General features: G+C 38.6%; 3 protein-coding genes across 3 annotated transcripts in view; 1 reads left to right on the top strand and 2 right to left on the bottom strand.

Moving 5' to 3' along the window:
- Window positions 1-24,854: 24,854 nt before the first annotated feature.
- LOC137948488 (chorismate synthase, chloroplastic-like) lies at window positions 24,855-32,308 on the top strand. The gene is made up of 12 exons (XM_068794576.1): window positions 24,855-24,964; window positions 25,004-25,047; window positions 25,128-25,281; window positions 25,369-25,437; window positions 25,518-25,584; window positions 25,709-25,767; window positions 31,290-31,325; window positions 31,445-31,545; window positions 31,635-31,729; window positions 31,820-31,885; window positions 31,962-32,046; window positions 32,160-32,308. The coding sequence occupies exons 1-12, from the start codon at window positions 24,855-24,857 to the stop codon at window positions 32,306-32,308; spliced, it is 1,035 nt and encodes a 344-aa protein (XP_068650677.1).
- A 20,523-nt stretch (window positions 32,309-52,831) lies between these two features.
- Window positions 52,832-56,006, bottom strand: LOC137950133 (patatin-like protein 7). The gene is made up of 2 exons (XM_068796516.1): window positions 54,176-56,006; window positions 52,832-53,279 (listed from the first exon to the last, which is right to left on the bottom strand). The coding sequence occupies exons 1-2, from the start codon at window positions 55,298-55,300 to the stop codon at window positions 53,010-53,012; spliced, it is 1,395 nt and encodes a 464-aa protein (XP_068652617.1). The 5' UTR covers window positions 55,301-56,006; the 3' UTR covers window positions 52,832-53,009.
- A 16,058-nt stretch (window positions 56,007-72,064) lies between these two features.
- The window catches only part of LOC137950139 (trihelix transcription factor ASIL2-like), a 1,398-nt gene continuing 1,373 nt past the window's right edge, over window positions 72,065-72,089 (bottom strand). The window contains exon 1 of the mRNA XM_068796527.1: window positions 72,065-72,089. This exon is cut by the window's right edge and continues 1,373 nt beyond it. The gene's annotated coding sequence lies outside the window, so the exon portion shown is untranslated.

Raw genomic sequence — 72,089 nt, forward strand, 5'->3', positions numbered from 1 at the left:
ATTTTCACCTGGATCTTAAAAGAAAATGGAGGAGTGCCTTTTAACATTTGAAATCGAGCTTTTAAAGCACCAAAAGTTCGCTCAATAATATTCCGTAAAGATGAATGTCTTCGGTTGAATAATTCTTTTTCATTTCTATGAATATTATCTCCAAATTCTTGCAGATGATATCGGGTTCCTCGATATGGAGCCAAAAATCCCGGAAGATTTGCATAACCAGCATCGACTAGATAATATTTTCCTATAATAGAAATTATATACCACATAAAATAATTGAAGATAAAATAGATAAAAACTGACTACATAAAAATATATTACTTACCTTCAGGTACAAAGATTTTATCTCGACGAGTAAGTGAATTGCATATCAAATGAACATGCTACCATCACATTTTGTGAGAGATAACCTTTTCTATTCCAAAACCTTGGTTGATCTTCAAGTGGAATGTTGGCTTTGATATGAGTTCCATCAATAACTCCAATACAATCCTAATTATACATTTTCAATTAATATTTACTAACTTTGTATATTAATCTAAAATTATTTAGTTATAGGAAGTGATGTTACCTTGAAGTAGGGATAAAACATTGAATTGGTTAAAATCTTCAAGTGTGTGCGTTCCGAAGGCTGTTTGACGTAATCAAAGTGAAGTTCGAAGATTGCATCCAACACCTTGTTGAAATACTTACTTATGGTCCAGTTTGATCTATCAAACATTTCTTTTGTGACACTATATACTTGTCCTTGACTAACAGTTAAGGAAACAAGTTGTTCTTCAACTGAGTTGGTCTTTGTGGTTGATAAAAACCCTTTACTAGTAAGTATATCTGCCAATTTGTGAAATACCAGTTGGTTCATCCTGTAAACTTTTCGAAATTTAACTAGTGATTTGTCTAGTTCCTTTTGCAAATACAATGAACCATTCATCCCACAAGAACGTGGTACACATCTGTTGCAATGGTACAGATAGTATCTTTCCATGGCGATCAACAAAGTTGTGAATGCAACCATACTTACAACCTTTTCATCGTCTGTCATAGTATCCATGGAAATCCACAAATTCAATCGCCTAATATTCATAAACACAAGTAAACATCAATCTTTAAACATAACCTATTTGCAACACCTATAAACAACCATATTCATCCATATTCCCACATCCTACATTCATCCACATTCCACATCCATACTCAAAGCACCATATTCATCCATGCAATATATAAACACAACAACATATCAAATTTAAATACAAACCATACTAATAAGTCTTGCAACGTCATAATTCAAATATCATACCTAATACATAACAATATTCCAAAAGAATAATGTATTTATAACGCATTACAATTAGTTTTCAAAACAAAATTTAAGCCACTCAACTCGCTCTTCCACTGTCATTTCTGTAAACATGACCTTCTTACTTGGCGTATCCAACCATGAAGGAGCGCGAAACTTCAATTCTGTAGGCAAGTCCGGGATTTCCCTAAGGGCTTTGACCCAATCTCTTACAATATCGTCTTTCATCATGAAATTCTCAAATGTCTTAGCAATTCGATCTATTGCATCAAAGATTCTTCTACTAGTGTCATCATCAGGCATTTCGGTTCTCTTTCTTAGACGACTTGAAGATGACCGTTGACTTCTTTCAGATTGATTACCTAGAGACTCATCCATGCTTAATAATGGTGATGGAGTATCCCTAACTATATCAACATCCTCTGGCTCATCCATCGGGACATGTTCCGATTCACGGATCACCTCATCGCCCTAATCTACAAAGGTTGTAGCTCCTGACCCTACCGCTATTGTGTTTCCCATCACCACAGCTAATTTATCGTACAGGGGGCAGCCTTCACGTCTGTACTTCTCAGCATCTTTATGCTCCTACAAGAATAAAACATCATTTAAACGTCTTGGAATAGAGTTATACTAATATGGAAAACATAAAAAATATTTTATAGTACATCATATAGTCAAGCCATACAGATTTACTGACCTTTATGTAATCAAGCCATACAGAATTACATGTAGTAACTCATTGTGTGGTTGCATTCAACCAAACCCACTAGTGTTGATACAGCTCGTTACTGTTTAGTACGTTTTCTTCCATGCTCTTGTTCGATTCTTCACCTGCTCAACAGTTTTTTTCATGATTGTGTCTTCATTGAACTTATTTACATAGTCCATGTATACCTCATGCTTCCACACCCCGTTAGAAAACTTGTTCCCTAGATTGACCTGCTTGACCAAGAGATCGAGCATTTTGCTATCATCATCGAATGTCCAAATATCATATGTTCGACACTTGGTTGTCTTCTTGTAGCCATGTATAATCTAAATCAGAGACGGTCCTCACGAAAAAAAACTTTATCAGACAACCTTTACTCGTCACGGAAACACAAATCATAAAAAAAAATACCAACACAAACCATAAAAAAAATACACTGTGGTGGATATGTATAATACCCGAATCTCCTCACCACATGGCAAAAACATTCCATAGCACTTCAAAAATTCTCAACAACATTCTCACACATTTCAAAATTAATTAAATTATTTTCACTAATGCATATGCACTAAACAATGAAAACACACACACATCAAGTCCAAATTCACCGAAGACCCCTGGTAGAGCCCCATATAACTTCGTAGTCACTATGAACTGTACCTCGACAGTGATGGAGGTCCGGTTTCGTTGGCTAATGGACGCCCGTGTAGGCGACTCAACCTTGTTTGAATTGGACTAAAAACCCCTAAACACTAATTCCAGAACTTAATACCTTAAAAGCCTTAAACCCTAAACCTTACACCCTAATTCCAAACCCTAAACCCTACACCCTAATTCCAAACCCTAAACCTAAAAAACCCTAGAGCTTAAAAACACAAAACCCCCAAAACCTTAAAAACCATAAACCCCCTAAACCTTAAAAACCCTAATCCCTAAAATACCCTAAATCCTTAACCTAAACCCTAAACCCTAAACCCGAAACACAAACCATAAAAAAACCCTAAACCATCAAACCCTAAACCCTATCACCTACTAAACTCTAAACTCTAAACACTAATTCCAGAACTTAATACATTAAAAGCCCTAAACCCTTAACCCTACACCCTAATTCCAAAAACTAAACCCAAAAAACCTTATAGCTTAAAAACACAAAACTCCCAAAACCTTAAAAACCCTAATCCCTAAAATACCCTAAATCCTTAACTATAAACCATAAACCTTAATTACTGGACCCTTAAATACCGAGCAGTAAATCCTAAAAATAATCCATACACGAATCAAGAATTTAGACTATAAATCGTAACCCTAAATCCCAAAATAATGCACAAATAACCCCCAATTACGCACTGAAAATAAATTTAAATAAAATAAAACACTAATTTATTGAAAAAAATAGGGTTTAGGCATACCTTCTGAAATTTGGGGAAATCCGAAGCCGAAGGGTGAAATGATGCCTAATTGAAGTAGATATTATGCAATCGATGCCCAAATGTCCAAAATCGAAGAAAATCGAAATGGAAATGGGGAAATCGAACAAAATCGGAAGGTATTTTCGGGGGAAAGGAGACTAGCTAGAGAGAGAAGGGAGAAGAGAGGGAGAAGACAGAGAAGAAAGGGAGGTCGGGAGGGAATAGAGAGAGAGAAGCAAGAGAAAGCGAGTCCGAGAGAAGAGAGGGAGTCACGGAGACGAGAGAGGGGGTGCGAGAGAGAGGGCGAGGCCGAGAGAAGACCGAGAGATGAGGCCGGAGACGAGGGAACTGAGACGGTGGCCAGAGACGAAGGACGAGATCGATTTTATGGCAGCAGCGACATCGGGGGCGCAAGGAGACGAGAGAGGGAGTGCGGGAGAGAGGAAGAAAAAATGAGAAATAACAACGCGCGAGGGGGGGGGGGGGGGGGGGGGTGCGAGGAGAGAGAGGGAAAAAGCGAGCGTCACCCGTCCTTCAATTCGAAGAAGATCAAACAAGGCCTTCTTCTAGATGATCAAAATTAAACCGTGGAGGTGAAGGACCCCTTCATCCCCTGCATCGAGATGAAGCTTCATCTGCGTTCCACTAATGACTTCTAGTGTTGAAGGGCGTTATGTGGTTGAAGATCATCTCGTCCATAAAGTTGACTAACCCCCCTAAAGCCTTCATTATGCTCCTAATTTTATATGGATGCTTACCAGCTTCTCTGTGTTTTTTTTTTCTTTTTATGTACACTTGCTTCAACTTACGGGCGGATTTGGAGTCTCAAATAGTTCAAACTCATGAAACCTAAAATTGGAATCCAACGACTCCCATACTTGAGTCTGATTCGAGTTCCAATTTATATTTAAAATTTTATATAAATTATATGTCGAATAAATTATACCCTCTTTGACGGTATATTATTTTGAGTACCAAGCTGCTAGAGTAATAGCTGAGATCACTATGAAACCTTGCACACTGATGGTGAAAATCCAAAAAGAAAGGTTGTAGTATTGATTTTCAAGACTTTATGGATTAGCTTATAGAGAAAATGAGAGACGACATATGGGCAGAAAATAGGGAGAAAAATGAGGTTATGGATTTGTGTCCAAACCCCTCCTTGAAGCTCAATTTATAGATGAATAAACTAAAATATTATAATTATACCCATAAAACTTTAACTAATTATATCAATGTCATTTTTATGAGATGATTCTTTATTTTCCATCATGCCACCACTCTTAGACATGTGGGCCTCCTTGGTCTGTGGGCTTGAACTCATCTTCCACCTCTTTTGGACATGTGGGCCTTCCTTGGTCGTGTGGGTTTGGGTCCATCTTCTAACACATCTCTCTTGGATGTTTAGGTCTTCCATGGTCGTAGGGGCTTGAGCCTATCTTCCAACATGTAGAAGAATGAACTTTAAAAAGCCCTAGATCCCAAACTTAAGCCCTACTGAAATGGAAAATCTAAAGACTTACACCTCCAGTCTTTAAAACCTGTTAACTACAACACTTGCCCGAACTAAGAATTAGAAGAGCAAGTCTCAAACCTAATCTAGAATACCTGTAATAAACTTACTTCAACGGCTTGCCAACTTTGGAGCCGCCATTGGGTGCTACAAAGAAGAATTCACAAATTACACACCAAACTCGTCTTATTTCCATGTTCACCACAAGTGAGCCATGCCCTTGAATCTCATGTCATGAAATGCAACAGATCAGATCTCCCCATAAAGATCAATAATCAAAAAGCATCTCGAAAAACATACAATCATAGTAGTATTACAACTAGAAAAGAAAGTCTAAAGTTTAAGGACATCTGGTATAAAAGAAATGCAAAATGGACAGTGTGAAATGCCAAAGGCTCAACAAGGGGAATGACAATTATGTGGGATAAGGATCAGGTGGAGTTCATTCAAGATAGCTTAGGGGAATTCTCAATTATAGTCCACCTCATCCAAAAGATGATAGATTTCATTTAGCAACAATTCCAGTTTATGGAGCTTCCCACTACATGCAATAGTAGGGTTGACATTTTTTAGAACTTGGATTTATGCTCACAAGGAAACTATAATGGAACAATGTTGCAAATAGATTTATGACTATAGTCTACAAGGAAAGTTTCTCATGGAGACGGGTGAGAATAAAAAACCCTATAAAAAATTACTTTCATCACATATTAGGATAGGAGAAAAGTACGGAATATCATAAGAAAATTGTTGCAATAGAAAGATTATGCAATAAATTAGAAGCAAAGTACACAGTATTGCCACATTGCTGATGGATTATTCGAATGATTCGGGCTTTGCCTTAAAAAAAGGGAAATAACACAAATAGGCAGAGAAAGAGAGAATAAGGTCTAATAAGAATCAAAATAGGAAAGATCAACTTACCTCTAGTCTATTCTGTGACTTTCGTTACCGTTGGTATCACCTCCGTCCCATCGAGTGGATTTTAATTTTGGTGAGTACATCTTCAGTTGTAGAACCATAACCCAACCAACCTACGAAAGGAAATTAAGGTCATTCCACAAGGTGTTGAACTCGTGGGCCCAACCAAGCTACGAGAGGGTACTGCATAAAGGTCTATTTATGTGGTTATGTGACTGGTCTCACCTCAACGCTCCAACAAGTTGTAGCTACAACTTGCGACCTACATCTAGTTGAAGACGTTGAAGAGCAAAGACGCCAAAGAGTGAAGACGAACATGGCAGAGAAATGGGGGACACGACAATATTGCTTCAATTTTTTGGTTATTGTTGAGGGAAAATTGGTGGAGAGGAGTCGTGTGGTTGCCCTAGTCTCTTGATGAATGACTTTGCTCTACTGAATGCTTGCCCGAGAGTCGAAGACCCGTGTAAAATTTAGGACTCCATATTGATCTCAAGCCACAGAGGGAGAGGAGAAGGAGAAGAAGGAGAGGAAGAAGAGAAGAAGAGAGAAAAGAGAGAGTTTAGAGATCGGATTCCAACAGAAGGGAGAGGAGAGTTTGGACGAGATTGAGAAGTGATGAGAGAACTTAATACTCCACCTCTTAGCCAAGGGCCTCTATTTATAGTTGTTATAATGCCCTTAGGGCTACAACATTACAAGAGAAGAGACATAAATAGACAAGTAATTACATCTTCATGCCATCTTTATAAGTAGTCTTCTTATTTACCAATATGCCACCTCTTGGATGTGTGGGCTTGAGCCCATCTTCTAACACTCCCCCTCAAGCTGGAAGAGAGAAAACATCATAAATACCCAAATTGCATATATAAAGGATATGATCTTAGACGTAACTGGTTTATTAAAAATATTTTCTACTTGCTCTTGTGATGAAACATGTTTGAGTGAGATTATACCTGGTTGAAATTTCTACCGTATAAAGTGACAGTCCACCTCCCACAATTTATCCATTGGCAAACCTTGGAAATGATATTACGATACTTAAAAGGAGCCCCAGGAAGAGTATTACTTTATAAAAAAAATGGTCACCTCAACATGAAAGGTTTCTCAGATACAGATTGGGCTGGATCACCAGATGACAGGAAGTCCACTTCGGGATATTGCACTCTTATTGGAGGGAACCTGGATAAACGAGAAGCAAAATGTGGTTGCAAGATCTAGTGTAGAAGCATAATACAAGGTTATGGCTCACACAGTCAGTGAACTCCTATGGACTAGGTCCCTTCTTACGGCATATAATATGTCTGGTATAGTTACTATGAGGTATATAAGTTTGCCCACAAGTCTTTGATATTTGCCAATATCAATATCTTCTCTAGAACTTGCACATAATTTAATATTCGCATCCATAGGTGTGTCAACTGGGCAGCACCCCATCATTCCTGTTTCTTCAAGGACGTCCAAGACATACTTCCTCTGAGACAATATTATCTCATACTTGGATTGAAGAACTTCTATGCCCAAAAAATAATTTAGAAGTCCAAAATCTTTAGTTTTAAATTCATGATATATCATGTTTTTGATTTCTTGTATGTTATTCTCATCATTGTCAGTTAAGACATTATCATCAACAGACACAACCAATAATATCTTTCCTTTGGAGGTATCTTTAATAAATACCAAATGATCTATTGAGCACCGACGAAATTCAACCCGTATTAGTGCTTCGCTGAATTTATCAAACTAGGCCTGAGGAAAGTGTTTAAGCCCATATAAGGACTTCTTTAAGTGGCACAGAGACTCTGCCTCAACCACATAACCAGGTGGTTGAATCATATAATTTTTTTTTATGTATATCACTATTTAAGAAAATATTTTTGACATCGAGTTGATAGACGGGCCTTGAAGAGTTAGCGGCTAGCAATAACAGGATACATACTGAATTTAACTTGGCAACAAGAGAGAAGGTCTCCTCATATTCCACTCCATAACATTGAGTGTACCTTTTAGCAATGAGGAGAGCCTTAAGGCGAGCAATGGACCCATCCAGATTATTTTTTACGATAAAAACCCATATACAGCACACTTGTTTCTTACTTGTTAGAAGTGGTGCTAAGTTCCATGTCTGATTTTCATAGAAGGCTTACATTTCCTCATCCATAACCACCTTCCATTTTGAATGTTTCAGGGCCTTCTAATAGGATTACAGAATAGAGAGGGAAGAAAGAGATCCAAGGAACTGATAACATGTGGAAGATAATCGATGGTGAGACATAAAGGTTGGAGATAAGACGAGGAGTAATGCAAGTACGAGGTTCTTTTCTTAGAACAATGACCTGAGTATCAAAATGTGGACCATATGGAATAGAGGAAGAAGAACTTACCCCTATAGAATCCAAAAACTCCACAGGTGTGGTGTCGGTCATTGCTTCAGGGGGTGGAGTGACATCGGTATTAAAGGGCACAAATGGACAAGGAGTGGTAGGAGAATGAAAGATCCAAAGGAGCATCATTCGAGGAATAGAATGAGGTATCCTAGAATGACGATTGTGACAGACATAACCTTTTTGGGTGCGAGAGTAACCCAAAAAAATGTACTTCATAGTACGAGGAACATGTTTACTTTTCTGAGGAGATGCGAGATGGACAAAACAAGCGTACCCAAAGGCCTTTATGGGAACAAAAAATGGGTCTTCATTAGGAAATAATACATAATATGGAGTACACATGAAGGTAACCTATTGATAAGGAATCGATCCGTAAGTATGGCATAAAGCCAATAAAAGTAAGGTACCTTCATGGAGTAGAGGAGGCCCGGGCAACTTTAAGAGTTGATGGTTCTTTCTTTCTGCAACAATATTCTGTTGAGGTGTGTAGGCACATGATGTTTGATGGATAAGGCACATGATCTTGAAAAAAAGACTGAAACTCACTAGACAAGTACTCTTTAGCATTATCAGACCTAAGTACTTGAATTTTCTTGCCAAACTGGGTTAATATGTTATGGACTGGTATGGGCTGGCCCATAACATGACCTAGTATGGGCTAGGCAGTTATGGTCCTGGGTTGAGTACCTATGTCTTCCGCTCCTAATAGGCCGGTCTTTTGGGTAGTATTGGTTAGGTGCTTAACATTTGGTATCAGAGCTAGCGCTCGGTCGCGAGTTCGAATCCCGGTGGGCTCATAGGCTGGATTAAGCGCACAAAGGCGTAAATACTGATAGGTCCTCGTGTAATCCTTGGGTCGGGTCAGTGTCGGTGTGCCGCCGTGGTCGTCGGCTCGCGATGGGGGGTGTGGTGTTATGGACTGGTATGGGCTGGCCCATAACACGACCTAGTATGGGCTAGGCAGTTATGGTCCTGGGTTGAGTACCTATGTCTTCCGCTCCTAACAGGTCGGTCTTTTGGGTAGTATTGGCTAGGTGTTTAACATAATACCATAGCATGAAAGGTCATAAAGATTGTAAATATTTCAAATCTTTCTCTAAATAGATATAACCAAGTAACCCCGGGTAAAATTATCAACAAAAATATTAAAATATTTAACTTGAGAAATATTGGAGACACTCAAAGGGAAAAGGGAGCAACACTTTTATTGGTATGGCGAGGAGAATATGTACTCCTCTGGTATTTGGTTAATTGACAAACCTCACGATTTAAAGTAGACAAAGATTTTAAAGAAGGAAATAAATGCCGAAGTGAAGATGTAGAAGTATGGCCAAACCGGTTGTACCAAAGTTGTGCTTCAGATGGAGAGGATGAAAGTGTAGCTAATGGAGGCAGGTCCAAGTAATACAAACCCCCCTTTTCATGGCCTCCACCAATCACCCGCTTTGTTGTTAAATCCTGAAATACACAAGAAGAGGGTGGGAATGTGACAAAGCAATTTAGATGTTTTGTGAGATGACTTACCGAGAGTAAGTTTAAAGGGAATTGAAGAAAAATAGGACATCTCGAAGTGGGATAGAGGGTTTGATAGAAGATGATCCCATGCATAGTTCTTTGATTTGGGTACCATTAGCTATAGTAACAAGCTTATCGCGAATACATGGAGATAAAAAAATTACCCTATGTTTGTTTCCTGAGAGATATTCGAAGACCCCGAAGTCTATTATCCAAGATGAAGAGGAGGAAGTGGAAGAAAGCATACCTGAAGCAATAGTGGTAGCAATCGTAGGTAAAAATCTAAGGGAAGACCCCAAGAATGACTTCATTTTCTGAAATATTTCAGTCTTCATGAGTGAGAGTCATCTTCCCGATTTGTGATTCAGCCTTTTTTTCCCGTTTATCACTGGTAATGGAGGCTGGGGTAGTCATTGCCAATTCCGGTTTGTCATGAAGCTTCCAACAAGTTTCCACAAGGTGGTTTTGACTGCCACAATAAGTGCATATTCAAGGCTTTGTGCGAGAGTAGCTAGGACCGATTCTACCACCTCTTGACCTCCTCTAGAATTTCTACCATGACCTCGGTTGGAGAATGATATACCTCTTTTACCTGAATACATAGCAGATGAAGCATCATTATTTGAGTTAGGAGACGGATCGGGAAATCACAGCAATGTGGCACTTATATCATAAAAGGACGAAAGTACAAAGGAGCTAAGAAGTTGGGTCTTAGCTATTTCAAGGTATGGTTTGATATTTGTCAAGCAAATTGCTACTACTAAAACTTCCTTTTGCCTTTCTTGAACTGAAATATCAGTGGAGTATGGTTGAGTGATCTTCCACTCTTGAAGTAAACCTCAAAATCGAGCCAAATGTTCATGAATATTGTCTCCTCGCTTAGTATTGAACATGTTTTGTAATTCACCAAATAACTTTTGTAAAGTTGTTGTACTTATAACTTAATACAAATGTCCCAAAATTTTTTGACTGACTCTAAGTGGACAACATTATTGGTTACATGCTCTTCCATACTTACGCCTACTAATCACCAAATTGTCATCCTTGACCCACTTCAGATAGGATTGACTTTCTTCATAAATCGGTGGTGAAGGCTTGGTCAAGTGACCCAGAAGGTCTCAAGTAATAAGAAACCTTCTAACCGATTGAGACCAACCAAAATAATTAGATAACCCTTTTAAGGGAAAGGTAGTAATTTTGAGTATGTCACTCTTACTAGTATTTCCTTCAACAATCTTAATTTAACAAATATTTAGCAAAGCACATACAAGAAGAGTTGTAATTCCAATTGAGATCTAATTAAACTAAAATCACAATTTAGATGGTGCCAATTACTATAATCCACTATTTAAGAGCTGGTTGGGACTGAAGTAAGGTCACTTTGTAAAGATTGAGAAGTATTTAAAGCAATGTTATGCTATCCAAAAAAATAGGTAACCCGAGTAAGGGAATTTTCCTCCCAATCCGATTTTTAACCCAAGAGGGACTTTTAAGGGTTCAAAACAATTTGAACTTGTATTCAAACTGATACCTCAATCATGGGAGGCTCATGTTTGTAAAAAAATCTATAGTTCAAATTTGAAAATAGTCATCTTAATAAAATTTGAACAATCTTCCTTCAAATACCAACCACTTTCAAATAAAGATAAGTTCTTAATCTTCTTTCAAATACCAACTACTTTCAAATAAAGATAAGTTCATATCCACTATATTAGCCACTAAATCAGGCTCCAAACACACCAAAAATTGTGTCTTAAGTGGAGTAAATCAATTACTCATTCAATATCAATTCAATTTTTTTTCCTTATAAACTGTAGAACTCGTGGTTGGTTATTCACCCAAGTTTGGCTTAACTTTTCCTTATGATAGGTGTCATATTTATCAATTAAAAAGACACCTTTCCCATACTCATTTCCAAAAAATCCTTTAGGCAGTAAAATTGCATATAAATCTTAAAGGGTTGGAGAAGGAATTAGCAATTTCCAAAATTTATAAATCACCAAAACCAACTGCTCTTTGTCTTGAAAAAGTCCCACAAATAATTTCTTTATGTTTGGAGAATCCGTGTACCATAAATTATAAAACAACTTGATTTAATCTAAAAAATCAAGTAAACTACTGGTCTTGAATAATGATAGATCAAGCAAAGTCACATGCAAGTCTCATATCATTCTTCCATCGTATAACCATCAACTTCATAATAAATAGGTCCTCATAACCTTGTAGGCAACTGATCTAGATCAAACTTGCAACATTTGAGTGCATGAAGATCGAGGTCACAATATCCTTTAAATTAGCTTTCATAACTTCTCATATGAAAACCATTTTCTTCTTGATGTAATATAGAGATTAAAGGCTCGGTACATAGTATGAATGTATGAAAAAAAAAACAAAGATCACTTATCTTTCCATAGTTGAATCTCTTCCTTCAAGAACACCTTGCATGAAACATCAAAGGTACTTAAGCATCACTTCAATGTAGGAGTCGTAAATTCTTACCTCTGATACCTTGCAGTATTTAGGACTCCTTCGTATTGATCTCGAGCCAAACAGGGAGAGGAAAAGAAGAAGAAGGAGAGGAAGAAGAGAAGCAGAGAGAAAGGAGAGAGAGAGTTTATAGATCGGATTCCAAGACAAGGCAGAGGAGAGTTTGGATGAGATTGAGAAGTAAGGAGAGAACTTAATGCTCTACCTCTTAGCCATGGGCCTCTATTTATAGTTTTTGCAATGCCCTTAGGGTTATGACATTGCAAGAGAAGAGACATAAATTGACAAGTAATTACATCTTCATGCCATCTTTATGAGAAGTCTTCTTATTTACCAATATGCCACCTCTTGGATGTGTGGGTTTTCTTCCTTGGACGTGTGGGCTTGAACCCATCTTCTAACAACCCAAAATGCTCGAATGCCCTTATCCCCTTGTTGCCTACTGGTTTAAGTAAATGAGTCGGCTTACAAGTTTGTGAATCGAACTACTGCTCGTTCATGCTCAACTTGTTTATTTAAATGAACCCCAAATTGAATTTCAAATTCTATTCGAGATCAAATATTTTTTAACCGAATCCCGTCAGAACCGAGCCAAACTTGAGCTATTCGTGAACCGGCTCGGTTTGATGCCACCCCTATAGAACCTGCTCAAAAGTAAGAACACATCATAGCCTTTAGTTCTTGATTCATTTGGTTCGAGTCCAATCACCTTATTGCAATATTTATGTGCTTTGATATTTAATGGTAATTGTTGGGATTTTTTCCTTATGGCAAGGATGTTGAAGGAATTGTTACCAACAATTAGATAGCCACATATCAAGAGAGTCCTTTTGTGCTTTGGTGAATTGAGGGCAGCCTAGCCATACACTGTTTGTTATGCTCAAGATCATCCAAATTAGGTTATAAAATGATGTTTCTAGCATGGCATGAAATGTCTCTAACCGATCTAGAAGTCCATTTGAGATCTCACTTTGACACCGTCAATTTTTGAGTGTTAAACAGAGATGTGCCCAGAAATATCCACAAGCTCAACAAACAAGTCCCTTTCTGTTAAAGGCAACTGATTATGTAATTCCAGTGAGGAGAGTGTAGAATGCATATGTGGTTTGAGGGCTGAATTTGCCAATGGGTTGTTAGAACAAGGTGCTCGAAGCCATGACCCATTTCCCTCTTCAGAGTGTTTACTAGTTGGAATCAAAGATGGCAAGGGACCCAAAAATATATATGCTCAACATTCAATAAGCAGAGGGACAAGACGAGGAAGCATCCTCTTCAGATACAATTCAGGGTTTGGATTCATCATCGCCTTTTTCTTGAATTCAAACTAGGAAGTCGAAACATCGGAGATGACAAATTTTTTTTTCGCTGCTTGTTTATTAGGATGGCTGCAGTGATTTTCACTATAAGAAAATGGATCTTACTTTTGTTGTGGAAGTTCAAAATTCATTAGGAGAGATTTTTTTTCTTGTAGTGTTTTTTCCTCTATTCAGATAGAGTAGGCCCCCTGATCGGCAACTTCTTCTTCACTCTCATATTCCTCTTCAAACCAGTGTTGGCCTTGATGAATGTAAGTGTAGGGGAACCACTGTCACCAATGTTGGGGCACTCAGGTACAAGGATCACTTTGTTGCCTAGGGGTTTCATCAACGCCTTGGGATTGATTATCATGACACCTTTAGTCTCATTGTCAAACCTACTGCTATTCTCATTGTTCTTAGCCTTGCTATAAGTTGTGGCTGGTCACTTCGACAACTTGATGTTAATAATGCGTTTCTCTCCAAGGTAACCTGTCTGAGGATGCTTTTATGGCACAACCACCGGACTTTATTGATTGTGATCATCCCCGCCATGTCTGTAAATTTCGCAAGGCTATTTACGATCTCAAGCAAGCTCCAAGTGCTTGGTATCATGAGTTGTGCTAGTTTCTTTTCACTTTTGGCTTCACCAACTCCCATGGAAACTCCTCTCTATGTATCTACACTCACTCTTCATTCTGGCATGACATTCTGTGATCCATCTGAATATCAGACTATTGATGGCAGTCTTCAATGTTTGTCTCTTATGCGACTTGACATTGCTTATGCAATAAATAAATTGTATCATTTTATGCATTACCCTACTATTGACCACTGGGATGCTGTCAAGCGATTGTTGCGCTATCTTTGTGGAACTCTGGATCATGGTATTGTCCTCCATTGACAATCTTCATTATCTCTCCATGCATTCTTTGATGTTTACTGGGTAGGAAATAAAGATGATTTCACTTCCACATGTGCCTATCTTGTTTACCTAGGTCACAATCCTATCTCTTGGAGTTCTAAGAAGCAACAGATTATGGCTTGCTCCTAGACCGAGGCGCAATATTGCTCTATTGCAACCACTATAGCTGAGATCCGTTGGATCCACTCTCTTCTCGCTTAGCTTAGTGTTTTTCTTCTACAACAACCAATGCTCTATTGTGACAATATCGGTGTTATAAATCTATGCTCTAATTCTGTATTTCACTCTGACATGAAACATGTTGCTTTGGAGTACCACTTCATTTGCGAACAAGTTCAAAGCGGTGCTCTTTGGGTTACCCAAGTCTCCTCTGCTGATTAGTTGGTTGATGCTCTCACTAAACCACTTCCATGAACACGCTTAATCTTCTTGAAGACCAAGATTGGACTCTCCTCTCGGAGCTCCATCTTGTGAGGGCATGATAGAGATAACGGATAATACTTACCCATAATCTCAAATCCTTATCTTTTAAGATAGATATATAATCTTAGTGATAATGTTTATCATGTAAAATTTTATCTCTTTGTAACCTATAAATACTTGAATTTATGAATATAAAGAATGGTAAAATATTTCTTTTAATTTCTTCAATAACAACAGGGAGACTCTCGTGTCTGCCAACTTCATGATTCTATGGGCCTGATATGTGTTCGGATTGATCATCGTCTATGCCCAATGATTTATTGAGGAAGCTTTAATAGGCAATGGCTGAGCCTACGACACGACAAAGACAGAATCTTGATGATAGAACGATAATGCGCTAGGAATCAAACACTAGCAGAATTATTTATGAAAAAGGACAAGCAATCAAAGACCAGCAGAATTATTTATGAGAAAAAGACTAGGAATCAAACACCCGCAGAATTATTTATGCAAAAAGGAGAAGGAATCAAAACACCAGAATTGATTTTAACACAAAGAAATTGGGTGATTGATTCAAGCTATCAGAATTCTGTGAGATTCCGAGGACAAATAAACTGACCATTACATGGATGAAGAGATAGAGAAAAGACACATTGTCTTTTTTCGGTTAACTAATTCAACTTATGCTTTCACACCACGTTCAAATTTTAAGAGGAAAAAAATAAATTTTAACTTATATGTAAAATAAGTATATTGAATTTCTATTTATAATAGAGATAATACATAGAATCAGAGTAAAATTATTATCAATATCTCCTAATTGGAAACAAAGTACAGAGCAACTACACAAAACTAATAGAATTGAAACACTCTTCTATGAAGCTTCTTCCATTGAGATTCCTAGTAAAAGAAAAGTGAAAGAAAAGTGGCATCAAAATGTTGAGTTTTCTGGGATTCGAATACTAGGGTGGCATATGAATGTCAGTTTTTTTTTTTTTAAGCATTTCTTGATTTTTCTTCCAATCTACCTACCATTAGAATAGGGGTGTTGTGGGGGCCTTCAAATGCTTTAGAAACTTGTTCGACACTTACCCAAATTATACTGTTAGATGCAAATGTTTGTTACTATCAAAATTAAGTAGAAGTAGAATATTGAGACCAAAACCCTGCCAACAATTGTGAGTTTGTTATGACAACAATTAGAGAAGCAACACACATGAACATGATTTCTAGAGACAAGTTTGGTGAACAAAGGTGGTGCCACTTTGAAGATCAAGAATTTTTTTAGCTAGGACAACAAGTGTGGGGACTCTAGAGCTCTCACTTGTTTGATTTGAGAGGGGATCATTAAGCATTGGCTTGGGAAAAAAACGTGTAGGTCAATTCTCACGAGTTGATCATGCAACTGCGGTAGCCAACTCTAATTTGTAAACATTATGCTTGATTGAGTGTCATTCATGATCAAGAAACTATAAGCATTCAGGTGGTCAACTAAATAGTTTGAGACATGAACTCATGTATCTTGACATCCAATTAATTGATCTATAGGCCAAGGGGTTAGTGGATTTTGAAGTTATACATAGTTACATTGTAAAAGAAGAAGATCAAAGAATGAGACTGAAGTGGCAATGAGATGGCAGCTAAATAGCTATGAACTTGATAGTGTGGGAAGTGCTTGGGCATATGAAGCAAACTACACCATTGTTGTGCTAAGGGTAAGTATGCTTGGTTTCATTATGGTTCCTATGGATTGCTTAAGTCGTTATCTTAGGGATGGATTTTCTCGATGTGGAGGAGGTCATGGTGGTGATACATTAGATTTCAAAGTATAATGGACAAGAGAGGCAAACCTAACATAGGTGGGAAGGGTTTGGTTTGATGGTTTATCAAATTTAAATGTTTGTTTCTTATTTTAACAATATCCAAAGTCTCCTGTTAAACAGTCAAAGAAAAAAATTCAAGAAATATAAACCAATCACAAGCACTCATAGATATAAAGTGGTTCATAACTCAAACTCAGATTGTTATTCCACTCGTAAGGTGTTTGCACCTTAAAGTTAATTCACAATATTTTTTAGTCCAACAACATCTATAGCAAAGGACTACAAAGGTTCAAGTTACAACACCTACCTCTCTTGGGACTTACGTTAAGTACTCCTACCTAGACACACAAAGGGACCTTTAGCTGTCAATCAACTAGTCGAATCTAATTGCTCAAACTTGTAATGCATGGGTTGCTTGATTTACAAGTATAATACAAGTTTGACTCTTTATAGGCTAATATTACTATAACAAGATCAAAATTAAATAAACCTAATCCTAGATGATTCTACCAGAATAAACAATAACTCAAACTCAATCTCATAAATAATTTTAAAGTCAATGCATAAAAAGATCAAAGATTTTGAAGAACAGTAATGATACTTTCTCAAGAAAGTCACGAATCAATGAACCAAGTGAAAAATGCAAGTTGAATAGATCCAATTGATTTGAAACTATGAGAGCAAGGTTTCAACAAAAATAAATAAGTATAATTAAATTATTTTAAATCTCAAGAATATGTGTAATTAGGTCAACTTTACATCTTAAACTAAATTTCTACTTTTTTACTTAAAAAGCACCAAGAACCGAAATGGGAGCTTTAAAGGATCTTTGGAAAACTATAGTAGCCTTTGTATAAATGGCTTAGTTCAAATTCGCTTACATAGATAAATTTTATCATAAAAACTATCCTTTTGTCCTCTTGTAAGGATTGATCAAACTATTGCCAAAATGTTGCAAAAAATATTTGATTTTTTTTTTAAAACAGATGATCAAAGTGGTTGCTCACTCACAAGATTTGAGAACCATGGAAGCGAATTCAACGTTTGAATTCTTCCTTTCAAGATTTTGGAACTGTCACTAGCTAAATATCGTGAATGTTTGAACATTTAAGTACTATAATGAAATTTTGTGAAAGAGAGATTATTCAAATACTGATCTTGCTCGAATATCCATTTTTTTCTAGAACTTTCTATCCATGAGTTATTGTTCGAATCATACACATATTTGAACACTTCATTATTCCAACAACTTTTTATTTGTCCATGTTGTTCAAATATTGCTTCTAGTGGAACACCATTTTTCAGCAACACCTTTTGTTACTTCCACGATATTCAAATTTTGTCATTGGTCATCTCAACGTATCCTTCTATTTTTTCACATCATTTGGATGTTGACACTATCGAATGATTGTCTTATTTTCAAAACGTTTTTTAGTTGTACTATTGTTTGGACTTTGCCTCCGAGTGAACATCATTTGTTTGCTTGTCTTTTATGCTTTGAGAACTTGTTCGAATAACTCACTTATTTGAACAACCCTTTTTTACTTGGCCATTTTTGTAATTCAAACATTGTTAAGTATCACTTAGACCTTCTTTTTTGTACGATGACCGCATTATACTTTTTTAATATACATCATTAGACAATAAGTTGTGTTATCATCAAAACCATGAGATTGACAATCTTGAGACCAACATTGTGGTGCTTGAGATACGCATAGGCTAGAAGAAGGACAAATCTACACCAATCTTAGGAAAGGGAATATCTTCCTTGATGTCCTAGTTGGAGACAAGGATGCGGAGTTAGGAAACCCCTTACCCTAGAGTAACAAGACAAAGTCTCTAGGAGTTCGGGGAAAGGATTTTGATGCCTGAGGAGTTGCTTTGCAAATTACCATGGGGGAGGAGGAAGGGGGGTGGGTTGATCACTAAATTGAGTTGGTTTCAAATGCCTATGATGGCACCCAATTGAGTGGCACCAACTAAATTCAAAGAGTTGATGAGGCAATTAGGTGAATTGCTTGACACGAGATTCATCCAGCCATCTAAGCCATTTTATGGAGCTCTTGGGTTGTATGTTCTAGAAGGATGGAATATAATTGAAGGGGTTGAGGGGAAAACTAGCTATACTATCAAGTATAGTTTTTATTAGTTTCTAGTGGTTTAACCTGTGACATTTGGTATACTAATGAATTAGTATTTTTAACATTCTTAGACTAGTTTGTTGTGGTATATTTGGATAACATTGTGATGTATAAGTGCTCACTGGAAGAACATAACATCTTAGACATATGTTTTTGTTACCAAGGCAAAACTCCCTCTACAACAAAAGAGATAAGAGTTGATTTATAATTGAAATTTTTTCTTTTCTCAGCCACTAGTGTAGGGGAGGAAAATTTGGATGGATAAGAAAAATTAAGGCAATCTAGGGTTGGTAGGTTCTAACTAAGGCTAGGGAGTTGTGAAGTTCCCAGGGATTGGTGGAATACTATTTGATAGTATAATAGAGGATTTTTATGAATCACAACACCAGTAACCCCCTTTCTCATAAAGTAACAAACATGAGACTAGATGGTGAAGTGTCTAATCACATCCGAAGCATTGAAGCAAATAGTGGTGGGCAAACCTGTGGAGGCTAATATTTATTTATTTTCTATTCAAAGTGTTCTAGAATTGGAAGGCCAAGGCAAAGCTTTAGCAAGAGCAAGTTGTAAAAACAACATGGAAGGGTGCCACACAATGCAAAAGAAAGATAAGACAATAGTTGAATTTGTTGACGAAATATTAGAAAATGAAATAGAAACTAGAGCAAACAAAAAATAACATTGAAATTTAACTTGGTTCGGCAATTGTGGTTAATCCATCGAAGAAGAAAAATAGAAGTAGCTTTGGACGATGCATAATGATTTGAACTATGTGGATTCGGCCATAAAGATGGCTTTACAAGCTCTTATTTGACCTTTATACGAGCAAACAATGGTACTCAACTGCCATTCAATGTTGGATTGATCGGTACAAATCTAAATCATTCTAAACATACATTTGGCATATTTTACATTAATATTTTAACATTCCCATTCAAGTTGAATTTCCATAATCATAACATATTCAACTTACATGTAACAATAATATGTATTTTTTTCCCTTTCACTTGTTGACTTTAGTGTGAGAGAATAGAAAGTAAAACAATACAAAATTTGTAACAAATAAAAGATAAAAGGGATCATAGTGGGATTGCCACAGATTCTTGCAGCAAGAGGAATCGAGTTGACAAGTCGAGCGAGGCATGGTGGGTCATAGGGGTGGCATCGAGCCGAGCCGAGCCCTAACCTGCCTATGTTCGAGCTGAGCTTGATTTAAATATTTCAAGCCAAGCTTCGAGCCGAGCCTCGTCTCGAGCCTAAAATTGTTATCGAGCTCGAGCCCAACGAGTTCGAGCCGAGCTTCGAGCCGAGATTGAGCCTCAACATACATTTAAAACTTTTCAAAAAATATAAATCGAATAAAATGTATATAAAATTATGCATACATTTTAGATAAAATTGGGTATGACCTCTACATAAAATTGGGCATAACCTATATATATAATACGTGTATAAGATTGGGCATAACCTCTACTTAAAATTAAGCATAATCTATATATATAATACTTGTATAAAATTCAGCATGACCTGTACTTAAAATTGGGCATAATCAATATATATAATACCTGCATAAACACTCCATAAACACTCCATAAAATTGTCTATACATTTCATAAACAGTTCATGAAATTGTTTATACACTCCATAAAATAGTCTAAACACTCCATACACTACATAACATTATAAATAAACTCCATACAATAATCAAACACAACAAAATTAAATGAAATATCATTATCAATTTACAATCACCCAAATAAAAACTATAAATCCTTTAAATAAAATCCTATTATTATTAGGGACTTACTAGAAAATTACAAGAAATATTTTAAATTTTTCTTAGGAAAGTTAAATGGACCTCTTATTGCCTTTTCTAAGGAAATAAATAAAAATTAATAATTAATCTTATATATTATTATACTTATCGATAAATTTTTAATCACATAAAATGTCAAACACAAAATTGCTATAAAAATTGCCTCATGCTCAAAGTATTATATCATCAACTATCAAATACTTATACAAAATTTTTTTATATGATTTTCTAACCCATCTTGGCAAGAAAATCTTACTTAGAAAATTATATGATTTTTTAAAAAGAATTTATAATTAGAAAAATATTTTGAAAAAACATGAGGCACTAATGGTCCCTATATTTCTACTAACAATGTCTTTTCAACATTTATTGAAAAAACCCCTAATAGTCTCTTGAAACGTATTTCTACTTAAATATCTTTTCAATTTCTTTAAGAGCCATGAGGAAGGGACAAAAAGTGTTTTTTTCCTTTGTTTATGATCTCACCCGTAGGGGTGGTTTTGAATAAATTATAAATAAAATTATGCATACATTTTTAAGAAATATAATGATAGGGGAGGTTCAGGATTGAATTTCAATAATGGATTAAAATGCACCAATATTAATCTTTTTTACTCCAATTATTGTCTAGCTTGTTTTGTAATTTTTTAATCCCCCTAGATGAAAATTTATATTCTAGGAAAAACTAAAAATATTTTTCCTATGATACATATTCCCAAAAAACATTTAAATAAAATCTTATTACTATTAGTGACTTATTAGAAAATTACAAGAAATATTTTAAAATTTTCTTAGGAAAGTTAAATAGACCTTTTATTGTCTCTTCTAGGGAAATAAATAAAAATTAATAATCAATCTAATATATTATTATACTTATCGATAAAAATTTAATTAAATAAAATATCAAATACAAAATTACAATGAAAATTGCTTCATGCTAAAAGTATTACAACATCAGCTGTTAATATACTTATTCAAAAAATTTCTATATAGTTTTCTACCCCATCTTGGTACGAAAATCTTACTTAGAAAATTATATGATTTTTAATAAAAAAATTTTCAATTAGAAAAATGTTTAAAAAAACATGAGACATTAATATTTTATAGAAACTTATTTCTACAAAATTTATTTTTAATTTTTTGAGAGGAAAAAGTTTTTTTTTTTTACTTTATGATCTCGCACGTGTGATTTCGGGGGAGGGGGAGATTATTTCTCCCCTGAAGTTAGGTTCTGGTTTTTCGCTGAGACGACGCAGAGGGAAGGGGGTTACGACGCCAGGGAGGACCTGTCATCGGGGACGACGGAGGCGGCGGCGATGGAAGCGGTGGTGATAGAAGCGGCGGCGATGGAAGCGGTGGTGATAGAAGCGGCAACGACGAAAACAGAGGCGACGGCGAGGAGAGGAAGAAATCGAACGGACGGCCACAGAGGCGGCCGACGAGCAGCTGTGACGGCAGTAGAGACGGCTGACGAACAGTTGCGACGGCAATAGAGGCGGCGACAACAGCCGACGGGAGGGGCTCGGTGGTGACGAGGGGGGGAAATTTCTCGCTCTCGATCCCGCTTCTCTCCCGCTCTCGATCCCGCTTCTCTCCCGCTCCCTTGCTCCTGATCCCGATACCAATTCCGACTCACCTCGAGCTGGCTCGTGAGCCGAGGGGAGGGGCTCGGTGGTGACGAGGGGAGGAAAAAAATTTCCCCCCTCACTCTCGATCCTGCCTCCGCTCCCGCTCCCCCGCTCCTGTTCCAGATACCAATTCAGACTCACCTCGAGCTGGCTCATGAGCTGACGAACCGAACTTGGCTTCGATCGAGCTCGACTTGTTAAGGTAAACAAGCCAATTTTAGTGTTCGAGCTCAGCTCAAACTCGATGGATAACGAATCGAACCGAATTAATACCGAGCCGAATTTGAGCCGCTCACTGGCTCGGCCACCCCCGGTGGGTCATCTTCAACCTCCAAAAGGCTGAGGGTGATAAAATTAATGGGTGAAGGTGAAGGTTTGATCACGATTTAAAGCCGAGATCTGTGTGCAAAGGATGGTGGGGGATGGCAGGGACTTCTCCCCGCCGTCCCATCAACTTTTAGCCGACAAGGACGGTCGTGCACAGTAAAGAAAAGCTGTAAAGGCTCGAACATGGCCATGGTCATTGCTGCCGCCTCACAGTTATTGAGTCCCACCGACTTCGCAGCACTCCTGATGCTGAGTGCGGACAAAACTGGTTTTGATTGAAAGTAAGCCCAAATTAATAATTTTTAAATTAATACTAGTTGGTTTTGAGTGAAAGTAAGTGGTCTGTTGATAAAAACAAAATACGACGTTGAAGGAGTGGATAAATTTTCTGTCATAAATTGATCAACGAACGGTCTATCTAAATAGACTTGTACATAACTAAAACTACTAATACATAACTTATTAATACATTACCGATGAAAAATAGGCACAATACAACGTGCAAAAAAAACTCCCGCTTAAGGCATGATAGACACAATATAACGTGCTAAACAAATTGAATCATAACTTACAACATTCCTAAAGATAAGGACAACTAGTCTTAATTTAAAAATTATTAATTTACGCAACATCCTTAGTAACGGAGTCCGGATTACATGCGAACAGAGGTGGCATCGAGCGAGTAGAGCCCAGTTCACACTCAGCCTAAAATTGTTATCAAACTCGAATCCAATAATTTTAAATGAATTCGAACCGAGCTTGAGCTCCAACATTTATTTAAAACTTTTCATAAATTACATGTCTCGAGTTCGAGTTCCAATATACAATTAATTTTTTTTCAAAAAATATATGTCATTTTAATTGTATATAAAATTATACATAAATTTAGGCATAACCTCTACATAAATTTGGGCATGACATCTACTTAAAATTAAGCATAAGGGTGACATCAAATCGAGACCTTCCTATGTTTGAGCCGAGTTTGATTTAAATATTTCGAACTCGAACTCAAGCAAAGTTCGAGCTTCAACTCACATTTGTTCTCTGCATAAAATATATGTCAAATAAATTATATATAAAATTATGTATACATTTTAAAAAAAAAATGATAGGGGAGGTTCGGGATTGAATATCGATAATGGATTAGAACGCACCAATATTAATTTTTTTTACCCTAAATATTGTCTAGCTTATTTTGTAATTTCTGAATCTGGCTATAAATTTACTATGACCTCCTTAGTGCCCCTGGTTAGAAATTTATATTCCAGGAAAAGCTAGAAATATTTTTCCTAGGATACATATTTCCAAAACAAACTTTAAATAAAATCTTATTACTATTAGTGATTTACTAGAAAATTACAAGAAATATTTTAAAATTTTCTTAGGAAAGTTAAATGAACCTCTTATTGCCACTTCGAGGGAAATAAATAAATATTAATAATCAATCTAATATATTACTATACTTATTGATAAAATTTTAATCAAATAAAATATCGAACACAAAATTACTATGAAAATTGCCTGATGCTAAAAATATTACAGCATCAATTGTCAAACACTTACTAAAAATTTTTCTATACGGTTTTCAGCCCATCTTGGCAAGAAAATCTTACTTAAAAAATTATATAATTTTTTAATAAAATTTTCTAATTATAAAAATATTTCTAAAAAAATATGAGGCACTAATAGTCCCTAGAAATGTATTTCTATTAAAAATATTTTTTTGATATTTCTTGAAAAAACTACTAATAGTTCCTAGAAACCTATTTTTACTAAAATGTCTTTTCAATTTTTTCAAAATTCTTGAGGAAGGGACTTAAGTTCAAGAAAGTGTTTTTTTTAATATAGGTATCTGATTTTCAGCTTAGACAACACGGAGGGAAGGGGAATAGCTGCGCTCGCGAGGACCTGTCATCGGGTGCGGCGAAGCGTAGGGTTCATCTTTTCTCAAATTCTGTCAAACGATCTCTTTTCTATATATTTAAAAACACAATATATGATTTATTGGAACTAATCCTTATTGTTTTTAAGCAATAACTAGCTAGAAGAAATGAAGTAATTTAACTAGAAAAATTACTGTTTTTTTCCTGATTGAGAATGAGTTTACGCTTTTGTTTCCGTACCGTGCAAACTGCTGAGTGCTGTCAGATGGATCAAGCGAACCCATATGAGTGCCCTCATCCTCCCCATTCTCCCACTGCAATTTCTTCTCTTCTCCGATAACATCAGAAAGCCATGGCTTCCTCTCTGCTTTATCCCAAATTGTCCACCAAGGGCGTAAGAACCAATGGAGGCAGCGGATTGGGCTTCCCGGCGTTGGGTCTCAGGAGATTCCGACTCCCAACGTGAATTTTTCGATCCAGCTACGAGATGCTCCTGGAAAGCTTGGTAACTGTCTTTTTTTTTTCCTTTGTTCCCTCATGGATACGTTTAAATGTTTGCCAAGAAAGTATGCTTGTAAAGTAAATGAAACCTGAGTTGAAACGGTAATGGTGGGTGGAAAAGCAGAGGTGAGGGCTGCGACGAGGAATTCATTTGGGACCTTGTTTCGTATTCCAACATACGGAGAATCTCACGGAGGTGGGGTGGGATGTGTTATTGATGGATGCCCTCCCAGGGTACCTCTCTCTGAAGCTGATATCCAGTTTGAACTTGATAGAAGGTAATTTCCTGAGGCTTCTGCATGCTCTTATTTCATGGTTCATCTCCGGCGAGACCCACAAGGATCCTACTTATTTTTTGTTACCAGGGTGCCAGGGCAGAGTAAATTAACGAGCACCAGGAATGAAACTGATACATGCAAAATTCTCTCCGGCATCTCTCAAGATTGGATGCTCGACCTCATGCCAGACCCTGTGTTTTACAAGTGTTCTGCTCATCTCATTGAAGAATATGTTGTTCTGAAGGAATCACTACCGGCAGTCCCATGCATGTCTTCGTTCCAAACACCAACCCAAGAGACCACGCAAACTTCTCTTAACAACTCCTACTTATCAAATCTAAATCTTCTAAAACCCGACATTCCGTTTGTGTTTTTAAATTCGTCGATGATCATCACCCATCTTTCTTCCTCTTTGCAATATCCGCAGAATTACACTGAAATGTCCACCGCTTACGGGCCTTCCCATGCAGATGCCACATATGATTTTAAATAGGAAATTTCCCTTAAATACCCATTTAAAATAAAATATTTTCAAAAATACTGACGTCATCAAAATATTTCTAAAACTACCCAACTTTGACCGGTCAAATGCCTATGTGTGCAGTCAAAAGCGACATGTAAGCTTTGACTGCTTATGTGTCACCACGTCATCAGAGTAGTAAATATAGATTGACAGATCGTCTGCCAAGTTATTATTTTACCACGTCATCTGCCACGTAAGCATACACATATTTACATTAACACCCCCTCAAACTTATGATGGGGAAAGTAACATAAGTTTGCTTATGAGATGATGAAAACGAGAAGCTGTATGCGATTTGGTGAAGACATCATCAAGTTGAGATGTGGAGGAAACATGGGGCAAGGTGAGAGAGCCTTGTAAGTAGTGATGTCGCACAAAGTGACAATCGATCTCAATATGCTTCGTACGTTCATGAAAAATAGGTTTCCTGGCAATCTGAATAGCACTTTGATTATCACAAAACATAGGGGTAGCAGACAGTTGAGGAAAGCCAAGTTCATCAAGTAATCAACGAAACCAAATTAACTCAGTAGCAGTGGATGCCATAGCCTGATATTCTGCCTCGGCAAAAGAGCGAGAGACAACTGATTGTTTCTTACTCTTCCAAGCCACCAAAGAATTACCAAGGAATATACAATACCCAGTAGTAGATTTTTTATCTGTCGGATCACCAGCCCAATCAGCATCAGAATAACCAGTGAGAACCAAATCAGAGGCGGAAGACAAAAGTAAACCATGATGTACAGTGCCACGTAAGTAACGTAAGACACGGAGAACAACTGTCCAATGGGCGATACGAGGGGTGGAAGCAAACTGACTAAACACATGAACAACATAGGTAATATCAGGACGGGTGATTGTCAGGTAAACAAGGGACCCAACTACCTCTCTATATCGGGTAACATCAGACAATAATTCACCATCTGTAGGGTTAAGGCGATGATTGAGTTCAATGGGAGAGTCCAGAATCCGATCATCTGTCAATCCTGATCGATTGATCACATCAGAGATGTATTTCGATTGAGACAAAATATAACCTTCAGGAGAATAGGCAACTTCAATGCCCAAAAAATACCGTAAGTTTCCAAGATCCTTCATTTCAAATAGAGAATGAAGTTGTTATTTAAGGCCTGCAATGCCATCTTCATCATCACCAGTCATAATCATATCATCAACATAAAGAAGAACCATAATATGCCCCACAACAGTTTTGCGAATGAACAAGGCAGAATCATAATTTGAAGCAACAAATCCAAGACGAATCAAAGAGGAATTGAACTTCTCAAACCAAACGCGAGGAGCTTGTTTGAGACCATATAAAGCTCGTCGAAGACGACAAACATGACCAACAGTATGAGGGAAGCCTGGTGGTGGTCGCATATATACCTCCTCGGTCAAATCACCATTTAAATAGGCTTCCTTAACATTCATTCGATGAAAATGCCATTTTTGAACAGCTGCAATAGAAACCAAGGTGCGAATTGTCTTCATTTGAGCAACAGGAGCAAAAGGCTCATCATAATCAAGGCTTTCAGTTTGTGAGAATCTTTTAGCAACGAACCGAGCTTTGTATCGCTCAAGTGTACCATCAAATTGAGTTTTGACTTTGAAAATCCATTTACAACCAATAGCATGCTTACTTGGAGGAAGTGGAACTAACTCCCAAGTACCCGTTTGGTGCAGGGCGGTGATCTCATCATTAATAGCTTGTGGCCAATTTGCATCGGATGCAGCTTTCTTGTATGACTTAGGCTCAACAAAAGAATGAATCTTAGACAAAAAGGTCAAATAGGGGGAAGAGAGCAAATAGGAAGATGGACTATACCTCTGAGGGGGACGGCGAACACGAGCGGAAATGCGAGGGGTGGCAGGATGCGGATCACTAGAGTCCAGAGAGCCGAGAGGGAGAAGCGCCATAGGAGAAGGTAAGGCAGTATCTGCAGGTGATTGTTGCAAAGGCATATGAGAGGAAACCTCAAGATGGAGTGGTGTAGAAATGAACGGATGGTGAATGATTAACTAGTCATCATGGGGCTCATCAGACACAAAGGGATCAATGTGTAACAATTATGTATCATGCAAAACAGGACTAGACAAGGGAATACGAAAGTAACATAACTGTTCCAAAAACTTAACATTTTGAGAAAAAAAAAGTCTATCAGATTCAGGATGATAACAACGATATCGTTTTTGACCAAAATCATAACCAAGAAACACACATAATGCAGATTTTGCGGACAATTTAGTGCGACAAGAAGGGGCTAATAAAACAAAGCATGCAAACCAAAGACACGCAAATGCTCATAGGTAGGACAAACACCATACAACCGTTCAAAAGGTGAAATACTGCCAGAAACAAAAGAAGGAATACTATTAATCAAATATGTGGCAGTATAAAGGGTTTCCTCACAAAATTCAGAAGGGATAGAGGCATGGAGCAGTAAAGAGCGAGCGGTTTCAATAAGATGACGATGTTTGCGTTCTGCAACACCATTCTGCAAAGGTGTATAAGGACAAGACAATTGATGAATAGTGCCCTTAGACTTAAGAAAATCATTCAATAAAGATGACATATATTCACCACCTGAATCAGAGTGAAAAAATTTAATGTGAGTGAAAAAATGGGTTCCCACCATAGCACAAAATTGAATATAAATAAAATAGATGTCTGATTTTTTATGCATAAGAAATATCCACGAGAAACGAGTAAAATCATTGACAAACAATGCATAATAGCGAGCCCCACCTTTAGTGGATATAGGTGCAGGTCCCCAAACATCAGAGTGAACAAGATCAAAAGAAGAAGAAGTAATAGAATGACATAATGTAAAAGGTAAATGACATTGTTTGCCAAGATTACAACCAATACAATCACGAAGAGTGGAAGATTTAATAGTAGAATCCAACATATTGTGTGTGATCATAAACTGTAAACGCGAAGTAGAAACATGTCCCAAACGAGAATGCCATAAGTAAAAAGGATTATTTATAGAAAGTAAATCATGCAACATGGATTAAATAAAAAAACTAGACGCCTGTAGAGGTACTGGCAAAGTCAAGTCATCAAGCAAGTAAAGACCACCTTCTCTATGGCCTATCCCAATTTGCCTCCCGGACTTGCGATCCTGTATAAGACAATGATTAGAAACAAATGTAATAGTAAGACCTAAATCAGTAAGTTTGCCAATTGAAAGAAGTTAACAACTAGATGGGGAACATGAAAAATATCAGACAAAGACCAAGTTGGGTGAGTGACAGTTCCAACTGAGGCTAATGGCATGGGAGAGCCATTATCAGCTTGGATGATAACTAGGTGAGAAAGCTGAACACAATCATGTAAAAGAGACAAATGGGGTGTCATATGGTGTGTGGCTCCAGAATCTAAGATCCATTTATGAGTGTCATTGGAGCCAACCAAACAAGGCATACTTGCAGGAGATGCAAATTGAGTACTAGGAGCAGACGACTTGCCAAGAATGTGAGCGATCTCGTCAGTTAATGATGAGAGATCAAGCATAGAATCACTGCGAGTAGGAGATGGGGCAGAAGGTACATATGAAGAATCCAAAGATCCAATGGCAGTAGATGGACGAAAACCTCGATGCGGAGGTTGACGACTAAAGGCATGATATTGTGCAAATTTGAAATGACCTTGATTGTGACGACTAGAGGCATGATATTGTGTAGGTTTGAAATGGCCTTCATTTTTATTGTTGTTGTTCAATATGGGGAATTGTTGTTTCCAATGACCTTTACCATGACAGTAGGAACATTCATCCTGTGGAACTGTCACTTTAGGCTTCCCTGATGACTGATGAATATGGGATTGTGTTCCAGAAACAAGTACCAGTGACATATCAAGTGATGATGTCTTACTGGAAGAAAGCCCACCCAAAGACCTCAATCGCGTTTCCTAAGCCAAAACTCAGATACAACTGCAGACAAGGTGGGTAGCAGATCTCTATGGATCATAGATCCTCTTATCATTTCAAAATCATTGCGAAGAGCCATAAGAAAATCAGTAAGCTTGCGATCATCACATACTCTAGTATATTCAGGGAGCTTCCGAAAGGAGGGTGGATCCATCATATATAGTTGATCCCAAAGAGGTGTCATAAATGAGTAGAATTCTTGAATGGTACGATCACCTTGCTTAGCGGATCGAAGTTTTGTCTCAACCTGATACCTTTTGGCAAAGTTTATTTGTTCATACAAAGTTTCCAAACAGTCTCATATTTCTTTTGCAGTCTCATACTTCAAAAGTTGCAAGCTGATAGACTGATCCACAGAGTTGTTGATCCAAGTAATGATTTTTGCATTATCAGTCAACCACTTCTTATTTTCTTTGATGAAGTCAGTGGATATAGGTTCTAGAGCAGTAATGTTGCCATCAATATAATCCCACAAGTCTTTGCCAATTAAAAAATTGTGCCTCACAAACTTCCAAAGAGAGTAATTACTCCCATGTAACCGGACAGAGATAACCTTCAAATCATGAGTGACTAATAAAATCCATAGAAATGATGGTCACATGACTTTGCAAAGGGAATTCAACTGTGCTAATTTACCCAATAATAACCAAATATCAAATATCCAACTGTGCAAACAAATGTCCCCAAGACAATGCAAGTCCAATAGCGAAACGCCACAAGCAACAATAGTTGATTTCACCATTTAGTTCCCACCAAAAGGATTCACACATAAGTACTCACAAAACCCAAACAGAGCCAAATCAGACTTCAGCCACTGTAGCAAACCTTCCTCAACACCGCCCAGACAAATTTATCAAAAATAAAACCAAAGTCGAATCCTCTCCAGATCCAGAAACAAATCCTCCAAAGATAAGTCAAGTCCCATCGACAAAACACAACACAGAGTGCTTCAAGAAAAGAATATAATGGACTGAAACCGAACAAATAATCCTCCACAGAGCCCTCTCGCCGGTGCAACAGAGCAATGCAAGCCACAAATAACCCAGACGAACCAAGAAGATATGCAGTAACCTCTGAAATCCACTACAGAAAACGAATCGAGAATAGACCAACAAAGATAGAGGGGAACCGACCTCTGATGGCGCCGAACCAACGATTCAGCCAAAGACAGAGCTTTTGCGGGGTAGCACGGCATCTTCAAGAACTAGAGATCACCGGACGATGAGCAGACGGTGGCGCGGAAACGGCAGACAAGCAGAACGAGCACAAATCGAGCAAAAAAAAAAATTGAGTGCGAGAACAAACAAATCACCTTAGACTGCAAAATCGAAGCAAAATTGCTCAATTTCCCGCTCTAATACCATGTAAATCTCTCTGATTTCACAGAGTATTTTCCATTATCTTTAAAACTCAGAATAAAAATACAATGTCGATGGTTTCACGAGAAACCCTGTTCGAAAACGAAGAAGAAAAAGGTAATTTACACGTATACCCTTAGACAAATGAATAAGACAAGAATACCCCTACTTACATACACATATTTACATTAACAGTATTGTCACTTGTCTGGTGAAGAACGTTCCTCTCGTGTAAGTATCTTGTATTTTCTTAGAATCAGAGAATAAGATGGAATTTGAAAATCCATTAGAGCAGCATTAGATGATGTAGTCTTATCTAATCGCATCGGAGATAGATCTTCTTTACCAAGTTGGAATTCACCAGTATTTGACAAGCTCGAAGCGGAGCTAGCTAAAGCTTGCATGTCAATACCAGCAATCATCGGATTTGAATTTGGTAGTGGATTTGCAGGTGGAGAAAATAGTATGGGTAGCTGTTTAGCTTCAGAAAAAAGTGAACATCAAATGGACACTTGTGCTGAATAATCGTAATTCGTGTAGGTACATCCTTGACTGGAAGTCAGCACAACGATGAGTTCTGTATACATGAGAAGGGAAGAATACGAACCAGAAGTAATAGATCAGGAGGGATACAAGTGAGACTTACTGCTTTCCCTCTTTTCAACTCTTTTTAACTTGAGAATGCGTTTTCTGGGGTTTAAAACCCTCTCATGTTGATTATGCATGGAGGAATATCGAACGGTGAAACCATAACCATGAGAATTGCTCTCAAACCAACTCCTACAATTGCAGTAAGTTAATCTTTTCTCCAGTTTCAAGTCGCATTTCTCGATATAAATTGACAGGCAGAAAACGTAATTTCTGCAGAAAAAACAACGCACTGTTACTAGAGACCGACGTGAAATAGAGTTTGCAGTGCGCGGGCAGCATGAGCTTTGCATAGGTCCTCGAGGTCTGTCTCTGAAACTACTTTTACTAAGATATTTTATTTAGAAATTTCTTGTCATCTGAGAGAGAGAGAGAGAGAGAACAGAGAATAACTTGGGAGTTAATTTGTGTGGGCATCTGTGCTGGTCGTAGAAGCCATGGTAGCTCTGGTGCTGATGGATCAGTTGTTGTTGCAATACGCTCAATGTGAACTGTTTCCCATTAATCAATCCCTCCAAGAACCGCTAGAGAAGCCAAGTGTTGAGGCCCCACCTTTGTTCTTTTGAAAGGTGAGATGGTATCTGTATGAATAATGCTGTTTATGCCTTAAGAAACATGTTGAGCTAAGTTGCTTTGTACTGCAATCGGTTAAACTACTCGATGCTAGTTTCCTGCTTGATGTGAGTTCTGTACGCAAGGAGTGGCATAAATCGAAGTGAAACCAGCATCAATGCCATGGCTACTATCTCAGTGCCTTACCTCTCCTCACTACTAATCCTGTGATGATGTTCTTGAAAGCCACTGGAGACAGATTGCAGGTTGTTGAATACTTCTTTTGCGCAGTATCGGAAGATGACTTCGACCTTGGCAGACACCTCTTTTTTTCCACTAGCTCTGAGATTCTCCAGCAAGTTTACCATAATCAGCCCAAATAAGATCCTTCCCACCTCTACTGAGCTTCTTCCTCGCTCTATTCCTAGCCTATTCGTCGACCACTGATCCTTTTGGTTGAGCCCTTCCTCGGCGTTTCTCCTTATTTATAAAAAGGAAAGCTCAAAATTCATAAAAAGCGACGTTATGAAGGGTTTTTTTTTTTTCTTTTTTCAACCCGGCAAAAGGAACAAGTCCATAACAGTCTCCTTCGCCCCCCTTAATATTTAGGAAAAAGGATGAAGTAAAGCTATGTAAAGCACCTCGAACTCCAGATTGAAATTTGTAGTAACTGTAACTATCAAGCCAACCAATCCTTGTTACGAGACTCACGTTTTCTATTCTAATTTTGGCAACATATTTATTATTCAATTATATTTACTATTTAATTGAATGGACCGAAATTAAGTGATTTAATTTTGTTAAGCTCATTAAGGAATATCGGCCATGAATATGGGCCAATTGAGAAACTAAGGAGATTTAGTTGAGGAAGATCACAAAACCAATTATTCATTTCTATTGATTGCCATAGAATTTCGCAATAGTAGGTGATTGTTTAGAATGAATCCAGGTATTTATCCCGAATCCTAATATTCAGGCATGATGTAAATTCAGGGTTAGGATTTAAGATTACGGTTTTCTAACAAGTGGTATCAGAACAAGTACATTACTTTAGATTATTAGGATTTCTAGATTTAATTCCGTACATTACTGTTAGATTATTAGAATTTCTAGATTTAATTCCGTACATTATTGTTAGATTATTAGGATTAATGTTGTACATTGTGAAAATTCCTATTGTTTTTATGCAATTGGTCTAGTATTTTAATCAAATTGATTGAAGCTACATGTTGCCAAAGTAACCTCTGTAGTGTAGATTAATTTGACTAAAAATACATAAATGTTTGTGCAGAGTTATTTATGCAAATTGTGCTCAGCCGAAAGAAGACACAATTTGGCCAAATCAACAACATGCCTGTGATGATAAATGTGTGACAATTATAAAGACTTTTCATGTGAACAATAGTTGGTCCAAAGAGGCTATTGTTTGACAGAACTGATTGTCAGTATTTGATCATTGCACTGAAAGTACCACTTACAGTTAATTTCTCTGTCCAAATACTATAAATTAATGTTGTACTAGGTATCTTGAGATGGGTCCCCAATTTGGATTGTTTATACATGCCTTGTTTTTCTTTATATAACATGCTAGTTAATGTAAGTATACTTGTTTATTTTGTTCAATATATAGTTTTTGTTGCTACTGCTACGAATATTACTGTTCAAATAAGCAACATTCCAATGCTGAGCGGGACGTACTTTAAGGCATGGAAAGATACCGTGGAAATTATCCTCGGTTGTATGGATTTGGATCTTGCACTTTGGGTGGAACAACACACTTCTACTTCCAAAAAACCTCAGTGAGGTTAAAATTGAGAAGTGGGAGCCTTCCAACCGAATGTGCTTGATGATCATGAAACACTCCATTCTAGAGGCGTTTCAGGGCTCTATGATTGAGAGCAAAAAGGCCAAGAAGTTCCTAGAGGAAATTGAGCAATATTTTGCCAAGAACAAAAAGTCTGAGGCGAGTAGCCTTTTGGCTAAATTCGTTTCGATGAAGTATAAAGTCAAAGAGAACATAAGGGAGTACACCATGGAGGTGTCTCATCTCGCATAAAAACTCAAATCACTTAAAGTTGGAGTTGTCTGAGGACTTGCTCGTGCACTTGGTTTTGATATCTCTTCCTGTACACTTTGGGACAAATGGTCAAATGGTCCCTAAATGAGCTTATAGCTCACTATGTGCAAGGGAAAAAGAGGCAACAACCGAATAAGATTGAAAGTCCTCACTTGGATTTGACTTCTCAAAAAAAGAAGAAGAGAGGTAAGGATGTTCTCAGAATAAGAATAAAGGCTATCAAATTTGATCGTGGTGGTAAATATTACATAAGGTATGATGGATCAGGAGAACAACGTCCAAGACCCTTCGTGATTTTCCTCAAAGAGTGTGGAATTGTTCCGCTATACACCATGTCGAGCAAACCCAGCTTGAACGGTGTTGTAGAGTGACAAAACCGAACTCTTAAGGATATGTTAAGGAGTATGATCAGTCATTCCTTCTTGTCAGAGTCACTTTGGGGTGAAGCTTTCAAAACCGCAGTGTACATCCTTAACAAGTTACTGAGCAAAACAGTTGCCTAAACCCCTTATGAGCTTTGGACAAGCAAGAAGCCTAGCATTAGGCACTTGCACATTTGAGGTTGTCCAACGGAGGCATGGCCTTATAGGCCACATGAAAGTAAATTGGACTCATGGACAGTTAGCTGTTATTTTTTTGGTTACATTGAACTCTCTCGGGGCTATAAATTTTACAATCCCACATAAAGAATGCAAGATTCCTTGAGGATATTGAGTTTGGAGGGGAATAAAACATAAAGAATGTTTTCTTTGAAGAAATTTTTTTTATTTACAGTGATCGGGTCTCCATACCTATTGTTGTTCAAGACATAGTTCAGGCACTAGAGGACAATGTTCAGGCTCCTATTCCTGATATTGTTCCATATCAAGACAACAATGAGATTCTTCCTCAAGCACCACCTTTAGAACAAACTCAAAAATTTCAAGAAGTGTTATTAAGGAGGTCCACTAGGGAGAGGAGAAATGCGATTCAAATGATTATATCATCTTTCTCCAAGAACATGAGGATGACATCAGATTGATAGAAGATGACCCGATTAACTTCTGTTAAGCCTTGCATAGTTCTAACTCTCAAAAGTGGATTGATACCATGAAATATAAGATGAAGTCTATGAATGACAATGACGTTTGGGATCTCATCGAGTTGCCTAAAGGTACGAAGCCCATTGGTTGTAAATGGATATTTAAAACAAGAGGGATTCAAAGGGCAATGTCAAGAGATATAAGGCCCGTCTAGTCGCTAAAGGCTTTACTTAATGGAAAGGCATAGACTATAAGGAAACTTTCTCTCACGTATCTTCAAAAGACTATTTTAGAACAATAATGACACTAGTGGCTCATTTAGATATAGAGCTATATCATATGGATGTCAAAACTGTATTTCTCAATGGAGACATTGACGGGACGATTTATATGGTACAACCAAAAAACTTTGTATCTGGTGATCCAAAGTCTATGGTCTATAAATTAAAGAACTCCATCTATGGCCTCAAATAGGCTTCCCGTCAATGGTATCACAAGTTCCATCAAGTCATCACCTTGTACAGTTTTGAGGCGAATATTGTTGATGACTGTGTATATCATAAGTTCAGTGGGAGTAAATACATCTTCCTGATATTATATATCGATGACATTCTGCTTGCTAGTAGCAATATAGGCTTACTGTACGAAACCAAAAAAATTTTGACGAAGAAATTCGAGATGAAAGATCTTGGTGATGCCTCTTTTGTATTAGGTATACATATACTTAGAGATCGTTCTCAAGGTATCCTTAGGTTGTCACAAAAGAGCTATATCGATAAGGTTTTGAGTAGATTTAGTATGCAAGATAGTAAACCAGGAGTCACACACGTCGCTAAAGGAGACAAGTTTAGTCTCAAACAGTGCCCTATTAATGATCTTGAAAGAAAAGAGATAAAGAAAATTCCCTATGCATTAGTAGTAGGGAGTCTAATGAACGCTCAAGTTTGTACTCATCCTGACATAGCATTTATAGTAGGAATTCTGGGCAGATATATGAGTAATCCAGGTATGCAACATTGGAAGACAGCCAAACGCGTGATGTGTTATTTGAGGAGAGCAAAAGACTACATGCTCACTTATCATAGATCAGATAGTTTAGAGATCATTGGGTTCATTGACTCCGACTTTGCTGGATGTCAAGATAGCAAATGTTCCACATTAGGCTACATCTTTATGTTGAGTGAATGAGCTATCTCATGGTAGTTTGCTAAGCAGACTCTCATAGCTTCTTCAACTATGGTTACGGAGTTCATTGCTTTTTTTGAGGCATTCAACCACAGAATATGGTTACGAAACTTTGTCACTGGGTTGCGAGTGGTAGATAGCATTGACAGACCATTAAAGATTTATTGTGACAACAACTCGTCGGTACTTTATTCCAATAACAACAGGAAGTCGACATCAAGTTTCTAGTCGTTAAGAAGAGAGTTTAGAATAAGCATATTTTTATAGAACATATAGGGACGGACTCTATGCTAGCAGACCCATTAACCAAGGGTCTAATGCCTAAGGTCTTTCATGAGCACACTGCTCATATGGATGTTATTTCGTAGGATAACTTGGTTTATTGAGAGTCATTTTTGTACTATATGTTTGCTATAGACATTGAGTTATTCAATTTTGTACATAATAAAATTGATTACTTATTATTCTATTTCTACACTTGCTTGTGTTTTTCTATGTGCAATGTCCGCATTGCATTAAGGACTTTGGAAAGATGTCACTAAAAATTAAAGAAGGACCAGTTGGAAATAAACATGTCTGAGATCACATTACATGTAATTTCCATGCTACTCATCCATATTTGATCTATGGTGATCATCATGGTTTAGTCACAACTGTAATGTGATGAAAGTGACAGTGGTCACCTAAAGAAATTGTGATATAATTGTTTAAGGAATAATATGTAACCCAAGTGGGAGATTGTTAGGAAACTCACGTTTCCTATTATAATTTGGGCAACATATCTATTATTCAATTATATTTACTATTTAATGGAATGAGCCAAAATTAAGTGATCTAATTTTGTTAGGCCCATTAAGGAATATGGGCCATAAATATGGACCAATTGAGTAGATACCAAAAGGAATTATGGGGACCCTGTATAAGGAGACACATAATGGTTATGGTCCCCAAGAGACTAAATCACACACAATTTTCCTTTTTCCCATCTGGAAGAGAGGCAAAGGTTCCATTGAGGAACTAAGGAGATTTAGTTGAGGAAGATCACAAAACCAATTATTCGTTTGTATTGATTGCCGCAGAATTTCACAATAGTTGGTGATCGTTTGGAATGGATCCAGGTATTTATCCCAAATCCTAATATTCTGGCATGATGTAAATTCTAGATTAGGATTGAAGATTATGGTTTTCTAACAGTCCTCTCCAATCACTTGAGGGGACAAATTATATCTATTTATCCATATAAATGGATGTCATTCATCCCCTTTGAGTAATTGGAGGAGATCAAGAATGTTAGTGCATAGACGACCATGAGATGGATAGAGGTTTTTCTTTCTCCTATTGTTTGGACGATTATGAGTTGGACATGCGACCTTCATCATTTCTTCTTTCAATTTTTTTACGTAGTGCTCGGTTGATCTCAAATGGATAAGCAAATTTTTATCTTCCTTTTTACACACTTTTTGGCTAGTTAATATTGGTCGTTCGATTGATTTTGACCCAATTAGATGACTTATTTTCTTCTTTTTCTTTTCATTTTCTTTCCTCCCTCTTGACTAGGGCTTGTTTGCTCACTATGTAGAGCTCTCTTGCTTGGACAAACGCTGATTCTAGGCTATTTGATAATGTACTTTTTGACACTAGCTATTTTCTTTCCTTTTTGGAAGAGCATCTAGTTGGTCATGTTTAAATTGAATGAGTATGTTATTGGAAATTTCATTTGAGATTTTCTAAATCACAAGTTATTTTTAATAAACACTATTAGTTACATTAGTGTTTGGTACTATCAAAATTATCTTAATAGAGATCTTAAACCTAACAATATCAACATAAAGTACTTAACCATCAAGGAGTGTATCAAATACAATAAAGTGTTAGTTGAAAATATTCAAATTGAGCAGAAGATTGCAAATTCTTTAACAAAAGATATGCCAACTTAGTTGTTTGAGGATCATTTAACTTGAATGGGGCAAATTTCGGACTTGTCACTTTTTGCATGATTTGAGGTATTGTATTTGGACGATTATGTGTTGGACGGTTGACCTTCATCATTTCCTCTTTCTATTTTTTTTATGTAATGCTCAGTTATCTCAAATGGATAGGCAACATTTTATCTTTCTTTTTACTCACTTTTTGGCAAGTACATATGGGTCGTCTGGTTGATTTTTTACCCAACTAGATGACTTCTTTTCTTCTTTTTCTTTTTCTTTTCATTTTATTTCTTCCCTCTTGACTAGGGCTTGTTTGCTTACTATGTTGAGTTCCCTTGATTGGACAAACGGTGATTCTTGGCTATTTGACAATGTACTTTTTGATATTGTGCAGATAGAACAAGTATGCTCCTAGAAATTTCCTTTGAGGTTCTCTGAGTTACAAGTTATTTTTATAAATATTATTAATAACATTAGTATTTGGTATCATCAAAATTATCTTTAAGGGAATCTTAAGCCCATCGATATCAACATAAAGTACTTAACCATCAAGGAGTATCAAATACAATGAAGTGTTAATTGAACACATTCAAATTGAGCAAATGATTGTGAATTCTTTAATAAAAGACATGCCAACTTAGTTATTTGAGGATCGTTTGACTTGAATGGGGCTTAGTTTGGACTAGTCACTTTTTGCTTGCTTTGAGGTATTGTGTTGGACAGTTGACCTTCATCATTTCTTCTTTCGTTTTTTTATGTAATGCTCGGTTATCTCAAATGGATAGACAACCTTTCATCTTCCTTTTTACTCACTTTTTGGCTAGTTCACACGTGTCATCCCGTTGATTTTGACCCAATTAGATGACTTTTTTTCTCCTTTTTCTTTTTGTTTTCATTTTATTTCTTCCCTCTCGACTAGGACTTGTTTGCTTACTATGTTGAGATCTCTTGATTGGTACGCTATTTGACAATGTACTTTTTGACAATAGCTATTTGCTTTCGTTTTTGGATGGAGCATCAAGTTGGTCATGTGCAGGTAGTACAAGTATGTTCCTGAAAATTTCCTTTGAGGTTCTCTGAGTTACAAGTTTTTTTTAATAAATATTATTAATAACATTAGTATTTGGTATTATCAAAAGTATCTTTAAGGGGATCTTAAGCCCATCAATATCAACATAAACTACTTAACCATCAAGGAGTATCAAATACAATGAAGTGTTAAGTGAACACATTCAAATTAAGCAGATAATTGCGAATTCTTTAATAAAATACATGCCAACTTAGTTGTTTGAGGATCATTTGACTTGAATGGGGCTTAGTTCGGACTTGTCACTTTTTGCTTGATTTGAGGTATTGTGTTTGGACAATTATGTGTTGGACAGTTAACCTTCATCATTTCTTCTTTCGATTTTTTTATGTAATGTTTGGTTATCTCAAATGGATAGGCAACATTTTATCTTCCTTTTTACTCACTTTTTGGCTAGTTCACACGGGTCGTTCGGTTGATTTTCACCCAATTACTTGACTTCTTTTCTTCTTTTTTTTGTTTTTTTTTTTCATTTTCTTTCTTCCCTCTCGACTAGGACTTGTTTGCTTACTATGTTGAGTTCTCTTGATTGGACAAACGGTGATTCTAGGCTATTTGTCAATGTATGTTTTGAAACTGGCTATTTGCTCTCCTTTTTGGATGGAGCATCCAGTTGGTCATGTGCACATGTGCAGGTAGAACAAGTATGTTCTTGGAAATTTCCTTTGAGGTTCTCTGAGTTACAAGTTATTTTTAATAAATATTATTAATAACATTAGTATTTGGTATCATCAAAATTATCTTTAAGGGATCTTAAGCCCATCAATATCAACATAAAATACTTAATCATCAAGGATGATCAAATACAATGAAGTGTCAATTGAACACATTCAAATTGAACAGATGATTGAAAATTCTTTAAAAAACATGTCAACTTAGTTGTTTAAGGATCATTTAACTTGAATCGGGCTTATTTCGGTCTTGTCAATTTTTGCTTGATTTGAGGTATTTTGTTTGGACGATTATGAATTGGATGGTTGACCTTTTATCATTTCTTTCGACTTTTTTTTATGTAATGCTCGGTTTATCTCCAATGGATAGGCAACTTTTTATCTTCCTTTTTATCCCTTTTTGGCTAGTTCATACGGGTTGTTCGGTTGATTTTGACCCAATTAGACAACTTCTTTTCGTATTTTTATTTTTCTTTTAATTTTCTTTCCTCTCTCTTAACTAAAGCTTTTTTGCGTACTATGTTGAGTTCTCTTGCTTGGACAAACAGTGATTCTAGGCTATTTGATAGTGTACTTTTCGACACTTGCTATTTGCTTTCCTTTTTGGATGGAGCATCTAGTTGGTCATGTGCATGTTCTAGGAAATTTCTTTTGAGGTTTTCTGAGTTACAAGTTATTTTTATTATATATAATTAGTAACATTAGTGTTTGGTATCATCAAAATTATCTTAATGGAGATCTTAAACCCATCAATATCAACAAAAAGTACTTAATCATCAAGGAGTATCAAATATAATGAAGTGTTAATTGAACACATTCAAATTGAGCAGATAATTGTGAATTCTTTAAAAAACGGCATGCCAACTTAGTTGTTTAAAGACCATTTAACTTGAATGGGGCTTTGTTCAGATTTGTCACTTTTTGCTTAATTTGAGGTATTGTGTTTGGACGATTATGAGTCGGACAGTCGACCTTTATCATTTCTTCTATCAAATTTTTTATGTAATGCTCTGTTTATCTCAATGGATAGACAACTTTTTATCTTCCTTTTTTCTCATTTTTTGGCTAGTTCATATGAGTTGTTTGGTTGATTTTGACCCAATTAGTTGACTTCTTTTTTCTTTTCCTTTTTCTTTTCATTTTCATTCCACACTCTTGATTAGGGCTTGTTTGTGTACTATGTTGAGCTCTCTTGGTTGGACTAATGGTGATTCTAGGTTATTTGATAGTGAACTTTTTGACACCAGCTATTTGCTTTCCTTTTTGGTTGGAGCATCTAGTAAGTCATGTGCAAGTCGAACGAGTATGTTATTGAAAATTTCTTTTGAGGTTTTCTAAGTCACAAGTTATTTTTAATAAACCTTATTAGTTACATTAGTGTTTGGTATCATCAAAATTATTTTAATAGAGATCTTAAACCTAACAATATCAACATAAAGTACTTAACCATCAAGGAGTGTATCAAATACAATGAAGTGTTAATTGAACACATTCAAATTGAGTAGATGATTGTGAATTCTTTAACAAAAGATATACCAACTTAGTTGTTTGAGGATCATTTAACTTGAATGGGGCTTAGTTCGGACATGTCACTTTTTTCTTGGTTTGAGGTATTGTGTTTGGATGATTATGCGTTGGACGATCGACCTTCATCATTTCTTCTTTCGATTTTTTTTTATGTAATGCTCGGTTGTATCAAATGGATTGGCAACATTTTATCTTTCCTTTTTACTCACTTTTTGGCTAATTCATACAGGTCGTTTGGTTGATTTTGACCCAATTAGATGACTACTTTTCTACTTTTCTTCTTTTTCTTTTTCTTTTTCTTTTCATTTTCTTTCCTTCCTCTCAACTAGGGCTTGTTTGCTTACTATGTTGAGTTCTCTTTCTTGGACAAACTACGATTCTAGGTTATTTGACAATGTACTTTTGGACACAGATATTGGGTTTCCTTTTTGGATGGAGCATCCAGTTGATGATGTGCAAGTAGAACAAGTATGTTCCTGGAAATTTTCTTTGAGTTTTTCTGAGTTACAAGTTATTTTTAATAAATATTATTAGTAACATTAGTGTTTGGTATCATCAAAATTATTTTAATGGAGATTTTAAGCCCATGAATATCAACATAAAGTACTTAATCATCAAGGAGTGTCAAATACAATAAAGTGTTAATTGAACACATTCAAATTGAGCAGATGATTGTGAATTCTTTAACAAAAGACATGCAATTAGTTGTTTAAGGATCATTTAAACTTGAATGGGGCATTGTTCGAACTTCTCACTTTTTGCTTCATTTGAGGTATTGGGTTTGGACGATTACGAGTTGGACGATCGACCTTCATCATTTCTTCTATCAATTTTTTTTTATGTAATGCTCAGTGTATCTCAAATGGATAGGCAACTTTTTATTTTCTTTTTTTTCTCACTTTTTGGCTAGTTCATACAGGTTGTCCGGTTGATTTTGACCCAATTAGATTAGATGACTTCTTTTCATCTTTTTCTTTTGCTTTTCATTTTCTTTCCTCCCTCTAGACTAGGGCTTGTTTGCATACTATGTTGAGCTCTCTTGCTTGGACAACTGGTGATTCCAGGCTATTTGACAATGAAATTTTTGACACTAGCTATTTGCTTTCCTTTTTGGATTGAGCATCCAGTAGGTAATATGCACGTCAAACGAGTATGTTATTGGAAATTTCTTTTGAAGTTTTCTAAGTCGCAAGATATTTTTAATAAACATTATTAGTTACATTAGTGTTTGGTATCATCAAAATTATCTTAATAGAGATCTTAAACCTAACAATATCAACATAAAGTACTTTACCATCAAGGAGTGTATCAAATACATTGAAGTGTTAATTGAATGCATTCAAATTGAGCAAATGATTGTGAATTCCTTAACAAAAGATATGCCAACTTAGTTGTTTGAGGATCATTTAACTTGAATGGGGCTTAGTTGGGACTTGTCACTTTTTGTTTGATTTGAGGTTTTGTGATTGGATGATTATGTGTTGGACGGTTGACCTTCATTATTTCTTCTTTCAATTTTTTTTTATGTAATGCCCGGTTATCTCAAATGGATAGGCAACATTTTATCTTCCTTATTATTCACTTTTTGGCTAGTTCATACGTCAGGTTGATTTTGACCCAATTAGATGACTTTTTTTCTTCTTTTTCCTTTTCTTTTCGTTTTCATTCATCTCTCTCAATTAGGGATTATTGTCTTACTATGTTGAGTTCCCTTGATTTGACAAATGGTAATTCTAGGCTATTTGACAATGTACTTTTTGACATTAGCTATTTACTTTCCTTTTGTGGATGGAGCATCCAATAGGTCATGTGTAGGTAGAACAAGTATGTTCTTGGAAATTTCCTTTGAGGTTCTATGAGTTACAAGTTATTTTTAATAAATCGTATTAATAACATTAGTATTTGGTATCATTAAAATTATCTTTAAGGGGATCTTAAGCCCATCAATATCAACATAAAGTACTGAATCATCAAGGAGTATCAAATACAATGAAATGTTAATTGAACACATTCAAATTGAGCAGATGATTGCGAATTCTTTAACAAAAGACATGCCAACTTATTTGTTTGAGGATCATTTAACTTGAAAGGGGCTTAGTTCAAACTTGTCACTTTTTGCTTGATTTGAGGTATTGTGTTTGGACGATTATGTGTTGGATGATTGACCTTCATCATTTCTTCTTTCAATTATTTTTATGTAATGCTCGGTTATCTCAAATGGATAGGCAACATTTTATCTTCCTTTTTACTTGCTTTTTGGCTAGTTCACATGGGTCGTCCGGTTGATTTTGACCTAATTAGATGACTTCTTTTCTTCTTTTTCTTTTTCTTATCATTTTATTTCTTCCCTCTCGACTAGGGCTTTCTTGCTTACTATGTTAAGTTCTCTTGATTGGACAAATGGTGATTCTAGGCTATTTGACACTGTACTTTTTGACACTAGCTATTTGCTTTCCTTTTTGGATAGAGCATCCAGTTATTCATGTGCAGGTAGAACAAGTATGTTCCTGGAAATTTCCTTTGAGGTTCTCTGAGTTACAAGTTATTTTTAATAACTATTATTAATAACATTAGTATTTGGTATCATCAAAATTATCTTTAAGGGGTCTTACGCCCATCAATATCTACATAAAGTACTTAATAATCGAGGAGGATCAAATACAATGAAGTGTTAATTGAACACGTTCAAATTGAGTAGATGACTGTGAATTCGTTAAAAAAACATGCCAACTTAGTTGTTTAAGAATCATTTAACTTGAATTGGGCTTATTTCGGTCTTCACTTTTTGCTTGATTTGAGGTATTTTGTTTTGGACGATTATGAGTTGGATGGTCGACCTTTTATCGTTTCTTTCAACTTTTTTTTTATGTAATGCTCGGTTTATCTCCAATGGATAGGCAACTTTTTATCATCCTTTTTTCTCTTTTTTTGGCTAGTTCATACGGGTCGTCCCATTGATTTTGACCCAATTAGACAACTTCTTTTCTTTTCTTTCTTTTTCTTTTCATTTTCTTTCTTCCCTCTTAGTTAGGGCTTGTTTGCGTACTATGTTGAGCTTTCTTGCTAGGACAAATGGTGATTCTTGGCTATTTGGTAGTGTACTTTTTGACACTAGCTATTTGTTTTCCTTTTTGGATGGTGCATCTAGTAGGTCATGTGCAAGTGGAACGAGTATGTTATTGGAATTTTTTTTGAGGATTTTTGAGTTACATGTCATTTTTAATAAACATTTTTAATTACATTAGTGTTTGGTATCATCAAAATTATCTTAATAGGGATCTTATCAATATCAACATAAAGTACTTACCATCAAGGACTGTACCAAATACAATGAAGTGTTAATTGAATACATTCAAATTGAGCAAATGATTGCGAATTCTTTAACAAATGACATACCAACTTAGTTGTTTAAGGATCATTTAACTTGAATGAGGCTTAGTTGGTGTTAGGAATTAGATGCCCTAATTCTAAACTAACGAAAGCAATTATTATAAACACAAAAGAAGAAAAAAATAAGCATGAAAAAGACAACAAGATTTATATAGGTTCGCCTCAAGGTGAGACTAGGTCTTGTCTTCCACCGCTGCAGTAATCCACTATGAAGATGAAATAGTTTACAAGAGAGATCGCACACACTATGTGTTTTCTCTAACCTCTCTCAGGCCGTAACTCTATATGCTCCTTGGATGATGATCCTTGTCAAGGTGATAAAACCCTAACAACGGTGCTCCCATATATATATAAAAAATTAGGGCAATCAGATTACAAGTATGAAATCCCCAAACTACTCTTATTGACACAGCAGTCAATATATCGTGGACCCGCCTGGGGGCTCCGCCCCCCTTCCAACCCCCACGACGACAAGAGTTGTCGACAGAGTGTAAGGTATTAATTAGGCTCCACAACTTAACAGTTCGGACTTATTAGTTTTTGCCTGATTTGAGGTATTGTGTAGTGAAATTCTAGTTACTGATTTGTCTTCTCATTTGATCTGTATATCTATATTCTTAAGAATGAAAAATAATAGAGTAGAAAATCAAACAGGACTAGAGTAGACTTGGAGCAGACCAAATCACAAACAGCCAGAATTAATGTTGATTCTTCTATTAGTACTCGCCCTTATACCGAGGTTTGGGTAAAATTGAGTGAGTTTGACCATTGGTTAACTCAAGATGATATATATTATTAAGGGAAGACTTTATCCTTTATCTTAAGGAGCCCATTTTCTTGGCACCAGAAAGGTTCGGAGAAGGCCGGGGCAGTGCTCTGGAGATGCTCCACGCCTCCCCTCTCTTTTTATGAATGAAAGCAATGGGGCTTTCCATTGTCATCCAACTTCCCCGTCCTCCCTCATGGTAAAGGGAGAGGAGCAACGAATCCCCTCTTCCTCTCCTTTTGCTTCTCCCTTTTCTATATAAATTGCAGTGAGGGGAAGGGCGTTGTCGCCCCTCACCAAGTCCTAGCAGGAGCTCCTACCCCACAGGGGCTGGAAGAGATTGCCAACTGTCCCACATGATGACAGACTTAAGAGATCGACCTAGTACATCTGGGTCTTAGAAGTTGTTAGCCGGGACAACAGACTGGTAAAATTGAACTTGATCCAGTGGGACGGTAGACTGATGGATGATTTTTATAATTGTTACACTGTTACGGTGATGAAGAAACACAGTCTTGTCTACTGTAGCTTATTAAAAAGAAAACTTTTTCATTTTACACCCAAATTCAATACCAAGATTTCCCTAACTCTTTTGTCTCCTAGAAACAAGATAAACACATAATCAAACGACTGAGATAAATCTAGCCAATTACAAGCAGGTCGTGTCCAGTCATGCTCAGAAATTTGGCAGTTTGATGCAGCAATTGGAACATCGTTCTGACCCTTTCTTTCTTTTAAGCCTGCATTACATTGAGATGCATGCGCACAGTCAGGAGCAGAGATAGACTCGTCTTCTATTTTAATCATCTATCATCTAGTTGTTGGCTTATTGATCTCTTCTTTTTCTGCTCTTGATCCATGGGTTCTTGGAAGACACCACTCCCTGATTAATGATATTATATAACTCTCTTGAATTATTATTCCTTCCCTCATGGTTATCCCAAACGCTCCTGTTTAAGCTTTAAAATAATGCTATCATCCAGGATGTTGACCACTACTCTGAACAGTTCTTGATTAGACTCCACCTTATCCATTTCATACCCACTAGACTACTCAAAATTTTACCATCTACATTACCTTTTGCTCAAACAAGTGCAACTCTTCTCAGTTGATAATTTCGTTGAGGACAATCATAAAAAAACTGGCTTGTGGAGCAATGTTAGGTGAGATTGATCAAGAAACGATCGTTATTGTCTCACAACGTCCCCTTAAAAGACAAGAGCCTCAATCTGCTTCACCCCTCTTTTCTTCTGATGGCAGAATGGACATCGCAAATGCTTCAATCCTCCATTATTGTACGTAAGCCGCATTATAAAAGCAAGTAGCAGTTAGAGGTTGTGAGTTGCGAAAGGGCCCTCACCACCAGACAATGAGCCCTTTCGAAAGACTTTCTTCACAGGGCTTAATCGTTCTTACTCGTACTCGCGTGATATAATAATGCCGGTGAGGCTACGGAAAGAAAGATGATTTTATAAGGCAGTGAAGCTAAAGAAGATTCCCTTCCAAAGGTGGGTGCTACAGGAGGAAACTGAAGCAAGGCAATTATTAAAATTTGTTGGATGCGTATAAAAATATATTAACCAAAAAACCTGAGCGAGTCTTTGCCCACTTTATTTGACGACGAGTGCCAAAAGAAAGATTAGGTCCCCCACATTGTGTATGGACTGCATTACTTAGCTCAGAGCCATGGTTATTAACTCAAAGCCTTATCAGCTTTTCTGGCTTTTGCGATTACGAGTTCATGCAGACCAGAAGTTCCCAAAAGTTGATTCCTCATATAGGCCAAAGCAAATAGAACATACCAACCTCATCCTGTAGCGACACCAATATGTCATCCATCACCCAAGTGTATAATCGGAGGCACAAGGCCCCACCACTTTTATGTGTTCTTTTAATTTTATTTTATTTTATTTATATTTATTTTCTCTTTCTTATTTTACATGATAGACTTTATCTCATTGTTTGAATTTGAATCCAGAATTTTATTATTAATATGTGGTAATCAAGATTAGAGGTATTGATGCATGAATAACATTTCTACTAATCTTTTTTTCTTCTTGTGCTCTTCCTTCTCCTGACTATTCTTCTACTCCCTCTTTCTCTTATCAATTCCTCTTCTTCAATTGTCTCAGTTCCATTCATTATTTTCTAACCAAGGAAAGTACTTGAGATTCCACAGACGTTCGACGTTCCTCATCAACTTGGTATCAAAGTTGAAAATTCTTTTGTTGTGTGTTCTTTGGCTTCAGCAAAACAAACCCATCTCCCAATTAAATCATGTTGCATAGACTCAGATTCGTTGTTCATTCCATTTCCCTCTTTGAATTGCTTCCCAAAGCCATCATTGAACGAGTGTGTTGTCCAAAACATCGCTACCATTACACATCCATCGCAGCACCATCAGCCACCATCATACCAGCCTTCGTCATTGTCATCCGTTGCAAAACACTCAATGACGGTTGTCAGCCAATGTTTCTCAATGGAACAAAACAACCTCCACTATTTCTGAAATTTCTCGTTGCTTAACCTACCTCATCTCCGGCAAGACACCTATGTATTCATCAGTTGATCCCCCACCAGAATTTGAGTCCATTTTACAAGACTTTCAATATGTTTTCCCTCAGGATCTTCCAAATGCACTACCACCTATGTGTGATATCCAACATGCTAATGATTTGGTGTAAGGAGCCACATTGTTGAATTTCCCACATTATCAACTAAATTCCTCTAGGCATGGACAATTATAGTAGGGAGTGAATGAGCTCCTCCCAAAAGGATTCATCAAGGAAAGCTTAAGTTCATGTGCAGTGTGCCGACCGTACACCAAAGAAATATGGCACTTGGAGGACGTGTGTGACAATAGGGTTGTTAAATTTATAGAAAAGAGAAAAAATTTATTGACTTATAGGTCTTTCTTTTTATATATAATTCTCTATAATAAGTCTCGTTCTTGATAGCATAAAATAGCTCAGAAGTGAAAGTTTTTTGCTATTGTTCGAACCTCTCTTGCAGTCTGACCTCTGCTACTTAAAATGTAGATTTTATTTTTTATAAAACTCCAATTTCCAAAATTCATTTTGCGTTGGAAAGTAGACTCGAATATCTTTCCATCAAAATATAATATTCTATATTAAAGTCTCATTATAGAGCTAAAAATATAAAGCAAGCAACGGGTATAGGGACTGAAAAGAAAAAAAATATATAGTAACCTAAAATGCTAGAGATAATAGATCAGAAAAGTATCACATTATCTTTGTGGGTTGACCGAGTCAACTCACAGAACCAACTCTGTAACCATGTTGAATTTATGAAAAATAAAAAAACTTTATTGACTTGATGTAATCTGAGTATATGAACCCCTATTTATAATAGATGAAAGTAGTAGAGTCCAACTACCCTTGTCCCAATTACATCCAAACTCTAACACTTAAAGATAAGTCCTAGCATAATTAAATAAATCAACATATTTAGAAGACTAACATAGCTAAAATACCTTTAAATTGAGACTCTTTTGTGAAACCTCCTTCTATAATAATTTTGGCTCTGTAAGTCTTCTTATTGTGAGAGTCATGTAAGACTCTTCCATATTTGCTCTTCAATAAGGGCCAACACTAAAATCATTGTGGAATACTACTTCCCATTTCCCTAGTTGGATGATATGATTGATATGGTGATGGGCACCACCATATTTTCAAAGATAATCCTCAAAAGTAGTTACCATCAAATTTAAATCTGCCCAGGAGAAGAATGGAAGACAACTTTCATGAAAAAAGATGGGATTTATGAGTGGATGATCATGCCATTCGAAATGTTGAATGCACCCATTATTTTTATGCTAACAATGACACAAGTGGTTCAACCATTCCTTGGATGTTTTAGTGGCTTATTTTGATGATATCCTCATTTACAGTCAGACAAAAGACCAATACCTTGACCATCTCTACAACATTTGCCAAACACTTAGGAAGGAGAAACTTTATGCCAATCACCAAAAATGCTCATTCTTTACTGATAAAGTGGTTTGTTGGATTTTGTTGTAACTCCTACTGGTATTACTATTGATCCCCATAAAGTGAAAGCAATTGTCGAATTACATCTGGTGGTGTATTTTAGTGAAAACTTATCACTGCTAGTAGAAGTACTCAACCTAGGGTAAAGAATTTTATGAGGTAGTAAAAGTGTGGTTCAATTCATCCTCTAATGTGGTTCGGTTAAATATCTAACATGGTATCAGAGCTCTCGATCTATTAATCAGAACCAACTTGCCATCGTTGGAAATCGTTTCTTAGAGGCTGCCACCATAGTCGATTGTACTTTTCTCTCCTCTTTCTCCTCTCTCTAAATAGCTCTCATTTCCTGTAAAATCCTCATAGAAGCCGTAACCATCACTGTTGCCATCCCGTCTCACTGGTAACAATCCAAAAACCCCTTCTTCCTCCTCTGTTTCGAACTTCCCCGAGCCATCCAACCAGCCTTTGTCGTCAACTCCACCGCAGTCATCCATAGTGAATGTCATTGTTCTCATCGTCGGTGCCACACCTAACTCCCTTCCTTCCTCCGAACTATGTGATTCCGTCTGCCCCAGCTGCTAGTAGTGCCGCTGCTCTCTACATCTCTTCTCAAGACGATGCAATTCCATTTACCCCAGCCGCTACTAGTGCTACTATTCTTCCAACTCTTCACAAGATGATGGAATTATGTCCGCCCCAACTCTTATCAGTGTCATTGCTCTTCAATATCTCTTCATCAGACAATGTGAGTTCATCCGCCTCAGTTGCTACTAGTGTTGTTGTTCTTCTACGTCTCTTAATTGGATGAGGTGATTTTGTCTCTTTTAATATCTTCATTGAATACGTGTGCCCCAATTGTTCATGTGCTTAATCGACAAGATCTAATTGGATTTATACCGATATTGTATTTATCTTATACCACATTTACTCAATTTAATATGTAACAAATGATGTCTCATCAATATACTGTTTGGTATTACAGACTGTACAATATAATTTATTAGCTGCAGTTTGAGAAAAACGAGTCCAATAGATTGCAATCACTGCCATGGTCGGTGAAACTTAATTAATTGTCAAGGTCCAGTACTGAATACTGAAGAAATGTGAAGCCAGGGCTTCTTTCATAACTGACTAAGAAAAAGCCTGAAGCTGCCTACCCACTTACCTACCTACTAAGAAAAGCAACGATGCTCAAATGATATTTTTCTTTCAGGAGAGAGGTTTCCATCAAGATGATTACAGAAGATCCCGCGCAATAGGACCTCATTTATGCTCCACGATTTCTACAGGTGATTCAATTATATAGTAGATTGTGATCTCCCTTTTAATGCTAAGCACGGCGAGAGGAAAGAAAAGATGAAGAGAACCTGCTTCCTCTTGATTTTCCGGATTTCTGATAACTACATTTTCAGTTAGTCGATGTTAATTAAGGACCAACGCGAAGCAACCATTATCAGCGGAGGATCACCACTTTGATAGCTACGTGACCTTTCTGCTCTCGATTCTCCGTCGAGACTAATCGTTTTCATGGCAAATCTCACCTCACTCGATGAAACCAGTATCGGTTAGCCCAGTTGGTTGCAACAAAGCAAATTCTCGGATTAGTTTCACCTGCCAAAACTGCTCGGCTGCTCACCGAAATATAAGAAGAAAGAAGAAAAAGGAGGTAGCGGCAGCAGGCCGGTCCGAGTGCGAGTAATGGAAGTGAATGAGTCCAAATTTGAGAAACGACGACACAGCTTCCACCTGCGCACAATACAAAATCTTACAATCATCTGGTAACAGAGAGGGCCCAGAAGGCAGTGTTTTTTTTTTTTTTTAAAGCTTTTTCAATAAAAACGAGAGAGGGAACAGGGGGAAGAAGGAATCCCCACCTCCTTCATAAATCCTCCAAATGCAACAATAAGGACCCATTCCATCACCCATGCCTTCAAGGAGTTTTTGTCGGCTCGTCAAAGATATCCACCGGCAAAAATCATTTCGTAAGGGAAAAAACGAAAAAAACAAGACGAGGAAAACCATAACATCTCCAGAACTAGATAGCCCTTTCGTCATGTAACAGTCCCTGAAACTTTCTGTAGGGGTACCCTTGAGCATGAAAGAAGACAAAAGACGGTAAGAAGTGGTCACTCATGTTGGTTTTTTTTTTTTTTTTTTTGTTCTCTCGAATTAAAGCAAGCACGAGGCAAAAGTCGATGAAGGAAGGGAACCCTGGTTTGACTTGGGAAAACCTCTCCATTGGTACGAAAAGGGTCGTCCTGTTGCCGGTTGCCCAGCGAGCAAAAATCCAAAAGAGATCTTGGTAGGGCCTTGTTCAACTGTCGCTTTTCTTTTACCCTCTTTCTTCTCAAAAGTAAAAGCTAGCTGCTTGCAACGCCAGTCGAAAAAGGGGGAAAATCTTTATGACCAAAAACGTAAACATTTGGTGGTAAACAACTAGAGATCAGCAGGAAATCTGATTACCCATCTACCGAGTTTGGTTTGGGGACTTTTATATTTGTTGTCGATGAAAATAAGAGATTCATGAGAATGACGACAGTCATTCTTCGATCTTGTGCGTCGTTCTTACCTACCGAGTAGAGACTGTCGGCGGATCGGATAGACAAAACAGCCACCTGGACTTCACTGCCCATTTCCGCCTGTACAGTGTTCGCATCCTTCAACTGCCAGGACAAACGACAAATATGTCTTATCTACGCCACACGACGCTTGGATTTACTCTCCCAAGACGACTCGGAATTTTGGAGTTTTTATTATTATTAAAATGCATTTACCCAGCACGGAGCTTTCCCTCCTTTGCTCTTCACTTTGGTTCGTCGCCATTAATTCCGTTGGAACAGTAGCATACAATTTTAGAACAGCCAGATACAGGGCTAATTTTCAAGCTTTCATTCATTTCTATTTTTTTTTTTTCAGATTCATTTGGCAATAAAATGAAGAATCCAAAAGAGTTGCAAAATCATCTTTTACTCTCGATGACTTGAATATGTGTACAACATCAAGAGGAAGGCTTCAGAGAATGAGAATACTTAAGTCTCCACCAATTGATGATTTAGGAGATTCTCGGAGCTGCCCGCTTGAATGCAACAGTGGGAGCTATTCTGCAACTCCTCCTCTGATGCTCGAGTACCAGCTCACCGGCAAACCAGTCCAACTTCTCCGCATTCGTCAATTCACCGATCCTCTTCCCTCCGAACAGCACCGACTCCACATTTTTCTGTTTTAGCATCTCGTCAGCTACTGCTGAAAGCATTTTCACATTACTGGGGCTTGAATCAGAGTCGATGTTGGTTGACCATTTCCCTTCATTAGATCCATTTACCTGCCAAAAAAACAAAAGCCCCCGCCGTCTTTAGAAACTTAAATTTGAACAGGAAAAAAAAAAAAGACCAAAATAACAAATAAAAGATTCAAGACGAGTTGGTTGACAGAATATCAAGGGAAGGGTGGACTATACGGGAATTAAGCACAGGAGAACACATTTGTTCATCTGGATCGTGTTTATGAGGAAAAAGGTTCTCTGGGTCGACATTACCAAAACAGAGGAAACAGTACCGGCCGTTGGCCACGTCTCTGTACGACGAACAACGTCTTTGGTTGTTTGTTTCCCTAAAAAGGCCCTGAAACAACAGCGGTCTTCCCAAAGTAAATGAAACACCTGGTCACCATTTTAAAACCCCAACCTGTCCTCAGCCCTGAAGACAAGTTAATTCATGCAGCTGCATTACTGCTTCCAGAACTTGCACACAGGAACCACAGAGCTACCTCTTCCCCACAATAACCACTAAGAACTTTTGAAGTGCCAGAAATAGAATTAACCCACTAATGAGCTCTCTATCTAGAGTTGATAATGGAAGTGATGCGGACCGAACTATGCTAACAAATTGTCGCAAGTAAATCGATAACTGTTATCGCAGAGATAATGGGGCCCAAATCGAACGAGCTCCTCTTTTCTTCCTCAACTTCAATGACAAAATGACAAGTATCTCAGAGGAGCTGTCCCCGAGAAAACCTCTCCACCTATCAAACCCAGAAAAAACGAAAATGGAAAAACTCGCGGAACGGAATCCCGACCACCGTCCTTGACGGAGATGACACCCTGACAGGTCCTTTAACTGCTATAAGCTAAACAGCGTGTAAGAAGACGGCGCGCTCTGCGCCACTGAGGCGCACGTTAGACTGTTTCTTTGTCACTCTCTCGAATTGTTTGCGGCTTACCTGAATGCGGACGTAGTTGCTGCTCCGGCTTTGCCCGAATGCCATCGCCACCGCGTGATCCACCAAATCCGAAGCTCCGTCGCCGGCGATCCTCGCCATCGGTTTCGCCCACTCCTTTGCTTTCCACCCCTTTACCTGCTCGAACCCGTAGGTCCCCTCCATCAGCTGCCCGCTCCCCAGTGACAACACCAGCAGGTCCTCCACCCCGCGCACAAACGGGAACTCCTGCTTGTTGTGCAGCACGTGAGTGATCGCCGCCGTCGCCGGATTACTCATCGCCAGCCCACCATCCACCGCCACGCACCGCGTCTGTCCGTCCACTGACTTCATCTCCAACGGCTCGAACACGGCCGGTAATGCCGACGTCGCACGGCACACTTCCCACAGCCGGAAATCGTAGCTGTCCGTCTCCAATGCATCTGCTCTGGAGAATAAAAATGGCGCCGAGCTCGACAGGTCGTAGCAAGGGATTAAGACAGGCTTTATTGTATCTTTGAGCGTCATAGACGAAAAAAGCCCTCTCATTGATTTCTCCATTGCAGCCGTGGCCGTTTCAGACTCTGGTCTTTTGCTGCCTTTCAGAATCCGGCGAATAAGACCGCCGCCGCCGTGCGACCCACGGAAGAACCTCTTGCCCTGTTCCGCGAGGAATTTCCACGTCTCCTCGGCCCGGAAAGTGGGTCGGTTTCCTTCGCCGTGCGAGGAGAAGAGCATCGCCGTGAAAATCCCGCCGATGCCGGTGCCTGCGGCGACGTCGAAGTAGTCAGCGATTCGAGCCTCAGGATCGCCGGATTTGGTCTTTAGGGCCTGTTCTAGGTAAGCAAGAGCTTTGCCAGAGAGGATGCCTCGCATACCTCCGCCGTCGATGCTGAGGATACATATTTTTCCTCTTTGGTTCTTGATTGACGCGATGTTGCTGGAATCGTCCGCCGGAGCTGGAACTGGTACAGGAGTGTTCTCTATTACCTCAGTCACGGTGGTGGGGATCTGTTTGGGGATCCAGAGCTTCTGATCGTCATAACCGAAGAGAAACTTGCTTTCGAGGATGGAGAAGATCTCGTAACTGAGTTTATCAGTGTCGATGCTGGGCTCCTGCATTTCAGATGGATTACACTCCATTTCCATGTGCTCTTTTTCCTAATCCGTTCGCCGCACAGGAGAATGCTTTTAACCCTTTCTCTTTCTCTGCTTCCCTACCCGAGAGGGATCGCCTGAGCGGACCTCAGGTTCAAGAACCCTTTGCCGCTTTAAACGGTTTCGAGAAAGAAACAACGCCTGTTCCGAGAGCTTCTTTCTTTAAGCTGCAAGGTGATTTAGCTGCGTCTCTGTGCTCCCAAGAGATTCCGCCCCCTCCGAATCTCTCTGCTCTTTAACGAATTCCCGAAGATTTCAGATTCGTATCCTTGGTCCGTGCAAACTCTCCAGGAGACGGATTTATTTCACTTTAACAGATACTTGGGACAGTTTCATCAGCAAATGTTCTTGAGTTTTTACGACATCGATAATCCCCAAAGCGCTTTCTCCTGTTCTACTCAGAATAGAACTGCAGAGATTGAAAGGCGAAAGGACGGTCTAACTATCTACCTCTTCGCCTTCATCAATCTGCCCACTTACGTCTCTCTCGTCAAATCAACTTCTTGAGACCTAGCCCCTCGTCAGCAGAAGAAAATGAAAGAACTACGCTCTCGTTATCTCTGGAGGAATGATTTCTTCTTTTTCTTGAGCACGCCCGGTAAGCGCAGATTAAAAAACCATAAAACCGGAGCGAAAAAGGGAAGAGAAACACGGAGCGTAGGGGGAGAGAGAGAGCGCAAAGAAAGCAGCAGCAGCGGAAGCAGAAGCGGTTCAGAGATTTATCCCTCTCCTCTCTCTCTCTCTCTCTCTCTCTCTCCCTTCGTTTTCTTGTCTTTCTCGCTCGCCTCTTCGGGTTCCAACCTAACCTTGGTTAAGGATATGGAGTCACCGACGGGTTGGCTTGGTCAAGACTGAAAAGGCGGTCAGGCCTTCCTCCTCTTCCGCTCATCGTGCGCCATTGTTTCTCCGAGAAGGACGGCGTTTACTAAAAATTTCCTTGGCGCGTGGAGCCCAGCCCTGTGGTACCGCGCGCGCGCGGGCGACGGCCAACAATCGTCCAAGCGGATAAAACTGTCAACAATAGGGAGCCCGCAGGTCCTTCATCCTTCTTCTAATTCCTCATTTTTTTATTGTCGGAAGCCCCAGGGAGAGCTCAAGCGTTTTTTAAGACTCGTGTTCGTGCCTCTGATAGTGTCTACCAATATTACAACCTAAAACGACCAAAACGAAAGAAATCAATTATCTCGGCCATCAGCCACCGTTTCATGTTTGGCACGTTAATGAACTGTTTCAAGAAAGGTAAATTAAGAAATTGTGAGGGCAAGTTTTGAGTCTCGCACGTCTCTCTGACGACGAATCTACGGCCTCTTCACCCAACATAAATTCCTCTTATCTTCGTTCATCTTCACAATCATTGCTCTCAAGTACAAGTTTACGCTACTGCTACACGTGTTCTCATGTCCCACCGTCCTTGATTCTTGGATGTTCTCCGCGTGTTAAGAACATATTTGATCTGGTTATTTGTCTTGCGACTTGAATTGACAAGTCTGCGCCCACCCTGGTTTCCCATTACGAACAAGAACAGAGCGAAGATTAAAAAAAATGGAAATGCAGGGGACGCGCAGGGCAGCGGAGGTTTCCTGCTACTCCCTGTTTTTCCATCCATGGGACTTTCTGGTTTCCTCTTTCCAATCCTTTTTCTGCTACACTTCGTATAGGGCCAACCCCAGTCTCTCTAGTAATGAAGCTTGAAGAAAGAGAATCGCGGTGGTGGTCTCCAGTAGTCTCCACTCTTTCACGGTTTCATGCTAAAATTATAAGATAAAAAGGTGGGTGGGGCTGCGGCCTGCGGGATTTCTTTTCTCACGGTCTCTTTCCCTTCTCTTTTAGCCACCAAATAACAGTACCTGGTTCTGTAAACCGTCGTACAATGTTTAAAGTTGATTGAAATGTAAATGGACCATCCCTGACATCATGAGAGAAGACCTTCAAACGGGACCATGCCTTGGCTACCAAATTTTGATGAATCAAACTTCAAAGTCATTGACCATATCTCACACCAGGCCCTCCTTCGGCATGCAAACTGCTAACCTACCAAGGTTCGGTCAAGGACACCTAATCAATGCAAGGAAATGCCAAGGAGCCAATGTAACTCTAGCAAATGCAGTTGTGGCATCACATCACTCGACAAGTTTTGATTTAGATGGCTTTCCAGGGTTACTTCGCCTTCATTTTTACCTCCACAGAGACGAACAAATAAATTACCAACCCCAACAGCATTCAGTACCGGATCTCTTGTTATGTTAATGTCGTCGAATATGAAAGCACGTACAGTGCTAAAAGTGGCATAGATGAGTTCTGGTCTTTCTGTACCTTTCTCTTCCTTTCTCTTTCTTGTTGTCTTAATATTCCTACGTATTTATTGAAGGTTCTCATGGTCTACAATGGAAAGTAATCTACGTAAAAAGGCACAAAAACATTGATGAGAAAGAAAAAAAAGTGTATAGGCTATTCAGAAGGTCCTCCTCCTTTAAACCATCTCCATGGGGGAGCTTCAGATGTCGTCTTTGCCATAGACACTTATAAAGCTGTTGGTTCAGATGATTCCCAAGCTATTTTCTTCAAAAAAAAAAGTGTCGGCATTTCCTTCATAATGATCTTCTTGCTCCGATGCAGGCCATTTCTTTCCTTCTTGAGGTCGGTGAGACACGTATAGTTCTAAATGTTCCTCTCTGCAAATAGTTACAGATTCTGGGCCAATTAGTCTCTGGGCCAATTAGTCTTTGCAAAGTTATAGTGTCACTTTGCTAAAATCTTAGTAGCACGGCTTGGCAAGGTGATGCAATCTCATATCTCCCCCTAAACAAGGAGTTTTCGTAGAGGACAATAGTATCTCAGACAATATTTTGATGGCCCATGAGAGCAACAGTACAAAAGAAAATCAAGGGGAGCTGCTCTCGAGCTTGACATCACCAAAGCTTTTGATAGAGTTGAAGAGCCAACTTTGACCCAGTCGAAAATAATACTTCACTTTCAATTTTGATTTCTCATTCAAATCATTGGCTTAAATAGCTATTTTACAGAATATAAATGGAAGAATTATGAGTGATTAATAGGATTAAACAATCACCGGATTTACAGAATATTTACATGATTTCTCCATAAGGGAAGAAAACTTAACACACCCCCTCAAGTTGGTGCATAGATATCAATCATGCCCAACTTGTCAAGACATTTGTTAAAAGCTCGGTAGCCTTGGTTATTCCCCTGTATTCAGCTTCAGCTGACGATCTAGCCACCACTTCTTGTTTCTTACTTCTCCAAGTGACCAAATTTCCACCTACAAATGTAAAGTATCCAGATGTAGACCGTCGATCTTCTATTGACCTAGCCCAATCGGCATCGGTATAACCTTCAATTATCAAGTCACCTCCCTTTTTAAATAAAATTCCTTTCCCTGGAGATGATTTCAAGTAGCGTAGGATACGGTTGACGGCATTCAGATGTTCTTTACTTGGAGAGTGCATAAATTGACTAACCACACTTAGTACATAAGCTAAGTCTGGTCGAGCATGTGCAAGATACATTAACCTCCCAACTAGTCTCTGATAACGCTCCTTGTTAGCAGGGACTTGACCTGAATGTGTTCCCAGTTTCAGATTTTCTTCCATAGGAATACTGACTGGACTACATGCTGTCATACCAGTTTCCTTCAATAAATCTAAAGCACATTTTTGTTGAGATAGAAAAATTCCTTCCTTGGATCTGGACACTTCAATGCCAAGAAAATATTTTAAGTAGCCAAGATCCTTCATTTCAAATTCTCTAGCAAGACGACTTTTGTAATGATTTCTTGTCTTCCGGATCATTCCCTGTTACTATCATATCATCAACATATACAATAAGAGTTGTGATGGCCTCCTTGTTATATTTCAGGAAGAGAGTATGATCTGAGTTGCTTTGCTTGTATCCGATAGATTTCATAAAACTCATGAACCTTCCAAACCACACCCTCGGGGACTGCTTCAAACCATATAGGGATTTCCTCAGTTTACATACTTGTTTGCATCCTTTGTTTTGCATAATGCATCCAGGAGGTAATTCCATATATACTTCTTCTTGGAAATCTCCGTGCAAAAATGCCTTTTTTACATCAAACTGATATAAGGGCCAGTCAAGATTCACAGCCAGTGATAGTAGAATCCGAACAGTGTTGATTTTGGTCATTGGTGCGAATGTCTCCATATAATCGATCCCGTAGGTTTGAGTATATCCTGTGGCGACAAGCCTTGCTTTGAACCTTTCAATGGTGTCATCGGCTTTATATTTAATGGTAAATACCCACCTGCATCCAACTGGTGTATTTCCTATAGGTAGTTCAACCACTTCCCATGTTTAATTCTTTTGGAGGGACCTCATTTCTTCATTCATGGCTTCTTTCCATTTAGGATCTTTCAAGGCTTCTTGCACACTATTAGGAATAGATATAGCAGATAATTGATTCACAAATACTTCATTTTCCTTTGACAATCTATGATAAGACACACAATTATGCATGGGATACTGAGATTTAGAGGTGAGAAGAGGTTCATAATTGACTCTAGGTTTTCCTCTTGTGGTTCGATGAGGTAGTACTCTTAATTGAGTTTCGGAACTTACCTGAGGTTCAGACAAGGACTCAGACTTAGAAGGCAATTGATCCATTGGTACATTATGAAGGGGGGAAGATGGCGGCTGAGACTCTGGTTGCTTCACTTCCATCTGGTCTTGTCTTTCTCCATCCTGTGAATCATGTTCATTTGTATCATTTTGATGTCCACAGCTGTAATCGGAATATTGACCACTTGTAGTATCCAAGATATCCAAATGATGATTAAGGGTCTTCAATTCAATCCTGTTCTCCCCCTGTATTGAAGACTCGGGAGTAGAATAATACATGTTTTCTTCATGAAATACTACATCAAGAGTAACATACAATTTGCGAGATGGAGGATGATAACAACGATAACCTTTCTGATGTTGAGCATAACCAACAAAAACACACTTGAGAGTTCGGGGTTCCAATTTATGTCTCAATGACTTATGGAGGTGAACAAAGGCTACACACCCAAAAACTTTAGGTGGCAGATTTGGCACAGTAAGTGAACTTATAGTTTTATGAAGAACACTCAAGGGAGTCTGAAATTGTAACACACTCGAGGGTATTCGATTGATAGGTAAGTTGCAGTTGTGATGGCTTCACCCCAGTAACTTGCCGACATATGAGCTTCAAACAAGGAAGCACGAACAACCTCAAGAAGGTGGCTGTTCTTTCGCTCTGTAACCCCATTTTGCTGAGGGGTGTACAGACAAGTAGTTTGATGAGTAATACCATGATCATCTAGATATTCTTTGAAACTTTGATTCACAAATTCTCCACCATTGTCACTTCGAAGAGTTCGTATTGTAGAATGATACTGAGTGACTATCATTCTGTGAAATTGTTTGAATCAACCTTTATATTTGGGGCGCTGTTAGTAGGGTATTATTCATCGTCGAGGAGAATCATTAGTTGTGTCTGTGAAAGGTTAGATAAGCGATTTTTCTTATAAACTATTTCATCTTCGTAGTGGATTACTACAGTGGCAAAAGACAGGACTTAGTCTCACCTTGACGCGAACCTGTATAAATCTTGTTGTCTTTCTTCGTGCTTGTTTTTCTTCTACATTTATTATTATTGTTCTCGCTAGTATAGATTTAGGGTGTCTAATTCCTAACAAACACCTCCCTTATCAGCAACCTACACCCATCCTCCCCACCTGCTTCCCCTCCCCTCCCTGTGTTATTGTCACCAAATCCAAGAACAACATTCACAAGCCCAATGAAAAACTAAACCTCAAAGCCCAGTTTCCTACATCTGTCGAATGTGAACCCACAACCGTGATTCAAGCTCTCACCAATCCCAAATGGTATCAAGCTATGTCATTTAAGTATGATACTCTTGTTCGGAACGGGACATGGGAACTTGTTCCCTCAGATCACTCGCATATTATGGTTGGTTGTAAATGGATTTTTCGTACTAAATATCTATATGATGGCTCTATTGATAGGTAAAAGGTTTGCTTAATTGCCAAGGGGTTTCATGTAACGTGATAAAAAATAACATAATTTTTTAAATAATTAATAGAATAAATAGGAGAGGTCCAGACATCCGAGAAAATAATGTCAAGAGGGGAAGAAGAGACAAGAGAGGAGTGGGAGAATGGTAATTTGTGACTCTTGTTGCATTGACAAAAATTGCAATCGAAAGTAAAATTCAGAGGATAAGATCAATTTAATTGAAAAATAGAAACAATGTGCCTTAGAACTCGAGAGGACGAATAACCTAAGAGATGATGCCATGTAGACAAAGTGGTATTGACACTAGAAAAGTCTATTAACTGTGAAGACTGGGTTGAGGACGATGGCCACTCGTACACACCATTTATGATAGGTGTTATCTTTGAAATTACGGATGATTGTTATCCGTTATCTCTACTATGCCTCTACAAGATGGAGCTCTGAGAGGAGAGTCCAATCTTAGTCTTCAAAAAGATGAAGTGTGTTCGTGAAAGCGGTTTGGTGAGAGCATCTGCTAATTAATCAGCAGAGGAGACATGAATAACCCGAAGAGTGTCCAGGTGAGAACTTCCTTGTCGGTAGTTTCTGCAATGAGGAGGGGTTTTAAGGGTGGAACCTCACCACGTTTGTTGCGCTTTTGGAAATGTTGATGAAGAGTGTGAGCATTTCCAAAAATTGCATAAGCCTAGGAGAGCTTAATTGCATAGGCAACACAATCTAAAATCTATATAAGTACAAAACATTTCAATTTTCTCTTTGTTGAGAATTATTCCAACAGTTTTTAAAGCTTCCAAAACTTGTAGTAATTGTTTTGTATGTTGTTCTCTTGTTTCTGAAAAAATTAATATGTCATCAACATATACAATACAGAATTTAAAGAATGGTTTCAGGATATCATCAATTCTTCTTTGGAAAATATTAGGAGCTTGTTTTAACCCAAAGGGCATAACAAGTCATTCATAATGTCCTGATGGACAACTAAATGCAATAAATGGAATGGCGCATTCTGTGAGATGAATTTGCCAAAAACTTGTGAAAGGCAGCGGCAATGGTAGCGACCAGGGCAGATCAAATCGGAGAGAGTGCATCTGATAACTGAAGGGATTATGCTAATCCCCTATCATGCCCCCTCAAGATAGGTAACGGTTAGAGAGGTTAATCTTGTCTCATAACAATTGAAACTGTGAACTTTGCACTGGCTTTGCAAAAAGATTTGTTTCGAGGATTCTGGAAGCAAAAGGATGGAAAGAGTAGTGACACTGGTAGCAATTGGGGTGGATAGAACTAGAGAGAGCGCATAATCTGGTGATGAGATGTGTTTCGAGGATTTTTTCTTCTTTTTTTTTGCCAGCGTTTGGAGCCATCAATGTTCCCAAGGCACACTAGGCGAGACATAAGCTCAGAGGATGAAATTAATCCCCCCCCCCCCCCCCCCCCCCCCCCCACATGTGAAAAAAAAGGGCACCCGGCCCTCAACTCTGCTTCGATGGTCTTCCAACTCATCAATAGGAACTTATTCTCTCCTTATCGTCTCAGTTTGTTCTCATCACTGATGGTCAACCACAACCCCGAACCTACTTTGGATGCTGCCAATGGTGTTGCGAACAAGGACACACTATTCCATAGTGTCCTGTCTTTCATCAGATATATCCATAATTGTCACCACCGCCAACTTCTCACCCAACTCAATTGCAACCACGCCCTTTGGCACAATCGCAACCACGATCATATCTTGCGACCACTACCTCTTCTGTTGACTCTACTTGGCTCCTAGATAGTGACGCATCACACCATATTACATCCGACTTGAGTAATCTCTCTATTCACACTCCTTACGACGGTATTGATTACATTTTTATTGGTGATGGCATGGGTCTCCATAATACTCGGGTTTCAAATCTCTCACTACACCCTCTCGCACATTTTCCTTAAATAATATTCTTTATATTCTTACTATACAAACGAATCTTATTTCTATCCCTCAGTATTGTCAATCTAATCATACTTCCATTGAATTTTTACCTACATTTATTCGCACGGAAGCAACACTTTTGTAGGGTTGAACTAAGAATGGTGTGTACGAGTGGCCGTCATCCTTAGCCTAGCTTTCACCATTAGTAGCATTTTCCAGTGTCAAGACACTTCGTCTGCATGGCATCATCACTTCGGTCATTCGTCCTCTCCAATTCTAAGGCACATTGTTTCTACTTTTCAATTAGATTTTATCACATCATCTGAATTTCAATTTCAATTGTAATTCTTGCCAATGCAATAAGAGCCACAAATTACCATTCTCACACTCCTCACTTTACATTATTTTCTCGGATGTCTGAACCTCTCCTATTTATTTTATTGATGATTTCAAATATTATGTTACTTTTGTTGATTACTTCACAAAGTATATCTTGTTGTACCTTCTCAAACAAAAATCATATGTGTTTAATACATTTGTTTGGTTTAAATATCTTGTTGAAAACTTCTTTAGAAAACGAATTAAACCCTAAACCCTAAATGAATTAAAACACTCATTGGCAACCAATGACATTTCTCATCTCACATCCCCTCCACATACACGTGAACAAAATGGGTATTCCAAACGACGACATTGTCATATTGTCGAAACAAGTTTGTCTCTTCTCTCACATGCTTCCATACCTCTATTTTATTGGTCATATGGTTTCTCCATTGTTATCTATCTCATCAAAGATCTACCTACTCCCACACCTAATCGGGGAGAGTCTGGTGCGACACCGACGGGAATCTTAGGGAGCGGTTGGCATGGTTGTCAACAGGCTGCAGCTTCGACGAAAATTTCACAAGAAAATTGAGAGGGATTTAGAGATACAAAGATGGAGAAGGGGAGAGAAATGCACCAGGTATCGACGACGACAATGGCAACAATGATGACAGTGAGGAAGAATGACCCTTAGTGGTGTGGCCTTCGCGACAACAAAGAGGAGGGAGACGAGCACTGTTTGACACTCAGGAAATATAGGAGAAGATAAAAGAATAATTTCTCGATGATATTGTTATGGTCTTGGGTTAAATACCTATGTCTTTCGCTCCTAACAAGCCGGTCTTTTGGGTAGTATTGGCTAGGTGCTTAACATTTGGTATCAGAGCGGGCTCCCACGTCGCGAGTTCGAATCCCGGAGGGGGCGACCTAGAGGCTAGTTTAAAATTATTGGTAGGTCGTAGGAACTTAACCTGGGTCCAGCCAGTGTCGCAAGAGTGGGCCATCGCTAGAGTAGGTCGTCGCTAGAGTAGACTGTCGTGGTCCTCGGCTCACGAAGGTGGGGTGTGATGTTATGGTCCTGGGTTAAGTACCTATGTCTTCCACTTCTAATAGGCCAGTCTTTGGGTAATATTGGCTAGGTTTTTAACAGATATTACTTTCATTGATATATGTAATTATCGTTTACAAAATAATAAAAGGATTTACATGATTGTAGAGTTACAAGTTGAGACAATCTCAACTTCTCTTATTTTTATCATCTTGATCTCTATCATGCCTCCGCAAGATGAAGCTCCGAGAGGAGATTCCAATCTTGGTCTTCAACAGGAAAAAGTGTGTTCGGGGAAGCGATTTAGTAAGAGCATTTGCTAATTGATCAGCAGATGATACATGAGTCACCCGAAGAGCACCACTCTAAACGTATTCTCGAATGAAGTGATAATCCAAAGTTACATGTTTCATTCGCGAGTGAAAAACTGGATTGGAGCATAAATTGATAGCACCTATGTTGTCACAATAAAAAACCAGTTGTTGTGGAAGAAAAACACCAAGGTCGATGAGAAGAGAGCAAATCCAGTGAATCTCAGCTGCAGTGGTTACAACAGATTGATATTCCGCCTCGGTAGAGGATCGAGCCACAGTCCGTTGCTTCTTAGAACTCCAAGAGATAGGATTGCGACCAAGGTAAACATTATAGGCACCGGTTGAAGTGAAATCATCTTTGTTACCTGTCCAATCAGCATCAGAGAACGCATGAAGGGACAAAGAAGATTGTCGATGTAAGACGATACCATGATCCAGAGTCCTACAGAGATATCGTAAAAAATGTTTGACAACATCCCAATGATCAGTAGTGGGGCAATACATAAACTGAGATAAAGTATTTACCACATAAGCAATGGCAGGGTGAGTGAGAGACAAATATTGTAGACTTCCAACAACTGTTCGATATTCAGATGTATCAGAGAGTGTCGTGCCAGACTAAAGTGTGAGTGTAGATGATGTGGCAAGGGGTGTAGCGACAAGCTTTGCATTGGTCATGCATGTGCGAGCAAGGAAATCACAAATATACCAGCGTTGAGACAAAAGAAGACCTTGAGAATGAGGAACAACTTCAATACCAAAAAAATAAGCCAAGTGGATTGTGGGTTGGAGTGGGGAGTGGTAGTGGAGAGGGTTGAGGAGGGGGATCGTGAACAGGGCTGGCCAGGGGCACAGGGATCGAAGCTGCAGATGATGTGCCAGTAGTCGGGAGGGACACAGAGGAACACTAGTGGGAGAGTGTGTCAGATGAGGGGCGGTCAAGATGAGAGTGAAGTGAAGTGAAGGGGAAAATAGACTCAACGAATTTAACATGACTTGACACATAAAGTCGAGATGTAGTGGGATCAAGACATAGATAAGCACTTTGAGTAGTAGAAATCCTTAAAAAACACACGGAGAGGAACGAGGAATGAGTTTGTGATAAGAGTATGGTCGGAGCCACGGATAACAATGACAACCAAAACTACGTAGTTTAGAATAGTTAGGAGGATTACCAAAAAGTTTGGCATAGGGTGAAAGAAGACTTAGTGTGGGTGTGGGAAGTCGGTTGATGAGATAGACAGCAGTGGAAAAAGCATATGACCAGTAAGAGAGAGGTATCGAGGGGGGGAGGGGGGTGTGGAAGTAGATAGGGATGATAGGTGCGGGTCAGCCGAAGTGGGATTGTGGGTTGGAGTGGGGAGTGGTGATGGAGAAGGCTGAGGAGGGGGATCGTGAACAGGGTTGGCCGAGTGCGCAGGGATCGAAGATGCAGATGATGTGCCAGTAGCCGGGAGGGACACAAAGGAACACCAGTGGGAGAGTGTGTCAGATGAGGGGCGATCAAGATGAAAGTGAAGTGAAGAGAAGGGGAAAATAGACTCAAAGAATTTAACATGACGTGCATATAAAGACGAGATGTAGTGGGATCAAGACATAGATAGGCACTTTGGATAGCCCTAAAAAAACATGGTGAGGAACGAGGAGTGAGTTTGTGAGAAGAGTATGGCCGGAGCCACGGATAACAAAGACAACCAAAACTGCATAGTTTATAATAGTTAGGTGGATTGCCAAAATGTTTGCATTGGGTGAAAGAAGACTTAGTGTGGGTGTGGGAAGCCGGTTGATGAGATAGACAGCAGTGAAAAAAGCATATGACCAGTAAGAGAGAGGTATCGAGGGGGGGAGGGGGGGTGTGGAAGTAGATAAGGATGATGGGTGCGGGTCAGCCGAAGTGGGATTGTGGGTTGGAGTGGGGAGTGGTGATGGAGAAGGCTGAGGAGGGAGATCGTGAACAGGGCTGGCCGAGGGCGCAGGGATCGAAGATGCAGATGATGTGCCAGTAGCCGGGAGGGACACAGAGGAACACCAGTGAGAGGGTGTGTCAGATGAGGGGCGGTCAAGATGAAAGTGAAGTGAAGTGAAGGGGAAATAGACTCAACGAATTTAACATGGCGCGCCTATAAAGACGAGATGTAGTGGGATCAAGACATAGATAGGCACTTTGAATAGCCCTAAAAAAACATGGAGAGGAACGAGGAGTGAGTTTGTGAGAAGAGTATGACCGGAGCCACGGATAACAAAGACAACCAAAACTGCATAGTTTATAATAGTTAGGAGGATTGCCAAAATGTTTGCATAGGGTGAAAGAAGACTTAGTGTGGGTGTGGGAAGCCGGTTGATGAGATGGACAGCAGTGGAAAAAGCATATGACCTATAAGAGAGAGGTATAGAGGCATGCGAAAGAAGAGACAAACCTATTTCTATAATGTGACGATGTCGTTGTTCAGAATACCCATTGTGTTCAGGTGTATGAGGAAGAGACATAAAATGAGAGATACCATTGGATGCCAGAAAAATAGACATTGCTTTGTATTCCCCCCCCCCCCCCCCCCCGATTATCAGAGTAGAGTGTCTTAATCCGTTTACCAAAGAAATTTTTAACTATATATTTAAATCGGATAAAGGTATCAAGTACGTGTGATTTTTGTTTCAGATGATAAAACTAGATATACTTTGTAAAATGATCCACAAAAATGACATAATACTTGAAATTATCAATAGAATAAATTGGAGAGGTCCAGACATTCGAAAATATAATATCAAGAGGGGAAGAAGAGACAAGTGTAGAGTGGGAAAAATTTAATTTGTGACTCTTATTGCACTGACAAGAATTACAAGTAAAAATTAAAATTTAGAGGATGAGACAACTCTAGCTGAAAAGTGGACATGATATGTCGTAGAATCGGAGACGATGGATGACCTAGATGATGATGTCATGCAGACGAAGTGGTCTTGAAACTAGAGAAAACAATTATTGGTGAGACTGGACTGGGGATGATGGCCATTCGTACACACCATCCTTAGTTCGACCCTGCAAAAGTGTTATCTCTGTACGAAGATCCTTCACACGAAAAGAAGTGGGTAAAAATTCAATGGAAGTATGATTAGTTTGAAAAAATTGAGAAATTGAAATAAGATTCATTTGCATGGTGGGAACACAAGGAACATTATTTAATAAAAATGTACTAGAGGGTGTAGAGAGAGATTTGTAACCAATGTGAGTAATAGGAAAGCCCGTCCCATCACCAAACATAATGTCGTCAGTACCATCATAAGGAGTATGAAGAGAGAGATTACTCAAGTCGGTGGTGACATGGTGCGATGCTCTACAATCCAGAAGCCAAGGAGAAGTAGTAGAAGTGGTGGTAGTTGCAAGATGAGCACGTGGTTGCCATGATGTCACAAGACGAGGTTGCCAATGAGAGGTAGGGCAAGGAGCCTGGGGAGGTGGTAGAAACTGTTGCATCTGGCGAAAGACAGAACACTGTGGAACGTTGTGTCCTTTTTCCCTGCACAACTGGCTACGGCCAAGATAAGGTCGAGGTTGAGAGCAACCATCAGGAGTGACGATATTGTGAAAACCGGAGGTAGTACCTAGCTGTGAGTGTGATGAGGGCACCCCTTACTGTCGGTGATTACGATTACCGGTCTTACCAGAATTGGACTGAGCACTAGCAAGATTTGTAGAAGTTGGAAATGGAGAGGAGTGAGCTTGTTGAACACATAGCGCGACTTCTTTGTTGATGAGTTTTTCATGCAGCTCATTAAAAGAGATTGGTATGTCACGACCATTGATATTATCAATAAGTGGTTTGTACTCATCATCGAGCCCATCCAGAATTGTCTCAGTGAGATCCTCTTGATCCATGGGTTCCTAGGGCTGCAAGTTTATCAGCTCGCGTTTTAATATATTGCATATACTCAAAAATCAATTGAGATCCCTTCGTGGTATGTTTGAGTTGCTCTTTGATCTGTTTGATGTGACTTCGCGATAGTCAAGCATATGTATTGGCCAAAATAGTCCAGGCTTCTTGAGAGGTACTTGATTGAGTGATAAGTGGAATAATAGATGGCATGAGAGTACTAATAAGAGCACCAAAAATAAGCTTACCCTGACGACGCCACATAGTGTGTTCGGGATTCGGAGCGGCATGATTATTGATCATCTTTGTAGCAAACGACAGAGAATAAGAACCATCAACAAACTTGAGAAGATCATAAACAAAAAGAATAGCCTCTATCTGAGCTTTCTAGCGAAACTAATTTGTGGAGGTGAGTTTGACCGAGTAGTGAATGTGGAGTACCGTCAGCGGTGTGGTTGGGTCATGAGCATTGGGAATAGTAATACGAGAATCTTCAAAAGCCATGAGTAGAAACTTTTTGTTTTTGCTTCGCACGTGTGGAAAATCCCACGTGTGAATCTTCTCTTCTTCTTCCCGAAATTTAATCAAACCTCGTATTAAACCAAAGGTCGCTGGGAAAAAAATCGGGAAGAAGAATACCTTTGGCTTGCTGTGGTGAGTGGCAGCAGCGTGCGGCGGCGAGCGGCAGCGAGTGGCAACGGCGTGCGACAACAAGCGGCGACGAGTGGCAGAGGCGTGTGGCGACGAGTGGCAGTGGCGTGCGATGGCGCAGAGCTTTCGATTATGGCGTGGTAGAAGCTGGTCGCATAGCGACGGCGTGTGGCAGTGCGGTGACGGTTGGTTGCAGAGTTTCTTAGGAGCGTCAACGGTCATGCAGCGGCAACGGCAACGGCGTGCAGCGGCATGTGGCGACGGTTGGTTGCAGAGTTTCTTAGGAGCGTCAACGGACTCTGTAGAAACTTGTAGCAGAGCAGAGGTTCGGAACTCTTCTGCAGCAAGAGAGGCTGAGCTCGATGTCAGGAGGTCGAGGCTTAGGTGCCAATGGCTGGTGGTGACGGCAGAGAAAATCAGATCTTAAGCTCTGATACCATATAGAAGAAGATAAAAGAATAATTTCCCGATGATATTACTTTCATTGATACATGTATTTATAGTTACAAAATGATAAAAGGATTTACATAATTGTAGAGTTACAAGTGCACATGACTGTAGGGTTACAAGTTGAGACATTCTCAACTTCTCTTATCCTAATTATCTTGATCTCTATCCAGAAAGATGCTTAGCGCAGAAGAGTTGGTGGCATCGTATAAGAGTGAATTGGATCGATCAGAGGGAGGCCTACTTTGATACCATGTAGAGAATGACAGATAGAGAAGAAAAATCTTTACATGTTTACATTGGAGAAGGAGCTCAATTTATAGGTTATAGATAAGAGAAGATAAGTTTTACATGATGATAAATACAAAGGGAAGATAATCCCTTCTTTATCTCTATCATTATCAACGGCACTCATTCTCATTCTCTTTAACCTTTAATTCTAGGGGCCTCCACCAAGGTGATCCACTGTACTGTCACCTTTTTGTTCATCCTTTGTGCCGAGTCCTAGTTTGCCTTTGCTATGACCAGCGTGGTCTCATCTTTTCATCCTTGGTGTTCAAGTCCTCGCCTTTGCTATATGACCAAGGCTGTGTCTAACAGCCTCATTCATCCCATTTGCTTTTCTCAGGGTGCCTCTCGCGTCTCTCACCTCCTCTTTATTGATGATACCATGTTGATTGTCAAGGGTGGTGTTCATGTTATGTAGGCAGTGAGCAGTGCCTGATATCCTTGAACAATTTGAACTCCAAGCTGAGCTAAAAAATAATCCCTCCAAATCCATGATTCAGTTTTTCCCTTCTACTCCAATGGCCATTCATGATAATATTTTTCGTATCCCAGACATTTCTCGTATGGAGTGAGTCAACATGGGGCTCCAGCAGTGGAAATCTCTACTTCTTTCCTTGTTAGCTCAGAAAACCCTGGCCAACTCGGTGCTACATATGCTCCGTAACCATCTTATGGCCTCCACCACTGTCCCCATTTTTTGTTCTCTCTCACCTCTGTCCCTCATGACCCACGCTGTCAAACGGGAGACTGCTTGCACCCTTAAAAGGATCAAGGCAGCTTGGGCTCAAATCCTTACACTCGATGCAATGAAGCTCCTACGGCGGCTTCTTACTAAGCCCAATAATTTATGGATTCAGCTTAGGATGTTTAAGTTCCCAAGCATTCAATCCTCCAGTGCCCGGTCCTTCAGGAGATTCAAAAAGTGATTCCAATTCTCACCCTTGTTGCACCAAATTAGGTAGAGATTCAATGCTTGAGAAATGGGGATTTGAGAGCCTATTCACCGGAATCACCGAGCCTAACAGCGACCGCCGCGATCCAACAAATGAAGATGTCTAACACTCTATAGTCGACTGTTTCACTGAGACGATTCAGTCAGTCAAGAAGAGCCACCATCATTACCGAGTAGATTCGATGGAAACATACTCTGACAATGGAGGGAAGAAAGAAGTAAAAAGATACGACGCATGGACACGATCTTAAGTTTCACGTTCCAACCCAGCAGCATCGTCATCCGAATACGAAACCACTCCACTAATCTAGCTGTTCCCGAAAAAAAGCATCTATTCCCAGGGTATGACGAGAAACAGAGAAAATCTCAGAAAGCCCAATCTTCCAACAGAAAACTTTCAGACATGGTTCGATACACGCTTGGAGTGGTCATTTACCCAGAAAGTTACGAGCAGTTCAGGCATCATCTCAACCAGTAGAAAATTTCAAAACACCACAGTACAGCCAGGGTTGAATGATGAAACCATCAGGTGTGAACTGCTCTCATCTTCTACAATCACCGACATCCCCAAGCTCTTGCCGAGTAGAAGAGCATATGAGGACCTCGGAAAGCCGTGGCAGTTAATTGGTTTAATAACCAAAGCCAACCTTTGATGCTCCATGAACGATCGCAGAACTGTTCGGTAGAAACTCAGAACCAACTCTGCCGCGGCATTTGCTTACCAACACGTAGCATAGACACGGAGAAACATCTCGAATTCCCAGGATCTGAACAGCTTCTCCAGCAGCTTAATTAAGAGTGAGCAAATAAGAAGACTGCTTCAGAAGCTTCCCTTTCATCGATCTAATGAATAATAGACATGATCACATTGTTACAGGCGAGATATCAGGTAGAGACTTCAGAGTGATTCAAGATTGAGATGAAAGATCAAAAGATCAC

This window comes from Aristolochia californica, unplaced genomic scaffold (assembly GCF_029961685.1).
Source record: "Aristolochia californica isolate CCGP_79_NKW_82.1479 unplaced genomic scaffold, dmAriCali1.0.hap1 SCAF_1, whole genome shotgun sequence".
NCBI lineage: Eukaryota > Viridiplantae > Streptophyta > Magnoliopsida > Piperales > Aristolochiaceae > Aristolochia > Aristolochia californica.

What these genes read in the sequence shown, in the direction of transcription:
- LOC137948488 (XM_068794576.1), top strand. Translation starts at nt 24,855, where the DNA reads ATGGCTTCCTCTCTGCTTTATCCCAAATTGTCCACCAAGGGCGTAAGA. An exon ending in AGGAGATTCCGACTCCCAAC is followed by an intron (nt 24,965 to 25,003) that starts GTGAATTTTTCG and finishes GCTCCTGGAAAG; the next exon opens with CTTGGTAACTGTCTTTTTTT. An exon ending in CAGTTTGAACTTGATAGAAG is followed by an intron (nt 25,282 to 25,368) that starts GTAATTTCCTGA and finishes TTTTGTTACCAG; the next exon opens with GGTGCCAGGGCAGAGTAAAT.
- LOC137950133 (XM_068796516.1), bottom strand. Translation starts at nt 55,300, where the DNA reads ATGGAAATGGAGTGTAATCCATCTGAAATGCAGGAGCCCAGCATCGAC. An exon ending in GCAACTACGTCCGCATTCAG is followed by an intron (nt 53,280 to 54,175) that starts GTAAGCCGCAAA and finishes TTTTTTTGGCAG; the next exon opens with GTAAATGGATCTAATGAAGG.